The following is a 70,072-nucleotide window of genomic DNA, read 5'->3' as shown; positions in this document are numbered from 1 at the left end:
TAACAGGTCTCATCTTCAAGTGTCTGTGCTACAGTCTGTACCCAGCACTGCCCAGCTCCTGCAGTTGTCCCTTTGTGCATTACACGCATCCCTTGCATTTGCAGGTTTCCTTCCACATCATCTTTTCTCCATCCTCTTTTTCCTTTCCAGCATCATTTCTGTTCAACAACTCCCTTCTCCTCCATTTCTCTGGTTTAATCTATACTGAGATTAAGGTGTGATATTAGTTACACAGGATAACCCAATCATTTTACCAGTCTGAAAAGGACACAGTAGGCCAGTCTTAAATCATGACAAACAGAACAAGTTTGAATCTAAGAGACATTTTAAATCCTAATGTAGGCAAGAAACTTAAGTTTCTTTGCATTTCTCTTAGTTTCTATCAACTTCTGACTCATTCTTTCCAAGAGTCTCTCCTCAGTTTTATCCAGCTGTCCAGTTTCGTCCTTATTTTGATTTTTTCTTTTGCATGTATTTAAGTTACCATTTAATCACTTCTCATTCCAAGTTTATAACTTCTTTCTCAGAGACATAAAAAGAAAAAAAAAGAAGAAAAATAAAGAAGTACCAACAAAATACTTGCTTTGCAACTTAGATATGGGATAATGTGAGGCCGGGTTCTGGGAAGAGTGCTGCTAATCGTATAGGAAACAAAAGAGAGATTAGAAAACAATGTTGGATTAAAACATGAAGGTAAAGGTCAGGCTGAGGCCTGACTCCACCTCCTCGGCAGTGTCTTCAAGACAAGCGCAGGTGGCAGCATGAAGTGGCAGGCTCTAAGTAGAGCAGCACACTCCAGCATTCCACTCTACCAGCCACTGCCCATAGGGACCCAGAGGGGGTAAAGCTGGGGTTGCGGACCATGTCCATCCCACCCTGAATTACAGGGGAATTCTAACTCATGTAGCCCTTCAGTTTGTGTTACTAGTCACATTTTGATGTCGGCTCAACAAATCTATTAACCATGTAGCTTTTTTTTTTTTTTGTATTAAAATGCATATCAATATAACACAACTTGCTCATCTCCTTATGGCACTTTGCACTTCCCTGCAGTGGCCTGGATTTTCTCTCTCACTGCTGTTAAAAAGGGGCAGAAGCTAAAACAAAATGATAAGTGGAAGCCCTAAAGGGCTGTATCATTTACAGAACAGCACATAAGCATATGCTCATGATGGGCTGTGGCTAATGTTAAATAACATGAAGAGAGTGATTTGTTTTGCTGCATCCCTTTGTGCTTACAGAAATACTGATGCATGATCTTGGTTTAACACACATGAATTGCTGCTTGGCCTGCTCTGCTTTGGACTGGGACAAGGAGTTGGCACTTGTGTGAGGAAATAGCCTGCTCCTGGACAGGAAGGGCACGGCAGGCAGGACCACTGCCACTCAGCACCAGAGGCTGCAGATGGCATGGATGGTTTATCACAGTGTTTGACTAATGGCTGGTTGCTTGCCAGGGATAAGTGAATGGCATGGCAGAAAGAGCAAATGGGTTCCCATAGCAACAGTCATCTGAGGTTAAAATGCTGACTGAGGCTGCCAGAGAAGATGAGAGCTGATGAGAGGCTAAAGCCTGCAGCAGTGATGGAGTGACTCAGTCCATCAGCTCCGGGCTCCTGAGAAGCAAAGGCCCTAGATACACAGAATTACCCAGGGGCTCTCCCAAAGCCTGATCTGTCCTGAATGTCTGTCCTGAATCCACCTCCAGCTATTTCTGTTTCTGGGTCACCAAGAATACATCTGCATAGCCAGCAGAGGTTGATTGCAGTGTGGGCTGGCGTATCTACATTAGTCTTAATCACCAGCAAGGGCAGCACCAGGTAGGCTGCAGAGCATGCTGTACTGCAGATTCTCAGAGAAAGTTGTGCTTGCCAGTCATCATTTTTTCACTGTCTGAGTAAAGATCTATGTCTGCTATGCCTAGCGACAACAAAATACCCTTTTTTCTTTTCTTTTTTTTTTTTTTCTCTCAGGTGGGAGTGCAGACTTTGCAGTCCTCCTGTAAATCTTCTATCCAGGAAAACAGTTGGATTTCAATGTGCCCCTGCAGAATCCTGCCATGTTCAAATAGATTTCTGTTGCCATCTGGTGGATATCCGAAGAGAACCTGGAAAACAGGGCTGAGTACAGAGTACAGATCACTTCCCTGCTCCTACTGGCAAAACACTATTTCTGGTAGAGGTCAGGATGCCACTAGCCATCTTGGCCACCTGGGTGCTGCTGGCTGATGTTCAGGCAAGTGTCAACCAATACCTCCAGGTCCATTTCCTCTACACAGTCTTCCAGTCCCTCTGCCCTAAACCTGTAGCGCTGCTTGGGGTTGTTGTGGCCAAAGTGCATGACCTGGCACTTGGTCTTGTTGAACTTCATCATATTTAACATCTTCATTAGTGACCTGGATGATGGAGTAAAGTTCATCCTCAGCAAGTCTGCTGATGATATGAAGTTGGGATGCATGGCTGAAATACCAGGTAGGCTGTACTGCCATTCAGCAGAACCTGGATAAACTGGTGGTTGGGTGGAGAGGAACTTAATGAGGTTCAACAAATGCAAGAGTAGATTCCCACACCTGGGAAGAAATCACCACATGCATCAGTAAAGATTATGGGCTAACTTCCTAGAGAGAAGGACACCTAGCGGTCCTGGTGGACAACAGGTTGTCCGTGAGCCAGCAGTGTGCCTTCGTGGTCAAGAAACCCAGTTACATCCTGGGATGCATTAAAAAGATCCTGGCCAGCAGGTCAAGGGAGGTGATCCTCCCCCTCTACCTTGCCCTGGTAAAACCACATCAGGAGTACTGTGCCCAGTACAAAAGACAGGGATCTCCCAGAAAGAATCCAGCAGAGAGATACAAAGATGATAAAGGGCCTGGAGCATCTCTCAAACAAGGAAAGTAGGAGATGTCTGAGTCTGTTCAGCCTACACAAGTCTGAGAGGAGATCTGATCAATTTTATAAATATATAAAGTGCAGGAAGTAATGGAATGAGGCCAGACTCTTTTCAGTGGTTTGGTGGAACAGGCTGAGGAGCAACGGCCAAGAACTTCAACACAGGAAGTTCCATGCAAATACATGGAAGAACAGTGTGAGTGACAGAGTATTGGAATACCCAGTGAGGCTGTAGAGTCTCCTTCTTTGGAGGTGAAAAGACTCACTTAGATACCTACATGTGCAGCCTTCTGTAGGGAATCTGCTTTAGTAGGAGCATTGGACTTGGTGATCTCTACAGCTCCCTTCCAACTCCTGTAGTTCTGTGATTATCAAAGATGAAGTACAGAAAGAGTAAAATTTCATTAAAAAAAATCTTATGAGCACCTTGAAAACTCACTGAGAATGACTAACGCTGCCATCAAATCAGACTGATGCATCAATTTCACAGAAACAAGGTCCTACTAGTTTTATGTTTCTGTTGCTCATTTTCTTAATGTTTTAATAAAAATATTAAAAAGTTTTGTCCCTTTCCTAAATTGCTTTCAAGACTATTATTATTACTGATATTAAATGTATATGGAGCACTTCTAAGAGTTTTAATCTTTTACTATTAACTCTGATGCCTGCTTCAGGATGCAACAGCATGAACTGCTCATAAGTCTGAGCTCTTGCGATCAGCTTTATATCCTGTCAGCATCTTCACACCATCTCCTTTTGAAGTGGTAGACAGACAGTTAATCAGACTTAGTGGACTTTAGTGTCTCTGTAGTGCAAGGGCTCTTTGAAAAGATACTTCAGGTAGTTCTGCATTCAGTGTTTCACAGCAGTTTCTGTCCATTCTTACAGGTAGAGTTTTCATAGCTGCCAGTCCTGAGATGTGAAAACATAACTTTCCCTCCTTAGCAACATTACCTAATGTAGGGACCTAAATTTTAATACACAAAACAGGATTTTCTTTTAAAGACAGCTACTTGATCTGAGTTATTCACCAAAACTAACTGAAACTTAAGAACATAATTCTGTCAATTCAAAACAGGAAGTAGCAGTATCTTTCAGAACTATTTTAACTCCATAGATCTAACAAGAAAAACAGTAAAAATTAATTCAGTCACGTTGGAAGACAGAATATACTTAAGAAAGTTAACTGCTGAGTAAGAAGGTTATCTTTTAATATATAACTTGTCAGAGGATAATCACTTTGTAATTTGGTTACATACACAATGATATAGCATCTGTAACAGCAGCTCAGCAGGCTTTAGGGCCCAAGCGTTTCCTATTTAGTATCAGTTTGTCTAACTATTGAAATGACTCACTTGCGAGCACTTCTTAATTCTTAGTGAAGTAGCATTAAGTAATCCTTGAGATTCAAGAAATTATAATTATCATGGAAACATTTTCTTATGGAAAACTTTTTAGAGGTTTCACATTGAAGGAGAAGCAGTATTAATCAAAAATGCACGTGAAACATTCAGTTCATTCACTGACATCCCTGCAATTTCACTCTTCCTGAGAAAGTTCCTCCATCCCCAGCAGCCTGCTGTCCTTGCAGTCTTATGGGGTCATTTAAGGGCTGACTACCATTATGGCAGGATCTCTTTCTCTAGAGATTGCTCCTGTGTGCAGTTTACTGCAAACCTTCAACATCGGTAAGCATTTTCCATTTATCGTGGATTATCATTCCATCACGATTATCTTTCATATGAAATGTCTGTTTAACCCCTGTTTACCTACTGACTGTGTAATTGTATGATTGTATGCTATTGTTTAAAAATGATAAGAACTGCTTGTAATTGAATCTGCTGTACCGATTCTGTGCCACTTAACATCTGATTATGCCATGAACCATCAAGTTGCTATACAAGGACTGCTTTTCTGGCTTGACCTCCCACATCTGTGAACAGTCGGTCTATTAACAGGAGTCTCTCTGCTTTTTGTAGTAGGCTAGAGTGGTGTAATCAACTAAAAATAAAAACAGGCAACGAGGTGGGTAATGAGAGGAAATCTCACCATGAAATTTAGATAATGCAACCTGAATAGCCATGGAGTACCGCATACCTCCCTCCTGTGAAATAGGCAACAGTCCTATTTCACAGTCCTCTGAAATAGGCAACAGAAGATGAGCTGTTTTGCTCGCTATTATTTCAGTTGTTTGTCCTCTGCATTTACAAATAAGTTGAGCTAAAATCTCTAACTGTGGTGTAATGGATTTCCTGGGCTGCTGTGGCAAAAACACCCATTCCAGAACCAGGAGAGGATCCCACAGTGCTATAACCCATAGCATCAATATTGCATATGGATAGTCTCTATGATTTACAGCTGCCACTTGTACCAGCTCCTTGTCCATTTTGCGGCTAGTGTAGGATGCAGTGATTTTTGAGCTTACATCTGCAAGTGCTTTTTTGGCATCGTGAGTCAATTTTCTGGGTGCAGTAACATCAGCATTCCCGGTCAACAAGTGAAACAAAGGATACAGGTCTTCATTTGCCATGCCACAGATATTTTTGATCCAGTTAATGTCTCCTACCAATTGCTGTACATCACTCAGGGTCTGAATTTGATCTTTTATCAGCAACTTCCATGGTGTTACTGTGGCCTGCGTGATTTTCCATCCCACTTATTTCCATGGTGGCTCTTTTTGCCCCCTTTCAGGCACAATTTGTATCCCCATTTCTGTGAGCACTTGCTCCATTTCTTGAATTAGTTTTTCTTTATCTGAATGCTGACATGCTACTAAGATATCATCCATATAATGCTAAATTAAACAGTTTACCCAGCATACTCAGAAAGGAGCCAGAGCTGCAGCCACAAACAACTGATACGCTGTAGGAGTTTTTTTCATACCTTGAGGCAGCGCACTCCAATAATACTGTCACATTGGCTCAGCTTTGTTGATAGATGGTATTGAGAAAGCATAGTTAGGTGCGTCTGCTAGGTGCAATGAAATTGTGAAAAAATGGTCTTTAAGATGAATTACTAAGATATCCCTGTCTTGCAGAATCATTGTAGGTGATGGTAAACCTGGCTGTAGTGCCCCCATGTCCTCTGTAACTTCATTTACCCTGTTAATATCATGTAACAAATGCCACTTTCTGTTTTTCTTAGGTATTACAAATACTGGAGTGTTCCAGGGGCTAGTTGTTGGCATAATATATCCCTTATCTAGTTATTCTTGAACTAAGGTGTTAAGAATGACGACCTTTTCCTCTGTTAGCAGCCACCAATCCATCCACATGGGCTTATCTGTTTTCCATGAGAGTTTTAAGGTCATCCTTTCATCAATGGCCACCCCAAAAAAGGTGGATTCCAATGCTGATCTTCCACTGTACATCCATTACTGATAAACACACCCCACTGGGATAGCACAACTTTCCTCAACAGATTCAATGGCACTTTAGCTACATATGGCTGTACTGTGCAAAGGGTTCAGCCTGGTCCATTGCAGACTAAAAGCACTTCACTGCGTGAGACAGAGGGTGATGAACCTCCAATCCCCAATAACCCACAGGTGGTTGCCAACAAAGGCCAGTCCTTCATCCATTCTGCTACCTTGCGGAATGTTTACAGGTGGATTTGGTGCCCACAACATTATCTCCATTTGTCCTTCAGAGTCTGAGTCTATTATAACAGGCAGCACAAGAACTCCCATTATAGTAGTAGAGCAATGACCAATTAATAGTGCACCTAAACCATGTCCCTGAGGTTCCTTCATTGTAGACAGAACACGCTGTACAGATGTATCCCGTAATCTCTACATCTGTCCTGAGGTTCACACCAGCAGTGTGAACTTCCTGAAGTGCTGGTGGAGCTGCCATCCAGGCACCCTGGGATGATGCTATTTGTGTCATGGTGCGGCAAGTCAGTGCTTTGCAGCACATTTCCCAGCCCCTCATGAGGGGAACCATTTTGATGGTATTTTGAAAAACATTTCTCTGTGCTGTGTCCTTCCTTTTTACAGTGTGCACACATCTTTCTATGTCCTGTCTTGGGTCTAGTTTGTGTAAGAAATTCCTTTTTCTACACTGAGCTCTATGATGACCTTGTTTCCCGCAGTTGTAACGTTTTTGACCTATACACAGAGCTGCTGCAAAAGCATCAGCTGACATGGACATAGAGTGCTCTGTTGATCTGACTGCATTATAAGCTTCAATCATATCAACTCCAGTAGCATTTCAAGGTAGGCCTAATAAAATCCATTTACAATCAACATTAGCATTTTCAACTACTAATTTTGTAAGAATGGCATCTTTTGCTTCATCATCAGATATCTGTTTATTCAAAGTATCTCTGAGACTATCAATAAACTGAATGTATGGCTCTCCATTGCTTTGTTTAACTTGTGTAAAAGACTGCATTTTCTTTCCCTCTTCCAGCAAAGGTAACAACTCCTTAAGAGCAAAATGGGCTGAAGTATGCAGCGCATCTACCAGCAATTGTGCCAGCTCCCGTAGGTCACTAAATGAAGGTGTTCCTCACTAAATGGAGGTGCTCCTAACATTTCACCTGCCCCTGCATGCCGTAGTGGGTCTCCTTCAGGTCTGTCTAAATTACACAGCACCTCAGTAGTACACAAATGCTACCACTGATCTCTCCATAACAATTTTTGCATGGGTGTTACTAACAATCCTACTAGCTGTTCACAGTCCCATATCACAGCCCCAAAGATATTCTCCAGTGAAGTCTGTGTAAAAGGAGTAGAAAGGCCATGACCTGTAATTGCTTTCCTTACTTCTTTAATCGGGTCCCAATGAAACAGAGACCAGGCATGTTTGTTAGGCCTTACTGATAATGATAAAGCTTGAAGGGGGAGAGCCTCACCTTCAGCAGTTGCTGCCTGCTGAACTTGTTACCATCTATTCTGCAGATCTCATGATCCTCCCAGATACTGCTTTTTCTGGTATCCCTTCTCTCTAGGCTTGCTGTTCTTCACAGCTGTGGCCCCCAAAGCATTCAGTGGCCAGGTGTCATCACAGGGAAGAAATGAATCAGGTTCATTTTCACCAGAATCAGTCTTTTCCAGCCACACTGGCTGCAAACAGCTCAGTTTGAGAAGAAGTCACTATTATAAGGGATTTGGGTTTACAGTCTCTGTGACCTGGGGCAAAGGTAATGATGGTGCAGTAGGCTTTGATTGCTCCTGCTAGCCTTTACTTCATAACTGCTCATCTAATACTTTTCCTGCAGCAGATACAACCATTTGCTCAGCTCATAAGGCAAGGATGCTCTGGTGTAAAATGTGCCACACAGGTCCTACTTCTACTGCTTGCTGATCCCCTTTGCCTATAGCCCAGCTCTCTGCCATGCTTCAGGATCACATGCAGTAGCAGTGGCAACCTTTATAAGTTCAACAGCCCATAGAACAACCTGCTCCAAACAACATTAAAGCGCAATTGTAGCTGACATGACAGCGGGCCGCTCGGTTCTATTAGACCACACACTTCCTCCCGCCCCATCGTGGCAGTGACATGCGCACCGAGGCTCATGGATGGCGGCCGCCCTCTCCACGCATGCACCGCTCTTGTCACGAAGGACGAGCGGACCCGCCTCAGGTCGCACAGCGAACGGGAAGCCATGAGCCGCAGGCAGGAAGTGACCCCGCTGCGCAATACAAACAGCCCCGTACTGATGGCGCACCGCCCGGCTCTGTTCGGACGGCGGCGCGGCCCTTTGTGTGTCATCCGATCGATGAGCTGGAGCAGAGCGATAACAGCTCCCTGCCTTCCTGCCCGGCCTTCCCTCGGGCCGTGACCGGCTGACAAAGCAAATTGCTCGGCCCTTGATGGATGAACGCGGGGGCCAATCAGAGGGAGAGCTGCGGGTTTGCCTTACCCCGCCTCCCTCCGCTCAGCTACGGCACCGAGGCGCTAACGGAGGGTGCGGGTAAAGGCACGGTGCCGGGTGCCCACAGCGGCTGCCTCCCCTCCGCCGCTCCCGGGCTCGGTGACACCCTGCGGGCGGTGCGTTCTCGCCCGTGGCTGCTGCCCGTGGGATGCGACACGGGGCGGGGCTGCACGACTGCGGCGCGGAGAGCGGTGGCGCCTCTCGCTCTTAAGGTGGCACCGGTGTGAGGTGGTGTCGCCATCCCACCGCGGGATGTCAGAGCGTGACATCACAGAATCACAGTTAGCAAGGTTGGAAAAGACCTAGAAGATCATCTAGTCCAACCATCACCAATACTTCCCGGCTAAATCATATTCCTCAACACAATATTCAGACATTTCTTGAACACTCCCATGGTCGGTGACTCCACCACCTCCCTGGGCAGTGCATTCCAATGTCTGACTACCCTTTCCGAGAAGAAAACATGTATTTAAAGCGCTTGATTCTAAACCACTGGCTCTTAATTGCTTAAGACCCAACATTTTTTCCTTAAAAAAACAAAAGGTGTACATGTCATTTCTACAAAATGCTATGGAAAAGGTTCAAGATAGCAAGGTAACACTAGCTGTAGAAGTATATTCCTATTTATATTTACATACCAAAATACCAGAACTTCTATTAAGGTGTGGTTTTGAAAAAGGAAACAGCCCTCAGGGATGTTAGAGTGCTGTTCTGCTAGATGGCATGTTATGCATTACTAGATTGCTGAGGTGTGTGCTTGTTACTGGTTGTAAATGGAAGGAATGGAAATCTAGCCACGATGGGAAAGATAATTCCTTTCCAAATATCCTAAGTTTCATTGTCGTAATTGCAAAGAACCAAAGCCACCTCCTGTACTTTCACAGACATCAGAAGTGCCAACTATCCCTGATCCATCTGTCAAGATTTATAGTGATATAATAGAATCATAGAATGGCATGGGTGGAAAAGGACCATAATGATCATCTAGTTTTAAACCCCCCTGCCATGGGCAGGGACACCAACCAAGCCCAGGCTACACAGAGCTACATCCAGCCTGGCCTTGAATGTCTCCATGGACATGGCATCCACAACCTTCTCAGGCAACCTGTTCCAGTGCATCACCACCCTCTGTATGAAAAACCTCCTCCTAATATCTAACCTAAACCTCCCCTAGCTTAGTTTAAAACCATTCCTCCCCGTTCTATCACTGTCCACCCTCAGATACAGTCTTTCCCCTTCCTGCTTATATGCTCCCTTCAAATATTAGAAAACCACAACGAGGTGTCCCCAGAGCCTTCTCTAAGCTAAACAAGCCCAGTTCCCTCAACCTTTATTCACAGAAGAGGTGCTTCAGCCCTCTGATCATCTTAATGGCGCTCCTCTGAACCGATTCCAAGAACTCTGTGTCTTTCTTGTGCTGGGGGCCCCTGGCCTGGATGCAGTACTGCAGATGGGGCCTCACAAGAGCTCAGTAGAGGGAAACAATCACCTCCCTCTCCCTGCTGACCTCTCCCTTTTAATGCAGCCCAGGATATAGTTGGCTGTCCAGGCTGCAAGCACACACGGCTGGCTCATGTCCAGCTTCTCATTTACCAGGACCCCCAAGACCTTCTCCACAGGGCTGCTCTCAAGGAGATCTTCCCCCAGTTTGTGTAAATAGCTGGGATTGTCCTGTCCCAAGTGCAGCACCTGAACTTGGCCTCACTGAATCTTATTAAGTTTTCATGGGCCCACTTCTCCAGCCTGTCTATGTCCCTCTGGATGGCCTCCCTTCTATCCAGTGTATCAACTGCACTGCTCAGCTTGGTGTCATCTGCAAACTTGCTGAGGATGCACTTGATGCCATCATCTATGTCATCGATGAAGATGTTGAAGAGCACTGATCCCAAGACCAACTCTTGAGGGACACCGCTTGTGACTGGCCTCCACCCTGACACAGAAGCATTAATCACAACCCTGTGGCTGTGTCCAGCTAACCATTTCTTAATCCACTGGACAGTCTATCCTTCAAATCTCCAATTTAGAGAGAAGGATGCAGTAAGGGACCATGTCAAAGCATTTGCAGAAGTCCAGATAGATGACATTCGTCACCTTTCCCGTGCCCACTGATGCCATCAGTCCATCATATAAGGCCACCAGATTGGTCAGACACGATCTGCCCTTGGTGAAGCTATGCTGGCTGTCTCAGATTGCCTCTTTCTCTCGTATGTGCCTTAACATAGATTCTAGGAGGATCTGCTCCATGATTGTCCCAGGCACACAGGTGAGCCTCACCAGCTTGTAGTTCCCTGGGTCTTCCTTTCTTCTCTCATCAGGGCTTCCCAGCAAAACAGTGCTTCTGTCTTGTCTCTTGAGTAATGAGGAGCCAATGTACAATATGGACACAGATCCTAACTAGAGGAGGACTGTAGGGCTTGGTATGGGAATAGCAGAGTGTAATGAATAACACCTAGCTCTAAGAGGTGTCCTAAGGAATGGATGCCCAACCTTTTGGCTTATCTGGGCCACACCGAGTGAAAAATTTTCTTGGACCGCATGTATGTAGGTTGTTCTCCTATTTATTGCCATGGAAACTGTGAAAGATAAAATGAGCGCAGTGACTCTGCTTGATAGAGCAAATTTGCAGCTACAAAACAATATTTTCCAACATACCATCATTAACCATGCATTTGCAGCAGCAATGAATGAGAACTTGCATGCCATGCTCATCAAAACCTGCGCCAGTAGAGGTGACCCACTGTTGCCTCTGCTGAAATGCACCACCTACTGCCTCACTGTGCTCACATTCACTGTTTGGTCTCCATTAACTTTCAACATCAGTGAATGTCAATGAGTGCTTTTATTTCCACATGGAGGAATTCAATGACATACTTCTGCTTCATACACACTTCCATGTCAGACGCCATTCTGTCAAACTTCCCTTGTGCTTCCATCTGTTGCATGGCAACAGAATCTAAAGGAATATTGTTAGGATAGTTCAGCCACTACTGCCGTTCTGCCAACATCCACCTCTGACATTGTGGGCCAACATAATAAAATAGGAGGCATTACTTCTGGAAGCAGTATGTCTCACAGCAGTCCCTCTACCATTGAACAGTTCTCATATTGCAGTTCAAGGAAGATAAAATCTACTCAGAAAATGCAGTGTTTCCCCTACTCATGCTTAATGTCTCCATGCCTTATAGCAGAGTCAGCGTTCAGAGAAATGCAAATATGAAACTAGCCATGGAAAGAAGAGATTATAAAATACAGTGAATCTTTCACGTAAGGCAGGGAACCTGGGTCTGCTTCATGTTTGTACGTTTCAGATGTCTGAGTGGTAGTGGTCTGCCTACATCACCAGCCTTTGATTAAGGGGGATCCCATACAATGGCTGTTCTTTCTCCCACATGTATTGTGGACTATTTGCCCTATTATATGATTTACTTCACTGGAAAGTCTCCTTTAATTTTCTAAAATAATGGGCAGTTATCTTACTCTGTGTCTCCAAAATGAGCTTTTCTGCCAAAAAGATGCTGGGGAGTGGCCCACCCCAGGCAGCAGGTCATTTGCCAGAGGTGTGGGGGCTGTGAAGGCGAGTGGCTGGTGACTGTTTAGAAGCAGTGTCAGGTGGGTGGGATGAGTCGTGTCCTAAAGCTGGAGCAGATGAACACTGTCTGGGTGAGTGACAGCTATGCAGGGGCCTCAACAGCTGTCCCAGCAGGCTGGGAGATGCAACAAGTAGTGTCAGTGTCCCAAGGGCCCATAGGGTCCAAAGACCTACAGGTATCTCTGGGGCAAAGCAAGGCCCTGGGGTGGAACGGCGATGTTGGAGTAGTTTGGGTTGCCAGCGGGTGCCCGTGTCCCTGTCCTGTGAGCGTGCATCCAGGCTTCTCGGGCCAAACTACGCACACAGTTCTCCACGGACACCGAGTGTGGGCGCGCACACAGCGGCCGCAGCAGCCCCAGCCCGGCGCCTCCTTAACCCGGGGAGGCGGGGGTGGCAGCGGCTGAGGGGAGCTGAGGGAGGCGGAGCGGAGGCCGGGGAGGAGTCGGGGCCTGCAGTGGAGCCGCAGCCCGGAGCAGCAGCTGCGGGAGCGGTGGGGCCTGGAGAGACTCAGCGCCATTCGGCTGGGGCCCCCCGGAGCCCGGGGAGCCCTCTGGGGACGAAGCTGAGGCGCAGCAGAAGGCGGCGGAGGCAATTGCTCTGTTTCGCGAGCCGCTGTGGCCTCCCGTGGTAGCCGGGCCCGGGCAAGAGGAGCTGGGGCCTGGGGGGAAGCCAGGGACGGCCTCCGGGCAGCCGGGGTGGGGGAACACCCCCGTATTCCGCTGGGGTGGGGGAGAGACTGCCCGCCTGCTCCATCCGTAGCCGGGAGGGAAGCACCTGGTCGGGCAGCCCTGCTCGCAGCCGGAGCACCCGGTGGGCCCTTGTCGAGGGTGGACCTGCCGGCCCCTTCCACGTTAACTAGCTAAGGGGAACCTAGCAGTGGCTCCCAACCCCGCTAACTAGCTGAGGGTGGGCACAGGGCACAGCAGCAAATCCCGATAGAGAAGCAAATCTACTCTAACCTCGAAGTGGAAGAGAACCTCCTGGAGATCCTTTGATACCTATGTAAGTGAGAGGGATCCTCATTTCCCCAGTTTTTGAGGTTTGCAAGAATAACCCTGACTACCTACTCCCCCTTACTTCGGAGCTGCTGGGTGAGGGGATTCTTTCCTCAAGAGAGGAGCCAGCCCTTAATAGCCTCTTCCCTAGACCAGATAGTAAGCAGGGAGCCTCTACAGAAGAATCTTCAAATGCTCAAGGGAGGCAGTTTCCAAAATAGAAATAAGCAGGAGCTCCAGATAATTACCAGATAATTTTAATTATTTACATCTGGTCAGTAGACAGCAGAGAAAGTAAAACAAGGGAGAGAAAGCACAACCAGATTTGGATACTCCTCCCTTTTCCCCTTGCTGTCTGCCACTGTTTTTACACAGTTTTTGCTGATATTGTCTACAGAACTGACAAAAATTCTTTCAGAGAAAGAGATCTGCCCACCCTTAAGGACAAGGTGCGCCTACAGGAAAAAGAAGAGAGACTTCCAGGTAGGGAGATTATTTAAGATCAATATCCCCAGCCTGGCAGTCAGTGAGGAAAAGACAAGGCTTTCTCCCCAGGGAGACAGTAGTTAGCTGCCAAAAGTGAGAGGATCTCCATCCAGGGATAAAAACAGCAGTTTCAGGGGAGTGAAGATCCCGAGCAGATTGTTTTAATACTCAAGATTCTGGTTTCGTTCACAATCCCCTTGCTCTCAAAATATTTCTTGAAGAAGCTCTTGGAATAGCTGTCAACAAGACTCTCTGAGGATGGCTCTCAGAGAAGAAGTGTGAAGAACAGCACCCCCAGAAATCAACAGTGAAGATAATCTGCCTCCCTCTGAAAAATCTTCCAGACAAAGTGAGTGACTACATTGTATTGCCTCCTATTTGTATCTGACCTTCTCTTTTAAGTGTTATCCTTATTTCCAATGTCTCTTTTCTCACTGTATCTGCTATTATTATTTTTTTTTATGATTATTTTTTCCTCTCCTTTCTGAACCTCTCTCAAGCCTTTTTGTGTGGGTTTTTCTCATTTGGCAATCTTTTACACTACATGGAATTGATCTGATTCTTTCATTGTTTAGTCTTCTTGGATACCTTAACCCTAATCAATTGTAAGAAACCTTTGTCCTCTCCCTTACACTTGTTGGCAATGCTGTATTCATCGTAGGCCTTTAATCATCACCAGCCATTTAGGCGTCTTTGAGAAGGGTGATGTTTTTAAACAACACAAGACATTCTGTAGACAGGAATGGTGAGTAGTAGTACTGGTGTTCAAGGTTGCGCTCATGGGGTTGGAGCATCAGTTCTCCATCTGTGTACTACAATGTGGATTACTATGGGAATGAAGTAAATATGGGCTGCAAACTACTATGCTTGGAAACTGGACATACAGATCTCAGAGGTAGTACTTTGGGATACTTGTCCTATTGTACCTAGAGACTGCAGGATGAGTTCTGGTATGATTGCCCTTGAGAGTGGGTTCTGTTGGGCTTGGGGCCTAGGAATAATGCTAGTGGAACCTGATCTGAAAGCCAAACCAAGCCATTCTGTAGTCTTCCTGTGTGTTTTCTGCTGTGTTTGGGAGCTAGGAATGTGAATGGTAATGCTGATGCTGTGGTGAGCCAAGCAGGTTGCTTTCTGTAGATGAAACAGTTAATTCCAGTCTCAAATTAATATTCTGACACTGAAGTGATTTCCTAAAAAAAAAAAAAACAAACAAGTTTAAGTGAATATTAATCTCAAATGAAACCACAGCAGATTACTGTGGGAGAAGAATTGAGTCTAAGGGTATCTCACCTGAGATATTTATGTTTGTGTTCTGCAGTGAGGAAATCCAAGATCAAAGGGCACTTGACCAGGACAGGACAGGAACCCTTTCAGAATCTATTTGGGATCACCGTGGTTAACAGGGAGTCCATGAAGAAAGAACTTGGTGTAATTTGTCAGTAAGATCAAACTGAAAATGCCTCCAGGTTCATCCAAAGTGATTCCCAATCTGTGCTAAAAATTTTGACAGTTATCCTTAGCTTGAGAAGATGCCCCTTTCTGAGGGAAGACTGAATCAAGAAGCATATGTATATTTTGTGGATATTGTTAGATGCTCTCCTACCTGTTGTCCTGCAGTTATGCAATCAACCTGTTTTGAGTACAGTGTTATCTAGTGCAAGGAAAGAGATAACTAGGGCATTTTTGGCCTTTGTACATTGAGGGGAGGGGGGGGGGTTAACAGACTTGTCATACTCTGGAGGTTAATTTACCTTGCTCTACATTCATCATCACAGTAATGACTTGAAGTTTTTCAAGTGCTTTTGGCTCTGATGGGTGCCAGAGCACTTTACAGAATGTATATGTGCCAGACTTAGGAAAATTTGCTCTCTCAATGATTATTTTTTTTTTCTTGTATATAAAATGCTTTTTTTCTCTCTTGGTTATGATGTTAAAGATTTTTTTATTTTCTGTCAGAGCTTTAATTATTCATGACAGACATCCAGGGTTGAAAGTCATATGCATTATTATAATTGTTTGCTATTTATTTGTTAATTGCTGACAGGGCATTCAGTGCTGACTCAGATACACAAACTTAAGACAATCTCTGCAATGAAAATTTCACAGTCTAAAAGACAACAGTACTAAAGTCAGGATATACTGATACATTCAAAGAAGGAGGTGATTTTTAGAGAGCATAGATTTTGACAGTGTTGGTATATGCATCAGATGTTTATCACTGCCTTAAATGTAGCTTTTTCTGAGGTGGAGTACTGCAGCTTTTCTGCGTCATTTATTTTTTTTACAAAAGTATCTAAAAGAAAAATGATTAATATGGTTTATTGAAATAAAAGTGCAAGGTACTGTACAGAAGCATTTGTCTGAAAGTGCTATGTCATTGAGAGTTTACATTAAGAATATTAAACATGAACACATAGATTAGACTTCTAAAGCCAACGCTTAGATACATAAGTAATAGATACATAGTAAATTCTCATGTGTAAGTGCTTCAGCAGAAGCAACAAAGATATCAGTATTTTAGTACGGAGACTCTTAGATGTGTGTATGGATTTGTACATATAAATTTGATCATTCATATATCCAAAAGTTGACTTTATAGTGGAAGCAGTATAGTTCTGCCCAGTGTGCGCTCTATCTGTCTTTGAGAACTGAGTGTATGTCAGGTCCTAAGATAAAAATGAAATAAGAAAGTCTGGAGAGTTGTGGGGAAAGGATTACATTACTGAAGGGTTAGAACGTTGCATTAATATTTTAGTATGTATTCAGTAAGTTCCTTGGATTTTGTCTTGAAAGTGTGTAGGGTCAAATCAGAAGTCAGAGAGCTTCAACTGAAACAGAATAAACAGTTTAAGGGGTTTTAATAATACTTCCCTATCCAATAGGATTTTGACAAATGCAGTACTTTTTTTTTTTTCTTTCCCCCCTCCCCAATAAGAATAGATCTTAATGCTGCTTGTGTCTCTGGAGCAGTTTTTTTCTTTATCTAGAGGTGCTGGTATCTTTGCATCCTCCCCTAAATGTCAGCTGACCTTTATGTAGTGGGAAATTCAGTCTGTGTCACAGTTTGGATCTTTGGCCCTTCAAGTGTCAGAAGGGAAATATGATTAATGGCAACTGTGATATGGACAGTTGTCCCTCAAGAGCAAGGCTGAGATGATTATCTCATTTTACACAGTTGTCAGACAGGAATTGCATCTCTGTCATTAGCAACCAAAAGATGAAATGCTTTTGGACTCATTTTCCCATTTGCTTTTCCCAGTCTTGGAACTGTAACTGGTGGTGTTGAGATAGAACTCTGTGTTTTGTAGTACTCAATTTGCAGAAACTGTTGCTTTATGATGCGTCGAAATTAAGACTTTAATTTATAAAGGAAATCTTTCTAGCACTTCTGGTCTGGAAGACATCTTTGAAAATGAGACTAGTGTCCAGGTTAATGGACAGCCTAGTATTGCTACCTATTCTGCTGTTGATATGTCCTGCTTTCTTCTAAAGGATATATGATGAATGTTAAAATCTCCTGTGTACTTCTGTCTCCTTAGTTTTTCATATTACAGTGCAGCCTGTGTTACTGAGAGGAGGCAAAGAATGCTGCCATGTGTTTTCACAGTTAACGAATTGGAAAATGTTCAGTTTACGTTTGAAAAGAAACATGGAATATTGAAACATTCTCAGTATTTCCGAAGGCCTTGCAACAGACTTCAGGACCCATTTACTCTCGTGGCCTGTAGTGTTTTACCAAAATTTGGGTTGTTTTATCCTTCTGTCTTTGACTGGTCTTGTCCCCTACCCCATCCTAAAACGAACACTAGAGTTAGTATCTCAGAGGTAGAAGGTGTATGGATTTTGCAAGCTGCTGACCGCTGCGAACCCTTTCCCAAACCTCATTGCTGGCTTCTTTTCATCATGCCGTAGTCAGATTTTTTTTCACCATTAAGGCCCAGCATGCTTTCACCCTTCCTACTTCTTTAATCTCATTTCCTCCTGCACCCCACAGTTCCTCCCAGTTCTCTCTGTCCCGCTCTTTGTATCTTATTTTCCTTACTGTCCCTTTGTCATTCTGTCCCGTGGTTCCATAAACCAAAAATGCATTTTGTCTCTTTATAAAGCAAGCATTTCTAAGATGCTTTATTGTCAGCAGTTCTTTCTTTACCTATTTTGTAGGCCTTATTTCTACACCTGCATTTTGACCTGTTTGGCTTTAATTAGATAATATACTTGTGGACACAAAGCATTGTGGGTGGTTAGTTGGTTTTTGTTTGTTTCTTTGTCAGCAGTTAAGTCAAGAAGCCTGCTTTTATACAAATACGAAATAAAAGGAATTTTCTTCCTCTGAAGATATGCCGGTCATTCATGCTGGAGAATGACTCTTTGTATTAGACCTGTTGGTTCTCCCGCCTTATCTTCTCCACTTCCTCAAGAATAACTAGTTTTTAGCTGGTTAGAATGGAAAAGCCCTTGCATTTACAATCCTTGAATGCTCCCAGCATATCAGGATCTTGGTTTTGAATTGAGGTAGAATAGAAACTGAGTAATGAGGGAGAGATGAGGAGTGAGAACTTTTATATCTTGAGGAAAAAGTATTTGCTTTTTTTTTTTTTTTTTAAACATCTCCAATTCAGAATTTTTTATGCTCCTTACTGTGTAAAGGCTGTGGGTGATTATAGTGGAAATATGTATTAACTGTTTAAAGTTCAAATTTGAACAACTGGGAAAGATTCTAAACTTTTTGCGGTGACAGAGGCATGAAGTTTCAGAATTCTCAGTTTCTCCTCCTAGTAGGAAAAAACAGTTTCCCTCTCTATCAGGAACTTGCAGAGAAAATGAACAAAACTTTTAAAAGCAATTGCAGAGCTGCTTATTTTATCTCTACCTGAAAGCAGGCAAGATTTGAATGTGGGGAACTGGTCTGGGAGACCTACATTCTTTGCATGGTTCTGCTGCTCCTTTGCTGGCTGACCTTGGGCTGTGCTCTTCTCCTTGCAGGATTTATTCATATAAGAATTGGGTATCGATCATTTTTAATAGTTCCGAAGTATTAGAAACACTTCATAAATGTGGGTGTTATTTTCAGTGGTGTTCTTCCTGTTAATTTCCTTAATTACAGTGTGAAATTGAACTCAAAGACTCTGTATGCTGCTTTCCTTGGCATTAAGAAGCAGTGAAAGTATGATGCTTCAACTCATTTTTGTTTCATGGAAGGACCTAAAACGCCAGAACTAAAGGGTGACAGATCCTGTGCTATGTCTGTAGCCCAGATCTGTTTTTAAAGTTGAGTTCAGTATAGGTATCTTGACTCCCTTTAAGTGTCTCCTAAGATCTCTAATTTCCTTTTCTTGGCCAGATCTCAGAGTCTCTATTTCATCTTCATCCTTCTTGGCTTCCCTGCTGTTTTTGACACTTGATCATGCCCAGTCTTGAAATCTTGTCCTCCCTTGACTTTTGTGTTTGTATTTTACTAGTTTCCCTGTAACTATTCTAGTCATTCATTCAGTTATTTCTGCGCTAGGCTATTTACCTTATTCCATTTTGTTTTCATAAGTTAGACATAAAAACCCAGCTCTGGCGTGTTCTCCTTGCTTTTCTTCCCGCCAGTGATATTATATTATGTATCTCAGTATACCACCTTAATGACTCTCTTTTTTTTTTTTTTTTTTTTTTTTTTTTAAATAGAGCAATTTGCTGTTAGTTTAAAACTACTGAGGCTGTATGGGAACTGTTGAATCACAGCCTGAACCTTTGATTGACCACCTGAGGCAAGCACCGCGTCAGCTGTGGGAGCACAGGTGAAGGCAGTTCAGCTGTGTGACCAGAAGGGGTGGAGCCTGGCTGCACCTCTTCTAGACCCCATTTAAGGGCTGATTGCCTCTGGCAAATGATCTCTTTCTGTAGATTGCTCTTGGTGTTTTCCCTGCAAGCCTACATAGATCTCCATTTTCTATTTATTTCTGATTATCCCTTTCCAATGCGATAATCTTTCTAGCTTTACAATCTGTGGATATCAATCTGATAACGCCTTTCTGTATGTTTGTTGACTGTACAACTATACAGAGGCTAAGATGGAACTCCGGAAATCTCCCTTAAGATTTCCCTTTATTTCTTGCTTGCTTTTTTTGGTGAGCCTCTGTAATTGAACCACAGCTGGGCACATGCTTTCTCTGAGTTACACTCTTCTTGTATAGGACAGGGTCTCATCCTCTAGTTTTACGGCCTTGATCTGCTGCTTCTTTCTTACTCTCATTGGGTAACCCTTCATGCTTTTTCCTTTTTTTGCTGTCTCAGTTAATTAAACCTGTTCTTGCTGGCCTCTGACAACTGTTACCAGCCTTGAGTCTTGTCTAAAAGACAATTGCTAAAGCAAATTTCTTGTCCTTTTTTTTCTCAACACATTGCCATCTCTCTTTTCCTCTCTGTTCAGCCCATTGACAAGCACTTACCACGTCAGCTTTTTATACCTATTCTGAGGGGCTTTCCAGATATGTCTCTCCTCTGTCGGCTGCAGTCTTTTACTGTATTGTCAATTTCCTCTCCAGCAATGCATGATACTGTGCTTTTCCATTTCTTCCATGATCATCCCTTCGCATTCTTCCTTAGTTGACTCATACCTTGATACATGTAGGAAAATTGCCAGCCACTAGAGGTCAGGATTATTGGATACCACTTGTTGACATACTGAAAAATTACTAAAAAGGGTGTAATGGTAGTAGGTAATTTTGGGGCTATCTGTAGTATGTACCTTCTGGCCAGGTTGTATTTGGCTAATCTACACGTGATACCAATTGTCTTTGTGAATTCAATACACTTTTACTGCTTAGTGGCCATTGCCACAAGTGGAACAGAATGGGTTGTGGTTGTTGTCAGCAACTGTTGCAAAATTAATATGGAATAGTGTTATTTTTTTAAGTTGTTCAGTTTTTGTGGAAGATATCTAACTACTTGCAATCTGACTTGCCGTTTTTGTATGCCTGGCTGGCATTCATTTAACCCAGGGTGCCCTCTTATGTATAAAGTTCTTGTGTTCAAACCAGGTGCTGCCACGAGGCTGGGGGAAATACCTTCTCTTAAATACAGTTTATCTACAGTTGACTTCTGTTTTTCCAAGGGGAAATTTCATTCTAGATACGTGGTTTTAAATCTGAGTTATTCCAGAAACAATAACCAATACCTTCCTCAGCGTGGGGCTGATTGACGTCAATGTTATTCACTGCCAACTATTTATCTTGCCTACCTAAAATATTGCATAGTGGGTCTGAAGGAGGATGGATGCTGTAGAGATTCTGCTGTGGTGATGTATTTTTTTTTTAATGCTTCAGTGTACCTGGTTTGCTTTGTGCTTCAAATCTGTTATTTTGGGTGATGTTATAATGGGAAATTGGGTTTAAAATTAGAATAAATCATTTGCGGTCGTCTTATTACAAATGAAGCAGCTTTCAGCTCAGAAGTATTTTAGGTATACCAGTATTCTTAATATCATTTGCTATTTCTTTTGACAGGCATTACATATCCCCTACTCTCACTTGCACAGCAGCATAAATAAGGACTCTAGTCGTAACTTTGAACACATTTTCACACTGAGGTTTCTCTGAATTTCTACAGAACGTTTATTTAACAAACAACAAAAATCCTTTTACTAGTTCATCTTAGTGCCCTGGCAGATTGTAATACTAACTATACTTGATTTTAGCCTTACATGCATGTAAAGACTCTGTCTTCCTTGACATCAGGATGCTTTGAATATTGGCCATAATGCCATCTATTAATAAGCTTAAACATGTAGTTTGAGTTTTGTAAACCGGATTGACGTACTTCTGGCACAGGGGTCTTGGTGATCCTAAATTCAGAATGCATTACTTATGCACCTTTCATAAAGTGAAACGTGCTGTTATGACATTTATGTCATTAGAATCTGTTAAAAGAAACTTGTTGTATTTTTTTCTCCTCCTGGACTTAGCATGAAACTCATTTTGTTGAGATTTGTTTGCTAAAGGAAAACCATATCTCTAAAACAATATGATTATAACAGAACCATTAGTTCAGTGATACGTAGTGGGCAATACAGAAACAAAAAGATTTTGTCTCCCTCTAATGTTTCAGTACCATCTTAGTGTAGTGTTGTATCGTTTAGCAAATTTCCTGCTCAGAATGTCTTTGTTACTGTATTATCTGTGTTCTTTTACATGCATTAAACATTGAAAGCTTTTTGATCTTGCACGTTAAATAGTTACGTATTGAGTCAGATGACTAAAATTATGATTCATATTCATATGAATTGTCATATTCATATATATACATATATATATATATGTGCATATGAATATATATATGTGAATATATATATGTATATGTGCATATGAATATATATATATGTGAATTAATATATATGCTGTGCTTTTAGGTTACTTCCTTTGGTTGAAGTATTTAAGCATATGTTTTTTTCCTTTGGTTCATGACCACTGAACTGCATTCTGTATTGCCATCTCTCCAATCCATTAATTTATTGGGAATAAATTATTAGTATATTAGTTTAACTCTTCTGTTACTGTGGAGGTTTGTTTGTTTTTTCCCTCTTCTCTCCTTTTTCTATTGGTATTAGAGTACAGGTTTCTTGCATTTGTAATTTGCACGAGTACTTCCAAATGGTCTTTTCCCATCAAAGCAGAAGCTGTCTATTTTTCCATGTATTCTTGTGTGTTACCTTCTTTCTTAATTTCTGAGGCAGTTTACTTTAATGGACATCCTTCTTGCTATTCTGTTTCAGCAAAGTACTCAGCTGCTGCTTTTTTGCCTGTTTATTAGCTCAATACACCAGAAGCTGGTTTTCTCTCTGGCTATACCAGATGGATATTGTCATTTAGATCACTGGATCTGTGCCTTAGACACCTAAATACAAGTGACCTTATTTTTACAGGTGTTCTTCAGCAATATGTCTCACTACTTAGTTGTCTGTTCTGCGTATCTTCCTTCTCAAAGTTTATGTTCAGAAATTGGAGTCTCCTTTGAATGTTTTGACAGTAGTGTTTCATTGGGTTCGAATAGCAGGAGGAAGAAAAAACAACAGGGAAAATAGTAATAGTAATAGTCTCGTGCGGGTTGGAAGGGACCTTAGAGATCATCGAGTCCAACCCCCGGGATTCAAGCCTCTGTGTAGCAGAGTGGCACTTCTACCACTTGCGCCACAGGGGGATTTGAACACCTGGGATATAGGGAAATAAATTTACAAGTCTAGTATAGAACATGAATGTTTTGTAGGTTGTACACAATGTAGTTTCACTTGTTTTACTTTCCTACCTCAGTTGTAATTGATTCTGAATGGATGGTCTTACAGAATATTTTTGGTTGGAAGTGTTCATGGACTGCATTGAGTATGAACCTTAGAGTGCTGTTCCTTTAGATCCTTTTCAGTTCTGGTATGTAAGTAATAGTGTTACTGGGTAAGAGCTGACTGTTAAGCATTCACAAAGCAGCCAGGTAGACAAAGTGCGGATTTTCTCGGTCAGCAGCAGGTATAGTGTGATGTGATAGACCAAAAGATGGCTTACGTTCTCAGTGTGAGGTTTAATTTACTACTAGCGAATATTCAAAATAAGGCAGTAGCTTTACTGAAAAGCTGTAGTGAAGTATTATTGATCTAAAGGGAATTAGTAGTTTTTAACAGGTAGGCAGTGCTAGGATTTTCTTTAATATACTTCCATTATAAATCAGACAGATTCTTGTGTGTTTAACTATAGATTTGAATTGGTACTTGGGTGGCATGTTTGCATCTCCAGTCTGTCTTAAATTTGGGCTATACTGGAATTAGTACTTTAGAAATGAAGACTCCAGTCAATTTCCAGCTGTTGATGGTGGTTACAACTGCCAACCTTATTGAAGGTTATTAAAATCAGCCAGTGCATAAACAAATACCATTTAGTTCTGTACATGTAAAGTGTTTCTATTGATCCATTAAGTAGTGTCCAGCTGGTATACTGCCTGATTAGGTGAACGAGATATGTAGCAGACATTACACTAAGTGTAATGTGATAGTAAGTATTCTTTTAAATAACTGTGTGGCGCATTAAACCAAATTATTTTTGTAATGATTATGTTCTGGAATTGCCTTCCACAGAGGAAATTTTTTTTTTGTATATTTGCAACTCTATTTTCATTCAACATAAATCCATTTTTCAAATGGAATGTATGGAGTTGCCATCAGATATTCAACTCTGAAATCCGATTGTGTCTTTTTACCAGAATTTTATGAGAGAAATATCCTTTGATTCACGGTCATTCTTTATTCATGCCATCGCTGTTGGCAGTACGTGCATTTGTGAGCAGCTGCTGTCAAGGATGAAGCACGAGAGAAGTAAAATTTGATGGAAGAAAATCTCTAATGAGCACCTGGAGAACTCGCAAAATGGTTGCAACCACTGCCATCAAATGGGGCTGGTGCTTTGGTTTCACAAAAACAAGGTCCAATATCCCACTAGTTTTAATTTTGTTGCTCTCTCTTTTTTTTTAACCATTTTAATAAAAAATATCAAACATTAAAATATTTTGTTGCTTATATAAACTATAGCTATATAATACATTTTGGAACAGTTCTCATAAAATATATAATAAAAGTGGTGCCTCCTTTTTTGTTTCGTTGGCTCATGATGTCAGAGGAACTTCTGAATTATTATTTAAGCTTTGAGGATTTTGTTTTCTTGTCAAATTGTTTTATAAACCAGGGAATGAAAAGAATTGGAGTTTTAGTGTGGATGTAATAGGACCCAGATTTAACCAGACTGTCTCCTTGAAAAAGCTGTACTTGGAGGCCACAATGAGGTCTCTCTGAAGCTTTCTCCAATCTAAGCTAGCCCAGCTCTCAACCTTTTTTCACAGGAGAGGTGCTTCAGCCCTCTGATCTCTATCACCCTCCTCTAGACCTCCACGGCTTCCCATCCTTCTTGTGCTGATGGCCCCAGTCTTCAAGAGGGCAGAGTAGAGGGAAACAGTCTCCCTTGCCCTTCTGGCCACCCTACTTTTGGTGCAACCCAGGGTAGATACAGTTGGCCCTCCAAGCTGCAAGCACGTCTTATTGTCTTGTGTCGAGCTTTTTGCCCACCAGGACCCTCAAGCCCTTTTCCATTGGGCTGCTCTGAGTTCTCCAGGTCTGTGCACGTATTTGTGATTGTCGTGACCCAAGTGTAATACCTTGCACTTAGCCTTGGTGAGCCTCATTTCTTTCTCATATGCTTACTTTTCAAGCCTGATCTGGTCCTTTCAAATAACATCCTTTACATCTTGTTACAGATACTGTAGTGCTGCAATTTAACTTCTCAGTCTGTGCTTGCATTGGAGTGTGAATTATAACATTAGCTGTGCAGTTAGGATTTGTTTTCTGAGCCCAGAAAACTTCTGGTGGAAGACAAGTTGATGATGAGCCAGCAGTGTGCCCTGGTGGCCAAGAAAGCCAGTGGGATCCTGGGGTGCAATAAAGGGAGTGTAACCACCAGGATAAGGGAGGCGATTCTCCCTTCTACTCTGCACTGGTGAGGCCTCATCTGGAATATTGTGTCCAGTTCTGAGCACCCCTAATACAAAAAAAGATGGGGATCTCCTGGAGATAGTCCAGCAGAGGGCTGCAAAGATGATTACAGGCCTGGAGCATCCCCCCTACAAGGAAATGCTGGGCAAACTGGGACTGTTCAGCCTTGAGGAAAGAAGACTTAGAGGGGATCTGATTAATGTGTACAAGTATCATAACTGTGGGAGTCAAAGAGACGTGGCCAACCTCTTTTCAGTGGTCTGTGGGGACAGGACAAGGGGGAACGGCTGTTCTGCACCAACATGCAAAGGAACTTCTTTACAATGAGGGTGACGGAGCACTGGAACGGGCTATCCAGGGAGGCTGTGGATTCTCATTCTCTAGACATATTAAAGACCTGCATGGATGTCTAACTTTGCAGTCTGCTGTAGGGGGAATGGACTTGATGATCTCTAGAGGTCTCTTCCAGCCCATGCAGTTCTGTGATTCCTCTTTTCTCAGCACTTGTGAGGCTGCATCCAGTTCTGGGATCCCCAGTATAGGAAGGACATGGGCATAGGGGAGAGGGTCTAACAAAGAGCCACCAAGATGATGAAGGGTGCTTCTTATATGTAGAAGCTGAGAGAGCTGGGGCTGTTCAGCCTGGAGAAGGTTTGGGGGATCTCGTCAGTGTCTCTAAATGCCTGCAGTTTGAGTTCAGAGATGACAGAACAAGAACAAGTGCCAGAACAAGAGGCAGCGGGCAGAAATTGGAACGTGGGAGGTTCCCTCTGAATATCAGGAATCAATTCTGTGCTGTGTGGATGATGGGGCATCGGCACACGTTGCCTGGAGAGGCTGAGAGGTCCTTCTTGGAGCTGCCTGGGCGTGATTTTGGGCACCCTACTGTGGTAGTTTGGAGCAGATGGACTCAGCCCTGCTAACCTCAGACATTCTATAATTCTATATAACGCATGTGGTTGTAGGGGAAGAATGAGGAGCTGCTGGGTCCATCCACACTGTGTTATTGACAAATATCTATTTTTAGAACTAATATCTATTTGTTACTCGTGCAGATGGGTGTCTCCCTGTCCCATTGATTTGCTGAGTGATGGGCTGGGTGGGAGGTGTTGTGTAAGGAATCTTTCAGAAGTGGAATATGTTGATATTAGTCTTCTCTCTCCTAGATGTGTGTACACAGGTAATTTGTTACGTGATGGTGTACTTAAGTGTATGCATATGTTTAGGAATTTAACTTCTGTATATACTAGCATGCAGGTTAATTACAAGAAGGTTAATTTCCAAAGTGGAAGATGCAAAACTTGCAGCCTTTTAAGACTTTATTCTGCTGTTTATTCAAAGATGAAGTGCAGAACAGTGCAGATTTGGGCTGTGAAAACTAGCTCAGTCTAAACCTAAAAGACTTAATTCAATAATAATGATAGGTATATGTAAGACAAATTGGTTATAGTAGGCAAAAGTTTAACAATTACAAGCTTAATATGGTCTGCATCTACCTCAACACGGTAGATGTAATTATCTTTATATAGTATTATGCATAATCTTGGTGTTTTAAATGAGATACATAATCCTGGCTGTAAGGAATAGTATTAATTATAATGTTGCCTGATGCAAAAAACAAAACAAACAAACAAAAAACACCAAAAAATAGTTTTGGCCTTAGAGAGAAATTAATTTCTCCCAAATTAAGATGGTCACAATCCTGACTTCTCCAGAAGAACTTAATTAAATCATTAGATTCATCGTTGTTTGGATATGGTGTGAAGGAGTGTTACGATTCTCCTCTTACCTGATGCAGAAAACCTGCTGGATTATAACGTAAGGTCTCAAAGCTGTGTTGCTTAGATAGTAAAGGAGTGAATGTGATACAGCTGCAGAAGATAGTCCTCTTCCTGTATATAAATCTTGGTTGTTCAACTGGGAACAGTTGTGATGCTGTGGATAAGGCTGTACAAGCACTTATCATCAGCACTTTCCTAGCTATTATCAGCAAGGACGGCCCTCCAGAGGATGTGGAGGTAGGCCTTTTTTTTGAGGATTATATTTGGCTGTTAATAAGGTTTATCAAATAGGATGGTCTTCACTCGGGTGTTTTCTAATAGGGGAAGAAGCAGAAGAGGAACGCAAATGTGTATTTCTGTTCTTATGGTTCATCTTGGCTGTATCTCTGGAGATCCCTTTCTCCTTCTGTCTCCTTACAGATACAGCTGCTTCCAGTATCATGGCCTCTGACCTGGAAAGCAGCCTCACATCCATAGACTGGCTCCCACAACTTACTTTAAGAGCTACTATTGAAAAACTAGGGGGTTCCTCGCAAGCAGGACCTCCAGGGGCTGCCCGAAAGTGTCCTCCGGGCTCACCAACAGATCCCAATGCTACTCTCAGTAAGGATGAGGCTGCAGTGCATCAAGATGGCAAGCCACGTTACAGCTATGCCACCCTGATCACATATGCAATCAACTCATCCCCTGCCAAGAAGATGACACTTAGTGAGATTTACCGTTGGATCTGTGACAACTTTCCCTACTACAAAAATGCTGGTATTGGTTGGAAGGTAAGGACTTTCATAGCTAAAGTGCTCTTTTCTGTCTAATAAATGGACTTTATTTTCTTTTTTTTTTGTGCCAAATATGCTCACTGAGCAAAATAAAAAGAAACAGATGTGAAAATAAAATGACCGGAGAAGAAATGAACTGAGATGGAAGTCCCATTTTCTTTGGGATTTTTGTTGTATGTATGTGGCAGCCCTGTAAGTAGGACCCTGGGGAAAGGAGGGGGCAAAAAACAGTAAGAGAAAAATCACCACCCACAAAACCCATATCACTACCAACCTCTGCATAACACTGATGGTATTTTTATAATACCTTCTGTATAGGCATAGATGGTTCGGCTGAATGTTACTCAGCCTGATATATTCCTCTGATTTCCTCAGCTTCTGTTCTGCCCTACTGTGGGTATATGTATTGCATTTGAGTACGCACCACCCTTTAGTTTTCTTCACCCCTTCTTGAACATACACAGAAAGCTACATGTTTTTGTTATAGCACTTACCTTTGTCTCTCAATCTCTCTCCAGAACTCAATTCGTCATAACCTCTCTCTGAATAAGTGTTTTCGGAAAGTGCCTCGACCAAGGGATGATCCGGGGAAGGTAAGAAATCTGGGTGCTCCTGGCCGAACCATTTAAAGCTGCATGGAATGAGCAAGAATTGCCCTTTCTAACTCATCATTGGAATTTGAAACCTGAAGTATAGGCAGAAAGGGAAGCAGTAGTAAATTTTATTGCCATGCTTGACTATAGAAGCATTTGTTTAAAGGGAACGTGTAGAGGGTCATCTTCTCCATATCACGATATTCACTTCAAAGTGGAAGAAGGAGTAAATAGGGGCCAGTTGCCAGTTTTGTTTCTTCTTGATATTTATGTGTAAAACGTGGGTCTAGTCCAACCTGTTTTATTGTGAAAGTTTTTAGTGTCTGGTGAGATTATGACATAGAATCATAGAATTACCCAGGTTGGAAAAGACCTTGAAGATCATCAAGTCCAACCGCAGCCTAACCAGTACCCTAACTCTAAAAACCCTCTGCTAAATCATATCCCTGAGTAACATGACATCATGGAGGTAAGATCTGGGGAACTGAGAGCAGGATGGCTGCTTATTTAGGACTGCAAAACATTTGGTGCTGGGGGAGAAATGGTCATGATCAGGTAGTTCAAATCTGTAGAAATCTGTTACTAGAAGAGTTCAAGAGTTTACTTGTTGGCTTAGTAAGAGCTGGTAAAACTCTGTTAGTATGTATCAGTTGTAAAGGGGAATTGTTAGCAATACCAAGTGGGGGCACACAGATGTTGTTAACTTTAATCTAACCAACAAGCAGAAGGTGACGGTGAGAAATAATGTATTTAGACACAAATTTAACTTCTCATTTTTTCACTCTTTCTCCGGTTCTCTGAAGTTACCAGAAGGGGTCACTCATGCAGCCTTTTTCAGGCTGTGCTTGAAGGACAAGATGATGCTCAGTTGACATCTAAAATTAGAAGTAATATGTTTCTCTGAAGATCACCGCAAAAATACCATTGATTATGTGGTTTATTTCAGGGACTCCTGACTGACTTCAGTGTATGTTTGCACGTTCTCATTGATATATTGGTGAAGTGTCAGAAGTATGGAAAAGGGGGTCCTTGTAGTTCTTTGTGCTCAGTCTGAACACTGAGTTGGTCCAATAAAAATGACGTGCTGTGAGGAGGTACTAAAGGGGAAGTTACAGGCCCCAAAGTGTTGGTCTGCCTTGGATCGAAACATCATTTGCTCTTGGAGCGATCGAAGTGGACAGAATCATTGTTCAATACAACACAGCGCCATCTCTTCTATTTCTTAGCTGTCTGTTATTCAGTGTGGTTCTGTTATTTAGTTGGTGCTGCATTGTTTGAGTCAGTAACCTGCTGCTGTAGGAAGCTCTCTGCTTCAATAACACAGTCATTCATTCACTAGTGGCTCTTTTTTCCAGGGCTCTTATTGGACAATAGATACGTGTCCGGATATATCTCGCAAGAGGCGGCATCCTCCTGATGATGACGTGAGTGTTACTGTTTTCTGACAACATGGAGCAGGAGTGCACGTTCCATTCTTGTTCCAAGGAGTTCTTCCAGCACTAGATGGGAGGGTAGCAAATATAGATGAGGAGGATTAATGCGTATACTGCACCCATTGGCCATTGTTGCTGCTGTTCAGCAGCAAAATTAATTATATTTAAGTTAATTATCTTGTCTTTTCAGCGACTAAGGCCTAGTTCTCCTGTTTTTTAAGCCATGAGCTACAGTGGTAGAACTGGCTTCCCATTTCAGTTTCACTTCTTCATCTGTTATTTCATTTGGGCTCTTACTGTCTTTCTTCCCTATCCACAGATACCACAAGACTCCCCAGAGCAAGAGGCAAGTAAGAGCCCCCGAGGGGCTGTTCCAGTCAGCACAGAAGCCTCTTTGCCACCTGAGACTACCCCTCAGCTGTCACTCCAGAGCACTACCCCCATTGCCAACTACAGTCAGGTGAGCAGTGGAGAATAGAAACCTTAAGAAGAGTGAAAGAAGGGGAAGGGCGGAGGGGAGGGGTGCTTGAATGGAAAAGTGGCATGGTGAGAAAAGAGGGAATAGTGAAAAATAGGGAGGCAGAGGAAAAAAAATAAAAAGGGAAGAAGTTAAAATTGATCAGACAGAAAATAGTGGAGGAAGCGATATTTAAGAAAGGGCTGGATGGGGATAAGGGTAAAGGCATAATGGTATTAGCTGAAGAATATGCCAATATGCTGTAGGGTGAGGGTGTGATGGTTAACTGTCCTCAAGGGAAATAGCTTTTGGGAAAGATCTGCTTGCTGCAAGATGAGCTATGTATGTGATATGAGATAGAACACACACTGCTACCTGTATGTAGTTTCTGGGTTCTGCCAAGTTAAAAAATACAGTATAAAATGAAGGCCTAATTTCTGTCATGTGTGGTTCTTCTAGCAATCTGCAGGGCCTGTGGATGTTGCCTCTACTGTAGCAGGGGGACAGGGCCGTGAAGGGGCTGATGTACCTCCCCCACTGTACAGTGCCAACCATGACTTCAAGTTCTCCTACTCCGAGATCAACTTTCAGGATCTTAGCTGGTCCTTCCGAAATCTCTACAAATCCATGCTGGAGAAATCATCTTCCTCTCAGCACGGTGAGTAACCATAAGGACCACGTGAAGTGGACAGATAGATGCTTACACCATCTTGTCCACTCATCTATCCTTGGTATGTCTCAGATCTTTCTTCTTTTAGGAGCAAAGTTTCTTTGGTGTGCTGTACTTAGTTCTGCCAGAGGCAAATAAGAAATCTGTGTGTTCTTTTTTTTTATTGCGCCTCACTCAGAATGAAAGGGATAATGATTTAAAAATACCGTGTCTTAATACAGAAGCACATATTTAAATGGTAGAAGCTTAGACTTGAAGAATAGCTTGTCTAAGAAATATTGACAGTCTGTCGGGCTGGAAGCTGTAAGAGGAGGAGGATTGTTGTCTTCATCTCCCATTGTTGTCTTCATCTTTAAACATTCTTCTAAATACTAGCCCTGTGTAGAAAGGAATATGTGGTTAGATGAGACTTTTGCCTATGCTCTCAGCCAGCTTATAGCGTAGGCAGAGTTTGTTGCTGTAGGAAAAGCCTCCTGAACTTGTAACTTCAGTGAGATAAGAAGCTTTCATCAAGTTGGTGCTTGATATTACTAGCAGGAATCTGTTGTGTGAGGTGCTGTAGAATAAGAAGGCTACACAAATGCAGAGGAGAGCCTTGCCTCACTCTGTGCCTCTGTCTCTGAAAATGAAGCAAGGATCTGCTTTTCGGTTCTACAGCTGTAAGGTCATCTAGGAAAACTTACAGTTTTTGAGGAAATTGTGTTAGCAACTTTGAGTCGTGATATTGGTCTTTTAGAGTCAGAAGAATATTGATGCTTTTGCTCCCCTGCAGTTAGTAGGTCTAAGGGTTGATTTTGACTCCAGTGAAAAACTGAGGCTTTCTTTTACAGAGGATCAGCTAATGAACGGGTAGCTCAGGTTATAGACGTAATACCTTTCACTGCGGTTTTTCTTAGAATTTCCATAACGTAAGGAGAAAACCAGGGAAACAGATGTAAGAGATGTTCAGAGCTCCTGTTATGGGGAAGAATGGAGAACATATGATGCTCTTGCATGTAGGGGATACCTGTAATGGAAGTGGATAGAAATAATAACACCTGAAAAGTTAGGAAGAATTAAGGTATTAAAGGAGTCCTGACGTGTGCTGTGCTCTGTGTATCAAAGCAGTAGGAAGCAATGACCACTAATGATTTGTGTGAGGAAAAACTGTGAAGGTCTCAGATGAAACTGTTTGTAAGGTAGAATTTGAAGGGAGCTTTAGTAAACAACAGGTCAGATTTATCAGTCTCCATTTTCTAAATGTTTTGTTGCTGAAGTTTGCTTAGTTGTCATTTCTAGGAAAACAACGTGCATAAAATTTCCAGAAAGCATGCGTTACTTGATAGATATAGATGAAGTTCATGGAGGCATAGACATGCTTAAACGCTAAGGAGTTAAATTCTGCTGGGTCTTTGTAGAGCCTTTTAGTTTTGATGGAACTTGGAAGAAAGTAAAAACTTAACTGTGCAGGTGCTAATTATTGGCAGCCTCTAGAGGGCACTTCAAAAGCTTCTTAAATAGCACTGCTCATCCTCAGTGTGACTTTAGAGATGGTTCATTTAAGTAGAGGTCTGATCTAGGCAGCTCTTAAAGTTTCCTCCTCTCTCTTTCATCCCACAGGTTTCTCCTCTCTCCTTAGTGACATGCAGCCCTCCAACCACAATTACTACATGTACCAGCAGCAGCAGCAGGGCCCCTCAGCAGTGGGTGCCGCTCCACCACTCCACACTCCAACTCCAGAGGGTTGCCCATCCCAAGGAGGAAAGCAGCAGGGTGGTGAAAGTTACGGCCCTCCACCAGTGATGTCCATGCACCCTCCCCCAATGCAGCACGGAGGCTACCATCAGCATCAGCATCACCCGCACTCCCACCCACAGCAGCAGCCACATCAGCACCAGCAGCAGCAGCAGTCACAGGCTTCAATCAACAATGCTGGCTTTGGTGAGTTGGGGCTGATGAAAAGAACAGAGAAATGGAGAAGTGGGGATCCCTTAGAAATTCCACAAGTGAGCTTCCCCTAGGAGTTACGTGAAAAAAAGGATGATAGCCAGTTATTATTGAAATCTGTGAAGGAAACTGCCTTCTAAGGGATACAGTCGTGCTAGGTTTGAGATTCTGTTTAGGGATGCAGGAGAAGTTCAGAAGCTAAATGAAAAGGGAGGCAGTACCGCTGGTCTTCTAAGGGCAAAAAGATTTCTATCTACTACAGAATCACAGAATTGTAGGGGTTGGAAGGGACCTCTAGAGATCATCGAGTCCAACCCCCCTGCCAAAGCAGGCTCCCTACACCATGTCACACAGGAAGGCGTCCAGGAGGGTCTTGAGTATCTCCAGAGAAGGAGACTCTACAACCCCCCTGGGCAGCCTGTTCCAGGGCTCCGTCACCCTCAACAGAATTAATATCTTTGAAGAGGCCAGTTGTCTTGTAGTAAGGGATGGAGGAAAAGAGTGTTCTGTATTGGAATAATCTTTTTTCCATTTCATTACAGCATTTCCCCCTGATTGGTGCTCCAGCATTGATTCCCTGAAGGAGAGCTTCAAGATGGTAAACCGGCTGAACTGGTCTAGCATTGAGCATTCCCAATTCTCAGGTCAGTATTGGCCTAGTGACGAGGTCTAGTGACTCAGTGACTAGGGGCTATAGTTGAGAGTGCAGATCTTTTTTTTTCAACCTCACTTCAGCAAGTCTCAGTGACTCAGCCGTTCCATTTGTATGACGCATCCTACTTCATAGATCCTGTTAAAGACCCTAAAGCACTTGAACACTGTAGGAATTTGGGGCAAGAGGAATTAATTAATAAAAGGATGTCAGAAAGTGAATGAGGATTTTTCCCTCCCGCTTCTCCTTTCTTTACCCAGATCAGTGAGACAATACCTTGAAAAGGAAGCTCTCCGTTATTCCAGTGACTGATCATAAGTAACGAAGTTGAGTTTGTGGGGAGAAGGTGGGACTTAGGGCTGAAGATAAAAAATTTAACAGGGGTAACTGCAGTTTAGTTGCTGTTTTCGACACTGTCCTTCTCCTTTGCAGAGTTGATGGAGAGTCTGCGCCAAGCTGAGCGGAAGAACTGGACACTGGATCAACACCACATTGCCAATCTCTGTGACTCTCTTAATCACTTCCTTACCCAGACTGGTCAGCTCCCTCATCTGGTTGGCCCACAGCAGCCCCCTCGAATCTCTGATTCTTGTGCCCTGAACAGTGGCAAACAGGAGCAATCCATGAATCAAGGTAATTCGGAGGGGAACTAAAATGCTATGTTAGTGAAGGACCAGTTTTCTACATATTATAAACTTCTTGCTACCTTGTAGTTTGTGTAGCACCAAGCAGCTCTATCAGAAGCTGATTATACAAACTGTATTCAGTCCCTTGGTTTGTTCAGCATAGAGAAGAGGATTCTGAGGTGAGATGTCATCTTGGCCTGGCCATGCTTCCTCATGAGAGGGAGTGGAGGGGCTGGTGCTGGTCTCCTCCCTCTGTTGACCGGTGATAGGACCTAAGGGATCAGCCTAAAGCTGAGACAGAGCAGACTCAGGTTGGTTGTCAGGAAAGATCACTGAGAAGGTGATCAGGCACTGGAACAGGATCCCCAGGGAAGTGTTAGTGGCACTGAGCTTGCAGACAGTGCTTCCAGTCATATGGTCTGATTTTTGGGTGGTTCTGTGTGGAGCTGGGAGTTAGACTCAGTGATCCTTGTGGGTCCCTTCCAACTCAGGATATTAGGTGGCAGTAGCTGTTAAACAGACAGCTTATGTGCCTGTATTGGAGAAAGACTGACTGGACAAGGAATAGAAGAGTCCAGAGATGATCCTAGTGCAGCTGTGGTGTGTGTCATCCAGTATTTGAACTAAATGACTTCATAGTAAACAGTGAAAAATAAATAGTGAGCCATCTTCTGACATTTCTAGGTGAAAAGTTTAGTTTAAAATAACAGGTGAAACTCCTGCAGGTGCCAAGAACAAGATCCTCAACCAAGTTACGGCTTTTGGTTAGGACCAGGCAACCGAACATCTCAGTATTCTGTGTGTTTGACTGAGTTGCTCTGTGGCTGAGAATCAAACCAGTCAGGGCTAAGGCAGCTGACCAGACCATTTACAGTTTGTTTCATTTCATACTACAGTGAACTCCTATGGTCAGCCCCAGCCTCCCCATCTCTTCTCCGGTCCATCTCCGATGTACCAGATATCTACCCAGGACTCTCCAGGATATAATCGCCCAGGTACGAAGTAACAGTAAGGCATATTATAGCTCTGAATATTTAAGAACTGGCTCTCAAGCCCTCTGCATTTCTCCCAAAACACTCACTGGATTGCAGTGAAGTGCTCAGGGTAGAGAGAGTGCTTGGACTGCTGGGGACCCTTCATTAGGGCTGTGCCCTATAAGCTCTATAGCTCTATTAGCTCTATAAGCTCTGTATTGGCTATATTGGCTCTAATAGGTTTTAGAATTTCAGTGACCTGATTTCTTTCACTTCACATAAATGGTCTTCTAGTTCCATGTCACCATCAGCTGGTTGGACAAAGGCAAAATTACCTTAGAAGCTTCTGTTATTGGTGTTTCTTTGTATTTTATTAGCAGTCAGCTGTGAGAAAAGCTCAGCTTCCTGAAGCTTTAACCTCAGTGTAGAAGCTGCTCTAGAGAATTTCATAGCACGCTACCAACAGACATTGGTAGTGCTGTCTGACATGGGGGAATTCATGGCAGTAGTGTTATTGCATCTACTGTTAGAACAGAGAAGCCCACTGTGCCCTTCATGCTTTCTTTTGGCCAAATGCCCACTGTGGAAAAGCATGACTTTTTTTTTTTTCCTAACTGTTCTTTTTCTTTCTTTTTTTTTAACTGTTTTTTCCTCAGCTCATCATCTGGTCCCTCGGCCTTCAGGGCCTCCTCCAGGCACCAATGAGGAAATCCCTGATGATTTCGACTGGGACTTGATCACTTAGCGAGTTACAGACTGAAGAGCCCGTCCTTTGTGAAGGACGCAGGAGGGGAGGGGGACATGGGGTGAATGGTGCCACACCACCGTCTCCAGCCTTCCTACCTTGCCTGTATATAGATATATATTCTCTATCTCTGCCAGAGAAGCCACCGCAAGATGCTGCCGAAGATAATCTTTCATTGCGTCCTGTTTTATCTTTTTTTTTTCTTCTTTTGTTTATTATTATTGTTGTTGTTGTTATTATTATTATTATCAATAATTGAGCACAGCCCTTCCCCTCCTCTGGTGGCCTCGGATGCATCAGATCAAATCTTGTTGTGTGGTGCCCTGTATTGGGCGGAAAGACAGGTCCTTGCTGCCACAAAAAGACCTCAGAAAGCTGAATCCTTGTGTGCATCTTCTCCTGCCTCTGTCATTTTGCATTTAGCAGTCCCTCTTTCCCTTCAAAGCGGACAGTAAATGTGTTGTATTGGCTACTGAGTGAGAGTCTGGTAGAGCCCTGTAGTTAAAAGCTGTAAAGGTCAGGAGGCTCAGGGGACACAGTGGAGAGGTGATTTCAGCTCAGTGAACTGTTTCACACCAGCAGGAAAAGTAAGAAAAGAAATAGGGATCCCAAGTGCAAACAGGATAATCTCTTTAAGTTGGTAGAGCTAAGCGGAGCCGGGAGGGAAATCCTGAGTTTGGAGAAAGGGGAATGTAGTAAAAATGATGTTTCGGCAGAGATATTGGGTTTCAGAATGCAGTGCCTCGTAGTGAGGACCAAAAGTGGTTTTGAGAGGATCCTGACTGCTCTGCCCTTTGCAGTCTCCAAGCAAGTGAAGCCTACATACTCATCGGGTGAAAGAAGCAGTCGAGGGTGTTGTGATCCAGCAAATTCTGTTTTCCAGAGATTCTAATTTCACCTCTGCCCCCTCAGGCCTTTCTTCAAAGTATGCAGTGAGGCTCTTAACTTGCATATGCAGACTTAAAAGTTTTCTCACACTGTCAGTATTTGCTCAATTCTTACTTGGCCTTCTGCCCCTCGTACCTTTATGGAGACTGTCCTTGTCTATGGCAGCAGTGTCAATTCTCAGTCAGTGGTTCCCACTTTGTGAATGAGTTAATGGTGGAAAGAGGAAGCTGCTGGTCAGAATGGAGGTGAAGCAGGGGATTTCTGGTCAAGGAGCTCAGACTCTCTGGTTGAGTGAGAGGCTCTTAGAAGTGATTTAAGAGCTGCATTAGAAGAGGGGATGAAGTAGAGCCGAACAGCCAAAGAGTATTGTATGGAAGGAGGGGGGTGGGGAGCTCAGACTCCTTGCGGTTCAGCTGAGGAAGATGATGGAATAGAATGTAAATCCCAGTTCATGGTTTCTGTCAGCAAATTAGGAAAGCAAAAGAGATGCAGGAATTAGTGTTGAAATTCCTCCTCCCCTAAGCTGTGTCCTGAGTTAGCTTTCATTTTGTTTTATTTTCCCTGACATGGCTGTGTTCTGTCAAACCTCTTGTTTCATGTTAGTGTTTCGTAAAGCCGACCCCAACCCTTATTCCCTGTTTATCAGTGAAAGGAACAAGACAGACATAAAATGTCGTGGTGGCTTTGACGTACCTGGGGAAGAGGAGGTAAAAAAAACCTCTGCTCTGACTGTGGGGAACTAAAATTGCTTTTAAAATTTGCTGTAGGGATAAATCAATTGGATCTTTGTCACAGAAGTGGACAGTCTCATTGTATTGGGGAGGGGGGGGCAGTGGGATGTGGTTTTTGTTTTGTTTTTTTTTGTTTTGTTTTTGTTTTTTTTTTTCTTTTTTAAATGTGTGTATTGAGGGGGAGTTCATCAGTGAGTATCTCCAAGAGAAACGAGGAATCCCAGAGCCAACTAAAGCTTGGAATTGGCTGTTATCTGTGCTGCCTCAGGATGGTGATGGTACAACCTGGAAGCGCGTGCCATTGGGTTTCTGTGGAACGTGGCACCATAAATGGCTTCTGGTTGGTGCCAGTCAGTGCTTTGCAGAGCATATCGCTGAGCCAGCCCTGTGGAAATCTGCAACCACTGGAAGAAAAAAAGAAAGATAGCTCCTTCTGAGTATGAAAGTCCCCACAATTTGCATATTTATCTTATCTACATATTGATTTGCTCCTTGTTTGCATATGTAAATACACGCCGGTCAGTGTGCAAATTAGCCTGGTTCCTCTGCCTCTGAAATACATGTGCATCGTCAATGCGTGGGAAGGTATTGGGTTGGCTACGTGGAGCTCCACACTGGTACCAGCTGCAGGGAGCGAAGGGATGCAAACGTGCCATGGAGAGTTCCTGCAGGCCCTGCCACAGTGGCATCGGCCACGGTGCTTTGGGTCAAGGAGAGAGGGGCGTGGTCTCACAAGTTTATTTTTGTGCATGCTTTCTTAATAAAAAGAAAAAGTGAATGTTTATGGTTTAACTCCTTTGGTGCCAGCATTGCATTTCTTTTGACTGCGTCTAACAGGTGGGCTCAATTCCTGCTTACCGCTTACCTCAAAAAGGAAGTTTGGGTGTGGACGTTAATAATTAACAGCATCCACCTGTGTGCACATTGCAGGTGAGACTTTTTAGGTTGTCAGCAGAGACTCAGAAGTCCTTCAGTGCACCTTTGAATTTGCATTGTGGCCAGAAAGGCTGTGAAAACTGCACCACAACTTAGCTGTTTTTTCATAGCATTGATTGACCTTGCTCCTTAAACCACTTTGTTAGAGCACTTAGAGGTTTCCCAGGGAGTCATTTACCACTGTAGACATTGTCAAAGCAAGAAAATGGTGAGGAAGATCAAATAGCTTTACAAGGATTGTAAAGTCATTGTTGGATTGTACGGGCAAGTTACTACTAGGTAGATCTATGAGATTCCAATAGTCTGATGTCAGGATAGGCAGCAGAATTTAACACAGAGTTCCCACCTACAGTACAAAAGAGGGGAGCTGCTGTGAGTATCTTTGTTGGTGATGATGATGAAGATAAGAAGGGAGCCAACGGATTCTCGTGTGTAATATACAGCATCCTGTTCATCTGAACTGCTGTTAACCAGGAGTGGAAGCATTCTATAGTTAGAAAACAGAGGACAAATTAGTAGGCAATATATACCAGTCTTCCTAGATTCTTATCTGTACTGAAGCATCTCTTGAGTTAGGAAACAATACTGAGCTGAATGTTTAGAAAGGCATCACTCTATACTAGTTTGCACTGAAGACTTCCTTCTCTTACTTGCTGAGTGCGGGACTAAATCTATTGTATCATCAAACCAAAATTACCACATCTATATAATCAATACCTTTCTCGTATAACATATAGTCTAAATGTGGAGCGAGTGATGCATGGCAAAATCAGGGCAGAAGGCAGCAAAACTGCTACGTTGGACTTCTGGGGAATGGACTTTGAACTATTCAGGACACTGGTACGGAGGATCCCTTGGGATTCAGTCCTGAAGGGTGAAGAGGTCCAGGGGGGCTGGATGCTCCTCAAGAAGGAAGTGTTAAAGGCACAGAGTAGGCTGTCCCCTGTGCTGTGCTCTACGAAACCCTGCAGGGCGTGAATGAAAGGCCTAGAGATGGCAGACACAGTGACCTGAAGATACTGCAGATGACACAAACCTCCCTGCTTAGGATCCAAATTACGGGCACCAATAACCAGATAAGACACCAAATTGGCAATGAAAATAATCTTCTCCCTGCCTCTAAGAACCTAGAACCAGGTACCCATAGAATAGAATGGCATTGGAAGGTGCAAGAAGGGCAAAAGTTGTGTGGCCTACTTGCTACCCTAAGGGAGATTGTTGGTGGTCAAAGGCTTTCTAATACCCCAGCAATGGGTACATAATCTGCAGACGTTGTGGTCAACACTCTGGATTTCACCACTAAGGGGACCTTAATCATGTCCCTCCAGCAAATCAGGACTCCCCCTTCCCAGACACCAAGGCGAGACTGATAGGCCTGTCGCTACCAGGATCATCTTTCTGGCCCTTTTTGAAGATGGGCATCACATTTTTGAAGACGGACATCATACTCGAGGCATTCTGGAGGTAAGTAGTTGCTGTTTTTGTTTGTTTGCTTGTTTCGCCCCTTATTTCTGTCCCCACTGCTGTTGTGTTTGAGTGAATCCTTGCTTGCTGTGGTCTGGGACCTTGTTGCTCTGCTGTGCTTCGGAAATTGTTTGGAAAGCATTGTTGTGCTTTCCATCATATTAAAATAGTTAATAATATATATAAGTAACGTAACATTTTAATGTTTAATATTTCTATCATGACGGTAAGAAAAAAAGGAGAGGAACAAAACCATAGAACTAAGGGGATTTTAGATTTTATAGCATCAGTCTGGTTTGATGTAGTGGTTGTAACTCTTTGTGAGGTCTCAGTGCCGAGTGTTTTTACAAAGCAGTCCCACAACTACACAGCGTATGACCAACCATTCTCACTTGCAGCTCATGTTTTAATGTAACACTGCAGAGAAGAAAAACCTAAGGGAAGAAAAAGGAACTAGAACCATCTCTCTAAGTGTGTGAAAAGCCAATTCTGCTTCAGCATGACCCAATCTATGGCATCTCAGCGTTCAGCACGGCATCATTATCTTGCTGGCGGTCCTTCCCTGCGACTAATGCGGATAGAAAGCTGCTTCCCGACCTTCCTCGCAGCCTGGGCCCCGTGTGGGAAGCCCGTCCGCTCCTCATGACACAACCGTGGCCCCAGGGCAACCTCTGCTTCCACAGCACTTCATTCCCGGAGGCAACAGATCGCCCCCACAGCGGCACACAGCCCTTAGCCCGGCTCTTCCCACTCTGGACAAACTTCATTCTGCGCCGGTCCGGAACCTGAGCTCATCGTAAGGCGCTCGGTTTCCGCAGAGCGCCCGCACCAAACATGGCCACACCAAACCCTGCGAGAGGGGCGGGGGAGTGACGGCACTGCCAAGCCCCAAGATGGCGCCGGCTCCTATTGCAGTTCAGAACCCATTCCAAGATGGCCGCCCCCTGCGGAGCGTTCTGCTGCCAGGATCCAAGATGCCTTCCTTCCCCCCCACGCCTTCGACGTGGCCTGATTCCGTTCGGGCCTCAGCAGCGCCCTCCAGACGGTGTGTGACCTCATCAAAGATGGCTGTTGGAAGAGCCCCCTCGTATTAGATTCTTATCCCTCAGTCCTCGTTAGAGCCTGAAGTTCGTCTGTGACATGGCGGCGGCTGAGCTGGAGTACGAGTCTGTCCTCTGCGTGAAGCCTGATGTCAACGTGTACCGCATCCCGCCGCGGACATCCAACCGCGGATACAGGTCAGAGGGTGCCGTGGTGCCGGGCCGGGCTGTGCACGGATCCCGTACCGCCGTGTCGCTTCAAGGGTGGCTCCGTGACCGCCCTGGTGTGGCCCAGCCCTTGCTGCCCACTCAGTGGGCTGGGGAGAGAACGAGGAAGGGCCAGTGATCACATCAGGGTGGCAGGGTGCTGCTGCAGACTGTGTGTGAGGAAAGATGGGTGTCAGGATGGAGCCCGATGCTTTGTGCCCCCATGGAAGCAGGGGGCAGCAGCCGGTTTTGCTTTTTGCCTCCTAACCGAGATCAGGGATATCGGATTTTATCATCGCTGGGACAGAGAAGGGGGGAAGCCATAAGCAGATCTGTGGAGTAAAAAGCTACTTTCATGTGTGAGCTTAGGGTCGTACCGTAACTGTTGTCCTGGTAATAGATGTGCATCCTTCCCCACCCCCTCCTCTTGTTGTCTCTGCAAAGCTGGCACAGCTGATGCAGCATGTGGCTCCGGTGTTCACAGAAGCGATCAGCTGCTGTGATCCCTTCTGAGTGAATAAGCAGGGAATTGAAAAGCGGGTTCTTGACGGTGCTAGTGCCTGCTGAGCTGCTCTCTAGTTGCAAGTACTTTCTGAGGTCATAGCACCTCTAGTTCTGCTGATTTCAGCTACAGATGATGTACTGAATGATACTGATAATTTTTAATTGCATCGTGTGCTGTCTGCCTTAGCCCAGGAACATTCCCTCCTGTACTGTGGAGGAATGGGAGCAGCCTAGCAAATCATATGCAGGACATAAGAACATGTTAGTGATTTGCTACGCTTTTTTCTAAGGGGAGTCAACTTTAGCTCTCAGTTTGAACTGTTCCCTGAAACATGAGTTAGATATTGTAGAATCATAGAATCCTTAGAGTTAGAAAGAATCCTTAATGGTATAGTTCAGCTCCCTTGCAATGAACAGGGGCCTGCAAAGCTAAATCAGGTTGCCAAGGGCCTGATCTAGTCTTGCCTTGAAATTTTGCAGGGACAGGGCATCTACCACATCTCTAGTGGTAGATAGCCTCACCAGTCTCACTGTAAAATACATTTTCCTTTTGTCCAGCTAAATCTATCCTCTTTGAGCTTGAAGCCATTTCCCCTTGTTCTGTCACCACAGACCCTGCTAAAGACTCTATCCCCTTTCCTGTAGCTCCCCTTTAGATATTGAAAGGCTGCTATCAGGTCACCTCTGAGCCTTCTCCAGCCCCGGCTCTCTCAGCCTGTCCTCTAGGAGAGGCATTCCATCCCTTGGATCGTTTTTGTTGCCCTCCTCTGGACAGACTCCAGCAGGTCTTTGCCTCTCCTGTACTGAGGACTCCAAATTTGGATGCAGTATTCCAGGTGAGGCTTTCCCAGTGCAGAGTAGAGGGGCCAGGATCACCTTTCTTGACCAGTTGGCCATACTTCTTTTGATGCAGCCCAGAATACAGTTGGCTTTCTGAGCTGTGAGACTACATTGCTGGCTAATGTCCAGCTTGCCACCCACCAGTACCCCCAGGTTGTTGTGGCAGGGCTGTGCACAATCCTTTCATCCCCCAGCTTATATTGGTAGTGAGAGCTGCTTCACCTCAGGTGCAGGGTTCTCCTGGGCCCACTGCTCAGGCCTATCTGGGTCCCTCCAGATGACATTCTGTCCCTCTGGATGGGATAATCAAGTGTTGAACTTTACCTTTTGATATTTTACCCAGTATATGTAACCTAGAAGCCTCTAGATTCAGAGGTACTTGATGTTATTTTACAACAATGGGGTAGAATAATGGATTGGCTTTTCTTTATGCTAGGTCTTCCTAGAAAATACTCATAAACTGTTTTTTAGTCCCTTCTGGATTTACTGTTCCAAGTGAGTTTTTGGGCTTCAGTCTTTTCTCTTATGGAAGCTTATAATGGTAGAGATGAGCTGATGTTCTCTGCTTGTTGTCTGTTTCCCTTTATATGGAGGAAGGACAGACCTATCTGAGTTATGTTTGTAAACTGGCAGCAGTAGAGAGGTGCTGAGATCTCGTGTGTTGTTTGAATAGAGAAGGCAGCCTCGTGTGTTGAAGGTTTGGGAACAGAAACTTTAGCTGAGCTGGTTGGGCTGAAGGGCTGAGATGCAGTCAGTGAACAGCTGCTTTTCTTTTCAGGGCATCTGACTGGAAATTGGACCATCCGGATTGGACGGGAAGACTTCGTGTCACCTCCAAAGGCAAAACTGCATATGTAAAACTAGAGGATAAGGTTTCAGGTAAGTGGAGTAATGTGGCTTGTTGAAATTGGTTACTAATTATGAGCCTGCCCATAGCTGTGTATAACAGTCCTGGACATGCTTTAGAAAAATGTTTGCTTTTCTCAGTACTTCATTCTTTGTTTGTAGGGGAGCTCTTTGCCCAGGCTCCCATAGACCAATATCCTGGCATTGCGGTGGAGACTGTGACAGATTCCAGCCGTTATTTTGTGATTCGGATTCAGGATGGGACTGGTGAGTTGAGTCATGTATGCTAAGTGCCAGGGGTGGAGGACACTCAACCCAGTGAAGCTGTGTATATGTGTGGTGGTTTGAGATAGTGATGGGAACACTGAAAAGGTTGGGTCAAATGCCTGGAAGGATGGGAAGGAAAGGTTGATGCAGAAGGGTTCTCTACACTGCAGAGTCCGGGGGCTGGGGAGGAGCATTTGGTTTCTGAGGGTACCACATGGCAGGAGTGCATCCTGTAGGCTAGGAACAGTGACATTCTGTGGGATGCTGATTTCAGCAGTAGATCAATTGGAAGGGAGGTAGCACAGAGCGGTTGTTGGAGTGAATGAACACGGGCCCATTCACAGGGCATCTCCAATGACTCCTTCTGTCTCCTTGCTAGGACGAAGTGCTTTTATAGGCATCGGTTTCACAGATCGTGGTGATGCCTTTGACTTCAATGTGTCTTTGCAGGATCACTTCAAGTGAGTTGTGCTTTTCTGGAATGCTATTTTTTCCTCTGGCCCCTGGAATGTGTTGGGTGGTGGTGCTCATTCACTTAGCAGAGGTTTCCTTGGGAAGGACATGAAGCCCTGCTCTGGCACCATTAGGGATGCTTGAATGTATTGCCAACTGTCATGTGAGCTGGGAGTCCTTCAGGGTCTAATCTGGAAGCAATAGGTTTGTTTGGGTTTGAAGAGACTTTTAAGACCATCTAGCTCCAGTCTCCCTGCTGTAGGCAGGAACGCTTCCCACTAGACCAGGTTGCTCAAAGCCCTATCCAAGCTGGCCTTGAACAGCTCCAGGGAGGGAGCATCCTGGGCACCTCCTGTTCCAGTATCTCACTGTACTCACAGTGAGGAATGTCTTCCTGATATCTAATCTGAAGCTACTCTTTTCCTCATCCTGTTGCTGTATGCTCTTCTTTCCTACATACCCCCCTCAGCTTTCCTGCTGGCCCCTGAGTCTTATTCTTAAATCCTATGACACTACAGACAGTCTCTTGGGTTTGTCGTTTTTTGAGCTTTTTGCTGTACTACGCTGGGAGTGGAGGGGTATCTGGTTTGAAAAGGCATGATAGTTACTTGTCAGGTTGTGGAAAAGAATCACTCTGCTCCTATTTGCCACAGTCTCTTATCTTTCTTCTGTCTTCTTTTTAGGTGGGTGAAGCAGGAAACTGAGATCTCCAAGGAGACCCTGGATGCTGACACACGTCCTAAATTGGATTTAGGGTTCAAGGAAGGGCAGACCATCAAACTGAGCATTGGGGTAAGGAGCCCAGTCAACCCTGTCTCTTTTTCTGGATATTCCAGTAGATAACCTTCCTCACTTGTCCTCTCATTTTTTATATAGAACATGACAACAAAGAAAGGAGGAGCAGCCAAGCCTCGTGTGTCTGGATCAGGGGGCTTAAGTCTGCTGCCACCCCCACCAGGAGGCAAAACTGCAGCCCCTTCGGTCCCTCCTGCTTCTTCCACATCAATTGCCAACCATGTCACACCACCACCCGTACCGAAATCCAGTAACGTGAGCAGTGCAGGTAAATGTTAGCATAGAGCAAACAACCTATCAAATGTTAGCAGGCACAAAGAGAAAGCAGAGGCCTGTGTCAGGGAAGGGATGTACAAGTTCATTGTAATATCAACAGAGCAGTTAAAAAAAACACCGATGAAACTTGATGCACCCTGAGGTCTTTTCCCTCTTTGACCTGAGGATCTCTGTGTTTGTTGAATAATGTTAGCCCCTCGAATAGCATTGTAGCTGTTCTCCTTGCAAAAGTGAAGCCAAATGTGTCCAAAATTACCTGGACAGGTAGATGTGGAATTTAAGTACTTGGATTCTTCTGAACTTGTATGTGCTTTAGGGGCACTGGCAGAGCTGTATGGAGTGTTCAGAAAAGGAGTGCTCAGTTGCTTGCTTTTTTTAGGGAAATACAGATAGCCCATGGTTGTTGAAAGGTGCAGGAAAAGCACTTCCAGAAAGGCTTTAAACAGGGAAGGAGGTAGCTTTTAGTATGAAGACCAGAAGGTACAAAATATAGTGAGACTGGGCTGTAACAAAGAGGTTGCTGTGTCTTCTGGATGCCGAATTAAATGCATGACCACAATGTAGCACTATTTCTGAATTCACAGATCTATACAGACCTGAGTGAGAAGAAAGCACAAGCTTCTGAATAGGGCTGGGCTGCAGTGTGTGATTTGTACTGATAGCAACTGTTATGATTGCTGTGCTTGTACTGAGTCTAAACCTTAGGTCCCCTCGGAGGAGATAATATGTTGTAAACCTGCCAGTTGATAAGCTAGATGGAGGCCTAGTGGTTCCTGAAGACAAAATAACCCTATAGCAGGAGCTGGAGCCTCAGTGAACCTTTGACTAAAGGGGCTGCTGTTAACACAGCCTAGGCCCTTAAAAATTCTCTCTTCTTCTGAAGAGCTGGAGTCCATTCAAAGGTTCTGTACTACTGCATCCAGTAGTTTGTATAACATGACATTTTAAATGCCTGCAGGTTGTTTTTGTTTCTTTTTTCCTACTACCTTGACAGATTTCAGTATTTTTTCTTTTCTTCTCTCTTAGGTATTCTATTAGACTTAGATGCTCCCGCATATGCATCCAAGACACCAACGTCAACTGCCACAGACGTCTGGGGAGACTTCAACACTGCATCCAGGTAAACTGTGATGGAGGGGACTGTGCACAGGAAGGGTGACATTCTAATGTGTGCTGAAGGAGCAGTGAGTTAACAGGCTTTCTTAGGGGGGTACATGTTTGATTTTTCTTTCTTTCTTTCAGTGGTGTTCCTAATCAGGCTCCTCAGCAGTCCAACTGGGTCCAGTTCTGAATGGTGAAAGCAGTGGAATGGTATAAACTGAGGACCAAGAACCTAGAGGCACAAATGGAGTCACAGGGGGCACAAACCTCTCCAGTCTACAATCAAAAACAAGTCAGGGCAATTCTTTTTTTTCTTTCTTTTTTTTTTTTTTTTTCTTTTTTCTTTTTAAAGCCAGATCTTTATTTCAGTCAGAACTTGCTGTTTTTGATTCCTGCAGTGAAACCCACTGAACCTGAAGAGAATATCCTGACTCCTCACAAGGTGAGCAAAGGGAAGAGAGCCTCATCTCTTTTACTCACTTGGCTGTTGCATGGTACATCCTAGTTCTTCTCTATTTTTCCATACAAGGAAAGCAAGAATCCTAAGGAAAGTGCACACAGGAGGAGTCTGGGTAGATGTCTCTGGGTTCTTCATTCTTGATATTTTTTGGTTACAGGCTGCTTTCGGCATCCGCTTTCAATAGCAACTTGAATTGCTGCAGCTCAGCCTTCAGTGCTGAAGGCTGTGAATTTCAAACGGAAGCTGTAAGCTATCATGTTTCTCCTGAGTCTTAACACAAAATGCAACTTGATTAATTATGTCTGTAGTGAGGAGTGAGTCTTGCCACGCATGCAGTGCACTTCCTTTCGTTGGTGCATTTCTTGGTAGTACTGGATGTTCCTTTGCTCCTATGGGAGGAATTGTGCAAGTCCTCGAGTAGACTTGCTGCCCCTATGATTTAGCTGCGGCTGCACACCCCATCATTAGGCTCTGTGCTTTGCTTGTGGATTCACTGGAGGAATTTCTCACTTTCTCTTCCTTTTTCCCCACTTCCTTCAGGAAAATAAAACAGTGAGCTGTTTAAACGGAAATAGCTTTGGAGAAAAAAAAGAAAAAAGCCTGGTTTTGTAATTAGGTAGTTACTTGTGCTAGATGTCAATCTAGTTATCCCACTACTCAGCATTTCATGTTCCTGTGACACACTACTGAGCCCTGACCTTTATTTGTCAAGTGATACTTGTAACAGTGAGAAGTTAACAGCAAGTATTACACTTTCAGGCCACAGTAAGGACCATGGTAGGACAAGCTGTTAATTTCTGGTGAAGAGACAGTCACTCTCCTGTTTTCATCTCTTATCATTTAGGCAAGAAATGTATGGTAGGCCCAGTCTTGAACTATGACAGCCAAGTTAACCCAGCTAAGTTCCTTGTGGATTTTCTTTTTAGGAAAGTTCTTGAAGGCCCTTTGTACATTATTTCATTTCCAGCAGCTGTGGATGTGATTTGGGGTGCAAATCTGCTGGTAAATTTGGGAAAGCCTGCCGGCAGGCTAAGACCTCCCAAGCCCCTCCATGCTAACTGCCAAGCCAGAACACTAGCCAGGATGATGGCCACAATGACTAGAACGCTAGCACTTGGGTGCTTCACTAGAAGGCTTCTTCCCATTTTCAACACCAAAACAGCTCAACATCAACACTTCTGTAACTGGGATATGCAAGTAAATAGTATCCTTTGGGATTAAGATTTCCTGGTGAGGATGTTAAAAGAGAGAGTAGTCAGTTGTTTGCACTTGCAAAGCTCTTTATCCTTTTACTACATTGAGGGCATTCTGGGGACTGTGTTTCACTGAGACCATCACTCTTGGAAGTAAAACTATCTTTGAAAATAGCTCTGCACTTGTGGTAGTGGGGACAAGACTGCTCTTAGATGTGTTTTAAGCACTCATTCAGCCCTGTTAACCTGGCTTTCTTGGTGTTCCCCTGTTCTTTCCTTCCTTTCGCCCTCCCCCCACCTCCCAAGTCACTTCTGCAGTCTTAGTATACTTAAGCTCCTTGCCTGCTCAGAATCTGTGGGTAGCTATAATACGCTAGCTAAGCGATGGACTCCACTGGTTGGCTTCCCCCCCTTCCCATAGCATTGACAGGGCCTGTCATTTCAACTACATATCAGTTCTCCAAACCAAGGATGTTCATAGCACCAGTTAAAACTAATTAGGAGCCTCTTCCATGTTGTCTTAGTATTCTGGAGATAATGTATGATGTATTTGAAAAAAAAATAAAAAAGCAAAAATTAAAGATATGTATATAAAGCATAAAATGTATTGGTGAAATGATGATAATTAAAGAAGTAATGCTGGGGAAAAGAGTATCATGAGTCTGAGTTGTCAGATTGTTGTTTTGGAGGTAATACAGAGAGAAGATGTTTGTCTCCAACAAGATCCCACTTGCTTACTTGTTCTTCTGCAAGCACATTACTACCTGCAAACTGGGCAAGAGCAGCTCTAGAAACGGATCAAGTTCAGCCTCCAGGCAAAGAAGCATGAACATGGAAGGATGTAACCATGATCTATGACTGTTCCAAGTGGTGTGTGGGGGGTGGGGGGTAAGTTGGGTAGGGGTAGGGGAGGTGGAGGCAGGGGGTAAGGAAACAATCTGGAAAATAGACTTGACTAAAGGGATATTTATATTTCTTGATAAGAGTGTGGATAAAACTAGCAAGTGAGAGAACTCTTCTAGTTTAGGTTGGATGTTAAGAAGTAGTTTGTTGCTCAAAGGGTGGTAAGGCACTGAAACAGATTGCCTAGAGAAGTTATGGCTGCCCCATCCCTGGAAGCATTCAAGGCCAGGCTGAATAGAGCTCTGGCCAGCCTGATCTAGAGGACAGCAACTCTGCCTGTGGCAGGGTGGTCACAATTGGATGGTCATTACGGTCCCTTCACATCCTATGCTATGCTGGACTATGAGTCCAGGAATGTATGCTTGGGGCCCTAACATTTTTCTAGCTGTAGCGTGGTCAAGACTACTCACTACTTGTGCTCCAGACCCTGTACCAGCTCCACTGCCTTTCTCTGGACACACTCCAAGGCTTTCACTGGCTGGGTGGATGGGGAGAGAGCAGTGGATGTAGTCTACCTTGATTTCAGCAAAGCATTTGATACTGTCTCCCACAACATCCTTATAACAAAGCTGAGGAGGTGTGGAATAGATGATTGGACAGTGAGGTAAGTTGAGAACCAGTTGTTTTAGATCACTTCCAAGGTGAGCAGCAACAGAAAGAGGTGACAGTGCCTTCTACTAAGATAAGGAGCATACTTGTAAAGGCATTCATCAAGATTTAGTTTAGAACATGATACAGAAGGAAGTGGCTCACCCTTTCCAAAGGCTTGTGGAGTCTTGGGAAGGGCACAGTCTCCAGGTAGACATGCCACTCCCTTAGCTGCTAACTCTTAAATGAAGGTGAGGAGGTGTGGGACCTGGTCCACCCCTTCTGGTCACTCAAGAGTACTGCTTGCACCTGTACTCCCTTGGTTAGACACACCTTCTCACCTGGTGCTCAATCATTGGTTCAGACTGTGAACTAGCAATTCCCATACACAAGGTAATAGCTTCGTTTGTGCTAATAGTCAAGAAAATCACATTGCAGGATGTAGTAGTTGCTGAAAGTTAGCTTAATTTTCTAATGCTGTTATCTATAGCTGTGTGTCCATATCCAGGCTTTAGCCCCTGAACGTTCACTGAAGTTGCCTCTGAGCACAGGAAGCTCAATCAGCAGCTGTGACTGCAGCGCTTGAGTACAGAGCTGTGTTTGTCCATTTGTGACTGAGGTCAACTGTTTGCATCACTTGTGTCTGGGGCAGGTTAACAAAATAATGTGCAATAGCCTGTCCTCTTCCAAGCATTATAGAATGGCAGTGCTAATGCATGACATGGTGGAGGCAACTGGTTTTTCTAGGAGACAGGATTTTTAATCCTTGAAGCAGTCTGAAGAGACATTCATTGGTATCTGTTATCAAGAATACGGTGACTCTTGGGTTGGCTGCCTGTGGTGATTTCCACTGGGCGAGGGATGCTGATCACAGATCACACAGAATCACAGAATCACAGAATTACCCGGGTTGGAAGGGACCTCAAGGATCATGTAGCTCCAACCCCCCTGCCCAGCAGGGATGTCTGAAGGAGGCACGCCAGGGTGTGCCCCATGGCATGGGGCTAGAGATTAGGCATGTTAGACAACATGTCTGGCCCAGAGAGTTAGGGGCTCATTGATATGTAAAGCTGAAGTCAATACCATGCATACACCTGCAAAGTATGTTTTGAAACCACTGCTGCATACTCGGATGAGATGTCTGATACAGAGGTTTGATAGGCCGTGGGGTGTGTGAGAACTGACAGCAGTCTTTCAGCTCAGAAAGGGCAGCAGACATACCTGTTGTGCAAGGGCCAGCATAGTGTGCTGGAGTTCCTTCCTGCTCTTAAAGTGCTAAATACACAAATAAATGCAATTTGGATACAGAGTCTAAAAGACATGAGCCACAGTGCTGCAAGCCAACTTGAGTCAGCAAAGAGAACTTTGCCCTCTGCATCCGCCCCAGCCAGCAGCACCAGGGCCTGCAGGGATTCAGAAAGAGAAGGGAAAGGCTTATTTCCATAAGGACCATAATGATCACCAAGTTTCAACCCCCCTGCCATGGGCAGTGCCACCAACCACTAGCCCAGGCTGCCCAGAGCCACATCCAGCTGGTCTTGAATGTCTCCATGGACATGGCATCCACAACCTTCTCAGGCAACCTGCTCCAGTGCGTCACCACCCTCTGTGTGAAAAACTTCCTCCTGATATCTAACCTAAACCCTGTCTCAGTTTAAAACTATTCCCCCTTGTCCTATCACTATCCACCCTCGTAAATAGCTTGGTGTCATCTGCAAACTTGCTGAGGGCGCACTGTCCAGATGGAGTGGCTACACACTCAGTTTAGTTCAGCTTTCTCAAGTTGTTTCCAGAGGGAATTATAAGTTCCCCATTCTGACTGTGTGTGTAAGGCAGCTGGTACCAAAGCTGCTCATGTCTACAGTCTATTCTGCAGTCTATAAACCCCGCTGCTGGCCTGCGGGAACATCATAGCATGCAATGCAATTGGTAAATAAAAGAAATAGAAGCTCCAAATGGCTTGCATGGCCTTCTTGGCTGTGAGATGCTGCTAAGGTACACGGAAAGTGTCAGCACGTTTATTATCTTAGTAATAAATCTTACCTTGAAGGTGAACGCAGAGTGATGAGGCCACGCAATGCCAAGGCAAGCGCTAAAGGGCCAGTGAGATTTGTTCTAGTGCCACCTGGTGGGACAATCTAACCAATGCAACCCTTCCTCAGATCATACTTCAGTTCTGCTAGAAACCCTCCCTAAAACTTGGAAGGAACTGGGGTGAGTGCGCTGAGGAATGCACAAATCATTTTATGGAAAAATGTCTCTTTCTCACATCTCCTCTTTTTCTTTTCCTTCACTGTGACCTGCATGGTACTGTAGTGTTTTGGAGAGCTCCCAGGCTAGAATAACACTTCAGGTGATTCCAGTATCCATTTTATCCTAATGTGTTTCTTCTGTCTCAGACCTGACTGGTGATGTGCTACTACCTACTAATGTGGACTTCAGAGCTGTTGGCTGACAAGAAACTCCAGGCTTAGGAGAATGAAAAAAATCTAGCACCAGTCTAATTGTTTTATGATTTTGTTATTGGTATTCCACATCATAGCATCATGAAGTGCACTGGGAGTTAAAGAGTTAATGCTCCAGTTCCATGGATTGTTGATGGTACCTGGTTCTCAAAAGAGAATAAGAACCACATATCCCAGAAGACTTTCACTATTCCTTTTCTGTTTTCCATTCAGAGGGAAAGACAAAACTGCTCACAGGTCAGGAGATGGCCCCCTTCTTTTACTGCTTGTCTCTGTAGTGTCCTCCTTACCTCCCTCCCTATTACCCTACTATTGATCTTCTTGGCCAACAGGGCACACTGCTGGCTCATGGTTGCCCACCAGGATATCCAGGTCTTTCTTTGTAAAGCTTCTCTCCAACAGGTGAGTCCCTACCATGTACTGATACATGTGGTTATCCCTCCCAGGTGCAAGACTACCTCTCCAACCACATCCAGTTTCTCTCTGCCCATCTATCTAGTCTCAGAGATGACAGCAAAGGTTGGTCAGTCATGATTTCCACTTGGTGAAACCATGTCAGCTACTCCTGATAACCATCTTCTCTTCCAATTAACCCCAGCCCAAGCACTGTTGTCCCAGGCTCATTATGTGCAAGCCTTATTCTCTTTCTTCCCTTTCATAACTAGTTTAAAGCCCCTGCCAGATTCTGGGCTAGCATCCATTTCCCACTTGAGGCAGGTGGGACCTGTCTGCAGCTGTCAGGTGCCAAGTAAACTGCCCCACAGTTGAAAATGCCAAAATTCCTGTGGTGGCACCACAGTTCTCAGTTCTGTATTTATCAGATGGGTTTTCCTCAGCCTTTCAATATTGCTCTTTACCACCAAGGAGACAGAAAAAAACACCTGTATTCATGCTCCATCCACTAACCACCCCAGTCCTCTGAAGTCCCTTTTGATAGTCCTTGCACTTCTCTCAGTGACTTCATTGCAGCCAGCCTGAACTATCAGTAGGGATAATAATCAGAGGGGTGAACCAGAGTAGGAAGTTGTACAGTTACAATTGCACAGTTAAAAAGTCAATGGATGAACAGAGGATATGTAATAGAAAGAGGAACAATGATAATGGGAGACATGGGCAGGTGAGTCCAGCAGGCAGCTGTGACGCTGAAAAGGGAAAAAAAGGCAGTTAATTCTACTCTCTGTGGAAGAATGGAGCCTGGTTAATATGTTACAGACCTGTTGAAAACTGCTAAAATGAAACCTCCGCCCAGAAATTGGGTTTTGTTTCCTCGCATTCCCATCGCTGTTCTTCTCTTCCTTCTCCCCATGTTCCCCACCTGAGTAAACCCAGGTACTTCCACGATATCTGTGTTTTCTCAACCATGATCTTCATCTCACCTCCTCCTCCCTCCCCCCAGTACTTCCAGGCGCTCCAATAGTGCTATTTCTATCAATGTATGAACCAAAAGACCGCACACCAAGGTTGTTTTAACATCAAAACTCAAAACATTTTTCACAACAAATTGTAATTGCAAAGTAAGCAACTGACACACATTTCTCACCTGGGAGACAGAAAATGGCTGTGGAGTTTATCACAGATTTGGTTCCATTTCTATTGGTAATCTCAATTCTTTGCTATCTAAATTACACAAACCAGTTGTGTTTATGTTAAAATAGAGGCTCTCATATTCACTAGACTTCAACAGTTGCGCTTAAGAACCAATGGGAATGTCCTGGACTGCATCAGAAGTTTGGTCAGCAGATCAGCTCCCCTGGACCAACTACCAGTTCAAGTCACACAGGACCTAGGAAGTTGGTACATGGGATACTCATGCCTTAGTTTTCTGCTTTAAACTGCCAGGTGACATCAAGGAAATTATTTCTTTCATCTGTAGCTTCATTTTCCCACCTATGAAGTGAGGAGAGTGGAACTCCCCTATCATGCCAAGGCCTCTGAGGTGACACGTGCTGTATTTAAGGCTCCCTTGGTTCAAAAGTTATGCTTAGCTCTTCAGCAAAATCATCAGCTGCTGAGTTCCAGTTCCTAGTCCCACCCTTTTCCCATCATTCGTGCTTCACATGACTGACTGGAGGACAAAACCAATGGCAAGAGAAGCGACAGCCCCGGGGCAGACCCAACCCTTTCTCTGGTGCTGTCCCCAGCCAGTATTGGCGCAGTTCTCCGTGGCTCCCGCATGTGTTTTGTGTTTGGCTGCCCTGAAAACAGATCCACGTCATGCAGACACAGCAGTTGAAAAGATCTGGAGAAGTAGAATCCTTAACACAGATTCATTTCTCACAAGCCCCAGGGAGCTCACAAGCTGATCAAACTGAGACACGGGGATTTCAGGTTTCCTAGATCCCTGCAGATGAAGGCTGTTCTCGCTTCCCTGCCCACCCTTGATGAAATATTGTTGTGTCGAGAAAATTTATGTGAGAAATCTTTAAAAACTGATAATGTAATTCAGAAACAACATCAAAGCATCACCATGCAAAAGAAGGAACATCCAAGATCACCAAATAAGCCTATGTCTGTTGGACAAACATTGGGAGTTGATACAATAATGAATTTGGGATTGTAAATACCATGTAATACATATGAAAATATGACCTGTTCATGAATGATCAACTAGTGGAATATTCTTGGAGAGTTATCACAATGCTACCAGTAAAGAATACCTTGCTTATGGTAACAAAAACTGTGCTATTAAGTTTCTATTCATTGATTTCTTCGAATCACGGTGTAGTTAAAAGTTCTGACATTCTTGTAAGGAAATACAGTGTCTACAGAAAGAGATGCCTTGAGTATATAAGTGAGAGCCTGTCGTGAGCTGGTTAAGACATGGGCTCACGATAAGACAGTAACATGCTCAGGCTTTGCTCTGCAGACAATCAGGAACTTGGGTCACAGCCAGCGACTGCTCACATATGAACAACATTCAGAATAAAACAGTTAAGCTGGACCACTTAAGAATGGGTTCAGATTTGTGTTAACTTGAAGATGGGAACAAAAACTCATAGGACCAAACATCTCAGGTATGTCCTGCAATGCTCTTCCACCACTTTCAGTACCTGCAAAAGAATGATCACCATCACACCACCAGTGGGATAGGCTAAAGCAGTGAGCCATGCAATGCAAAGACCAAACAATAAGAAAGTTGGTAGGGAAAAAGTAATAAATCCAGGTTCAGTGGATTGAAAGCAAAAGTGAATACAACGCTTATCAATCTGGCAATTGCCACCTGTAATTAGTTATCGGTACTATGTTCATATGTTAATATTGAAAAACATCAACAGGAACTGCCCATAATTTCTAATGATGGCAGCTACTCACCGGCTCAGAATGCAAAGAAAAAGAAATCCCTACTGTCTGAGCTACCCAGCAATCTCAATGGCTTTTTGAAGACCAAGAAAGGATAGAATGAAATCAGGTGGTTACACCTACGCAGGAGTTCTAACATAATTTTACATTTGAAAATGCAATTCAAATCTTCATTAAAATTTGACTAAATTCATATCTGCCCATGAAAGCAGGCTTATGTAACGACATGGATGCACAGAATCATAAGAGAGATTTATTTTTAAAACAGGACTATTTTGTCTTATTTGAAATCTAGAACCATGACCTAAAAGAGGCAGTGGTGGACATAAACCATGAATGTCCAACCTCTCGGTCAGAATGTGAAGATTAAAAATGGCCACTGATTTAGCATTTCTGACAGATTTAACCACTTAGTTAAGTGAGTTCAACATTCAGCTTCAAGATGAAAATGATTTCACCTGCTGTTTTCCAAACATAACCGTGTTTGAAATAAAACTTTAATTACGGCAAGCTGAAGCTATTACAAATAATTTCATGCATTTTGATATGCTGGCTAAGAAAAAAAGAAAAAAAAAGAGACAGACAATTAGCAGGGATTCTCCACAGGTTAAGTAGCTCTTCTCCTCAAGATGTACCTGGAAGTCCAGCACCAGCCGCTTTTCCTCTCTTTTATGTTGTACATCCCTCACCCCGTGCACTCACCCACACCCAGCTCCTGCAGCAGACTGTCAAATTCTGGGTCATTCTCAAGGATTTTTAACAGGTTGGTGGACTCCATCCTCTCCAGCTGCACATCCCAGTAGATGTAGATCTTCTGATTGAAGCTGACGTAAACCAGGTATGGGCTGTTACTTCCTCGTTTGCATGCATACAGGCCTACAAAGAACAGAAGTATGGAAAATCTGGCAACTTCTCAAAATACGGAGAAGGCAAATAAGTAACTTCTCAGGATGAGATAAGAAAGACATTAGCAGAGAGCAGTAAGCAGCTTCAAGGGAAGAACAGAAATGGCCTTGGCTGTGCTAAGCCCCTCTGAGACAATTCAGTTGTTTCTAAACTGCCATGAACGTATGCAGCTTTGACCATTGTTAGATTCTGTGAAACTAATACATCGGTCTGGATCGATGGCAGTGGTTGCAATTCTTTGTGAGGTCTCATAGTAATCCTCAGTGATTTTTGATGAAACTTCCTTTTTCCTGTGCTTCATCCTTGAAAACAGCTGTTCACAAATATACACGCTACCAGAAAGCGATGACGTGAATAAGGCATGACTATGAAGCAAGGAATATTTTTCTCTGTTAAGATAGGGCTTATTGTATAGGAAATCACAGCTTGAACCTCTGATTAATCAGCTGAGGCAAGTGTTGGGTCAGCTGTGGGAGCACAGGTGAGGGTAATTCAGCTGTGCTCCCGGAAGGGGTGGAGCTTGACTCCACCTCCTCTAAACCTCATATAAGGGCTGACCACCACTAAGGCAGCATCTCTTGGAGATTGCTCCCCAATGGAGACTGCCTCAGCTTTCTGGTCAAGGCATTGACATTGGTGAGTTTTCCTTTGCAAATAACCTTTGAATATTTACCATCATCTTTGTTAACATCTTTATATTAGCCACCCTTACGGCTTATGAATGTTGGCTAAAGAGACGTTATCAGAGTTTCTAGTTGAATGGCTGACAGCAACTCCATACATCCCATATGAAAAATTGTAGGTAATGTATTTATGTCATCTGAAAACAGTCACAAATAGACATAAAAAAATAATTCTTCTGTAATCTTGAAATTTGTTCCCAAATTTCTTGGTCACAATGGAAAGCACAGCTGTATTTTTTTATTTTTTTATTTTTGCTGTTTGCAGGACACTGTGTTTAGTCTGTCTTTCAGAATACATAAAATTATTTGTCATGACTTGAGTTAGCACTGCGTTGCTCCCTCTCCTTCTCCTGGTTTCAGTTCACTTATGATTAATAGCTCACCAATACTTGAGCAACAGGTGCGCACTGGCCACTGCCAAGATAGCACAGAGCAGGGGACGGGCCACATTGCAAGCAGTGCTGGGCTGCATGCAGCCCGTGGTTTGGATATGCCTGATATAAATGAAACTCCCAAATAACATGGAACACTTACATTCAGAAGCACAGGAGAAGAAACCATAACCTTACTATAAAATAACTTGCAGAAAATGTGAACTTAGTGAATTTAAAGCCCCAGAACTAGTTTTAGAGAAATGCTTTCATCCATCAGTGAATTAAGGGAAGTACACCTCAGAAACCTCAACTGCAAATACAGAGCCCTTTTCCAGTCCTGTGATGGAGGGGTTGGATCTTACTATGCATGCCTGTAGTGTAACTGCTCTGCTCAACTCATTTTTCTTTAAATTAGGTTTTGAAGCAAGAGATGAGTTTAATACCACAGTTTTACATTTGAAAAAGAAAATAAAAGAGGCTTGTCTCTAAGGCATGTGGGCCATAGCAATATCCTATAGTCTGCTGTGATGTGGTAAATGATGAGAAACAACATTCTCTCTTCTAGGTTTAAAGGACAACGAAGGACTTGCTTTGCTATATACTGCTGAGCAAGGGAAAGCAAGGATAATGGGGTAACTCTGTAGCTGAAAAAGGCTAATATAAAGGTTTTAACCTGACTGCAGGCAGCAGCTGACATTCTTAATGGCATACGCAGCAGTGTCATACAAACTGATAGCACAACATTAGACTGATGAATATCTGTACCCTCCTGTGGGCTGCCAAGGGTTGCACCACTGCTTTAAACAACATAAGTGCAATTCAAAAAAAGCTATGGCAGAGCTATGTTACTCTCTTCCCTTCTTTTATATTCAAACCTTTTTTATCTCTAGCAAATCTTTAAAGGAAGGCTGCCCCAAAAGTAATGCCTTCAGTTTTTCTATGTTGACCACTAGGTCAGAGATGTTGGTGGTAGAGCAAGTGTTGAACCTCCCTGGGCAGGCTATTCCAGTGCCTGATCACTCCATACTTAGTAATCTGAGTTCAGAGTTTGCTTTTCTGCCTAACTAGAACCATCTATGTATCCTATAATGTCTGTCACTCTTTGTTTTTTCCAGCAAATACGATTTCTACACAGGTTCTAAGCCAGCATCTCCTGCCAGATATCTGAAAGATATAGACAAAGTCGTACCACCTACCAGCGCACAGGAAGGCAAGCCACCAAAGCGATGCATTTAGGAACAAAACTAGCAGCAAGACACTATAGCAAGGCTTGGAAGAAAAAGGAAAAACCTGAAACTCAGCAACCACAACTCCCTGCAAACCCTGGCACCCCCATCATGCAGGAAAAGCCGAGCACATCACCTGCCGATCGCTACCTCAGCTCAGCGCAGCCCAACCGCTTCTCCTCAACTTCTCCACCCTCCACATCCCTCAGTCAGCTCCATTCTCCCCGCCCCAAGGCACGACGCGCCCTTTAATCCTCCCCTACCACAGGCGGCCGCTCTGCGACAGCCCAGCCGCTTCTCTAGAAACTTCTCGGCTCCTCCCTCTCCCCCTCCCCTTCCTCCTTCTCACTGCTCTGGGGCTCGCGCTGCGGTGAAGGTAGAGAAGGAGGAGGAGGCGTGTGCGGCGTTTGTTCTCTCGTTGTTCGGAGCCGGAGCTGCGGCGCGGTACCAGCCCAACGCGGCGGCCGGTGCCGACTCCACCAGGCAGCCCTTCCCTAGAGCAGCGGTGGCCGCGACAGACGGGATGACGGCAGAAGAGATGAAAGCGGATGGGGCTCCCTTGGAGGGGACGGACATCACCCCTAAGCGGGATGAGGGCGTTCTCAAGGTACTGAGCGGCTGCCGCTGTCTACTACTCGGGTACCAGCCTGTTGTGAGGCCCTGAGGGGCGGCCTACGAGCGGGCGCTTCCTTGGGCCTCCTTCCCCGGGCCGCCGACACGCCGCCGGCTGGTCCCTTCCCCTCGGGTAGGGCTGTGAGCGGGCCGCTCACCGAGCGTTATGCTCGTACAGCCCTCATGGTTACTTACACATCAGCCGCAACGCTGCAGGCGGCTGTGGCGGCCTGCGCAGGCGCTGCCCGTGTACGGGGCTCCCCGTGGGAGCTGGCAATGAGAAGGAGCCCACGCTTTCCGTGAGGAAATCCTAAGGGAGAAGTGGGGGGGAAAGGCGAGGTGTCCCTCCCTGTCCCGCGTGGGTATGGGAGAGCCGGGCTGAGCTCTCTGCTCTTTAGTTTGGGGGGGGGTTGAGCAGATCAGTCCCGCCCCCAGCACGTGGTCGGACGCTGGAATTAAAGATGGTGCCTTGGCAAAAGTGTGTGTATGGCTTTTATCTATGTAGATGGTGCTGAGCAGTGCAGCGCTGTGTAGGCTGAACTGGTTATTTCTCACAGCCTGAAAATGGGGGCACTCTGTCTTAATATGACCATGGCTTGGAGCCTGAGGTGGCACGTTTTACACTTGGGCCTGGTATAGATGTGCTTGGTGACAAGCACAGCCCCCATGACCTGGGGGTCTCTAGTACCTTGGCTACTCGAACATTGTAAAAGGCATCAAGTATCTCTCTACCATATGCAGTACCCATTCTTTGATGATGGAGAGGCAGGTGATAATAAAAATACAAAGGAGGAGGGGAATACTGGTAAAATAACTGAGGTTGTATGAACATTATAAAAATAAGTAATGTGTGATTATGAGCTGATAAGGCAAAACATTGTGGAGGTCTTGAAGTCCAGCTCCCATGACTCCAGAGTTTTCTTTTGTAGTAGTGGTTGCAGGAATGCAGGTTACATCTATTGAAAAGGTCTAACTGAACTGACATAAACCAATTCTGTACTACTATCATAGCACTGATTCCAGCAGAGATCCTTTTGATTGTTCACTAGCTTTATATCAGAATAGTATCCAGAGAATTTGACCTGGTGGCAGCAGAGCCGCCTTTGTTTTTCCTGCATTTGAAATGCTACTCATCTTTAGACAGGCTAGTTGTGACATTTCTAGATAACTGAAGTATACCTGCAAATCTGTTGTTGACTGGAGAGGGTAAGTCACACGCCTTAAGCGAATAGAATTGAAGTCCAATAGGCAAATGTAGTTTTGATCATTTTAGAGTTGCTTACTGTTTTTTTTTCAGGTTGTCAAGAGAGAAGGCACTGGTACAGAGTCTCCGATGATCGGTGATAAAGTGACTGTCCATTATACAGGATGGCTTCTTGATGGCACAAAATTTGACTCCAGTCTGGACAGGAGAGACAAGTTTTCATTTGACCTGGGGAAAGGTAATACCTTATGTTTGCTTTTGGTCAATCTTAGTAATATTGAGATGGAGTTTTCTTGCACACTTTTTCACTCCCTAAGATCACTATTTTAACTTGTTTTCAGAGCTGTTTATTTATATATACAGATTAACTCAGAAGTGCTTTGAGATCTTTCTGAGTAGGCATGCTGTGTATCTGGCTCAGAATTCACAGGACCTCAGATACAACGCTACAGGGGAAGCAAACTCACCTCAGTGGGAGTTTACTGTGAGATACAGCAATAAAGGCAGTTAAATAGCTGCAGCATATATTTTGTTGATAGTTTTTTGTATTGCTTTTGTATCTTGTTGCCTCAAATTTAAGAAGAGTTAAGTGTAGCTGGGTACTGGGGCAAGGATGTGAAAGTACTGGGACAGAGTGCACAGGGGCAGCTATCAGCTGCAACTGAAGGAAAGAGGAAATATGCTCTCTCTACCTCTAAGCTCCCAGATCTAACTGTTGAAGTAAGTCTCTTCATTATCAAAAACTGTTTTTTGAGTATGAAAATCCAAACATCCTAGTTCCTGCAAAATTTACTATTTAATCTGTGGTTATCACTAGGAGTTCTTTACCTACTGGCTTTTTATTTGGGAGATAAACTCTACGAAGTCCTGAAATTTGGGATGATAGAACTTTACCAAATGCTACAAGGCAACTTGATTGAACTGAAAGGAACCACAAGTAGGAGCACTTGAGAGGTTTTTGTTACTTTGGCTTTAGGAGGGATACTTGTTCTACTTTCCTTCCCCTTTCTGTTATAAACCCAGGCAACTTTCAGTTACCACTTACGTTGGCCTTTGCCAACTGATAAAGTACAGAGAGACGGGGCTATTGTGGGCTGTTTTCTAAATACAAGCAGACAGTCTCTTACCCTAAGACCTTATTTTTTGGAGAGCATTGCTACTTGCTCACACTTGAGATTTTGTCGGGTACTTTAGGCATGATCTGTGTCTAGATTACCTATGTTCTGTATGGGTGAAGAAATAAGGGGAGAAGAATAATCACTGTAGAATGAAAAAAAAAAACCAGCTAAATTTGGGTGCCCAAGTAACTTTGTAAGTTGATTACAGTTAAAACTGATGTATAGAACCCAGAATGAACGTAAGTCAGTATTTCATCTTAGCCTGTATATACTGACAGAGCTGATTGTCTTTCATGTATACCTAGCATTCATGATAAAAATTTGCTTTGTGCAGGTGAGGTGATCAAAGCATGGGACATTGCTGTAGCAACTATGAAGGTTGGTGAGATCTGTCGGATTACATGTAAACCAGAATATGCCTACGGCTTAGCTGGCAGCCCACCAAAGATACCTCCCAATGCTACGCTGATTTTTGAGGTAAGTGAGATACAGCCACTGAACAAAGAACATGGTATTTCACAGTGGAAATAATGTGATATAATTTCTTTTTAGACAGGAGTGTAAGATAATTAGTCCAAGAAGCTTCTTTCTTTAGTCTACCTCCTGTGTTTTCTTTCTGGTTTGAAACAAACTTTTAAATAAACAAACAAAAACCAACCAACCCATGGTAGCATGGTTCCTTTGCAAATGCCATCAGCACACCAGAATTGTGTTCAAGTTCTCTTACAAATAAAACACTTCATTTCTTTTTGTGTATGTGCTTGTGTTATGACTCTCAAAAACTGTTCTTGAAAGATTTAGTAAGTCTTATTAATCTTCACATCAAAATCTGGAGCTCTCTGTATTTATTTATTTTTATTCCTCATGATCCATCTGTGGAATAAGTTGGGGAGGAAGCATGCAAAAGAAATTGAGAAGCCTATATTGTCATCAGTGGGACGTTTTGGAGCATCTATGTCTAAATTAGACTAGGATTGTATTTGGTGTTAAAGTATCCATCAAAATATCAAGTAGAAATAATATTTGTGCAAATGCATATTTTATTCCTTTTGCATTTCATGTAGCTTCAGTTCACAAATCCCTGAAGTGATGGCTTTGAACTTTTTAAAAATAAGATAATTATTGTAAACCATAGGTATGCAAACTTACGAATTGCAGCGAGTGAAGAGCAGATTTCTTGGGCTGGATATATAGTATGGTTAATATAAGTTACAAAACTTCTATTTTTTTAGTATTTTTAAATAAAATATTTTCAAAAAGAGCAATAAAAATATGAAACTGGGGGTATATGTGACCATGGCTTTGTGAAGCTGATGCATCAGTCTCTTTTGAATGTGGTTGCAATGCTTGCATTCTCAAGGTGCTTATCAGTGATTTTTGGTGAAATCTTATTCTTCCCATGCTTCATCCTTGACAATAAATGTTCACAAACGTACGTACTACCAAAAAAGCAATGGCATGAATAAGACATGGTTGTGAAATGAGGGATATTTTTTTTCTGTTAAGACAGGTCTTACGAAAGTCTCATAAACAGACGCAATCAGATTCTTCAGTTGAATATCTGATCGCAGATAATGCGTTTAGAAGAACTGAAAAGAGAGCTGCAAATACAACAAAAATAGGGCGGTTTTTTTTAATTTAATATTTACCTTTACTTAGCCACCTGGCTTCAGAAAAGTAATAGATGTCCCCATAATCAGCATCCATACATTTAAAGAACTCCTGAAATTGGTGATGATTCAATCCCTTGAACTTCATGAAATTGAAAACTTTGATTTCCGTTATATAATACATGCACATAAATCTTGTTGATGTTGGATGCAACAGTATTTCCTCCAATGTGAGTTACTGATGGCAATTGCATTGTCTTCCATTAAGTTTGTAAGTCACTCTTTTTCAGCATCTTGTCTTCATTGCACTGCTGGCTATGCCAGATATGATGACAACACTTAAATAAAACCACTTTATTGTCATTTTGACTGTCTCATACAAGTAAAGACACGTATTGTGTCATTTAAAGGCACTGAAGAAGCTGTTTCTTTAGTGATATGTTACTAATTTTCAGTACCTCTAATAAAAAGGGCAAATGCTGCTGTATCTGGAGCATATCACAGAATGACCCGGGTTGGAAGGGACCTCAAGGATCATGTAGTTCCAACCCCCCTGCCTGGCAGGGCCACCAAACATACACATTTACTAGATCAGGTTGCCCAGGGCCCCGTCCAACCTGGCCTTGAACACCTCCAAGGACGGGGCATCCACAACCTCCCTGGGCAGCCTGTTCCAGGGCCTAACCACTCTCCTAGTGAAGAACTTTACCCTAACATCCAACCTAAATCTTCCCTCTTTTAACTTAAATCCATTTCCCCTTGTCCTGCTATTATCAGCCCTTTCGAAGAGTTTACTTCCCTCCTGGGTGTAAGTTCCCTTCAGGTATTGAAAGGCTGCAATGAGGTCACCCTGCAGCCTTCTTCTCTCCAGTCTGAACAAGCCCAGCTCCCTCAGCCTGTCCTCATGGGGGAGGTGCTCCAGCCCCCTGATCATCTTCGTTGCCCCCAGCATCATCTGTTGCCGAAGCATAAGATTTGAAATTAGCAGCTTTACTCTCCAAATTTGTTTTGGGAAATTCTCCTATTTCTTCAGTGTACCTGTTTATAATCTGGTGAGACAAATAGTTGAAATCTGAGCTAAAGCAATATTATTTAATTTGTTTTATTGCTGGGAAAAAAGATTTGGAATATTTTGGGTTCAGTTACAAGGCCTTTAACGTTTATCTGAATTTGACGATAGATGAAGGATGAGATCAGAATTTAAGAGAAGGATTAGATGTTTAATATTAAACTTTCCTGCTCATTTTCTTTCCCTTCTCACTACTTATAACTCAGACTTACTACTTGCTCTTAGGATATTCTTTATGATTCTGTGAGGGGAGAAAAAAAAATGCTGTTCTGTGAACCAGTAGAATCATTTTTTGTGTGTTCTGTCGTAGTCCTTAAGTATTGTGGCTCATGTAAACTTTACTAGGAAGTCAGTCTCACATTCCTTTCAATTAAAGGATATTATTTGCAGTATCGGAAGACCAAAGTTGCTGAAAGAAAAGAAGCCTAAATAATCTGAAACTGCTCAGTAGGTTTCCACTTAGTATCTGCTAAATAGGGTGTCTTTGTAGTCTTAGCTGCCTAATATCTTACAGGGTATTAAGACAGTGGCTGTCATAACAGCTGTGATTTCAAAGAACTCAAGTATAAATTCTGTGAGTTACTGAAGTGATAGATGTAAATGCAAGATTTTTCTTTCCTCCATAGATAGAGCTGTTTGAGTTTAAGGGGGAAGACCTCACTGATGATGAAGATGGTGGCATCATCCGAAGAATCTGTAAGAAAGGCGAAGGCTACTCGAAGCCCAATGAGGGTGCCCTGGTAGAGAGTATGTATATTATATACGTACTAAATGAGTTTACTGGGATGGAAAGTATGTTTTTCCCTACCTGTAATTTCTTTGTTCTGGAAGAGAATACCCGCCTTCTCTTTCTGATAGCAAGTAACATAATAACCTAAACTAAGCTATCATTCTCTTTTTTTAGAGAAAGTTAGATTTTTCCACCAGAAGCTCTGTTCTTCAGAGATAGCAAATCTGATCGAGTGCTTATCACAAAAGTTAAAGGAGTCTATTAATAAAGTATGTCCATTTGCTGAGGAGCAAGTGGGAAAGTAGTTCTGACATTTGTTTGTTGTTGAAGTGGGGGAAAAAAAATGACACACAACGGGACAGCTGGAAGGAAAAAGCATTTATTAACTAAAGCAGCAGAAGTGGAATTTGTTGCCAGTAGCTGACATATGTATGTAACTCCTAAAAAGAGAAAAGACTGATTAGGAGAGAAAGCTTTGACATTTCTTGTGTTGTCTGTGTTGCCTACCCCTTACCACGCATAGACACCTTCTGATTTGTATCTGGGTTCTCTTTTTTGTTACCAGTTGAGTTTGAAGGCCGATACAGAGATCGTGTTTTTGATAAGCGTGAGCTGTGCTTTGAGATTGGAGAAGGTGATAACTATGATCTTCCTCACGGTCTGGAAAAAGCAATCCAGAAAATGGAGAAATCTGAGGAATCCATTTTCTATCTCAAACCCAAGTAAGCTGTTTGTCATCTTCTGGTACTTGAGAGGGCTTACTGTGATCATCTAGTGAGAACCATGTTTGTTTGCGGTATTTTTCAACTCTTTTCAGTGCTATTGTAAACACGTAATCAGACCTGAAACTTGGATTTATGGAAGATACGAAGCTAAGATTACTTAGCCACTGATATTAGTGTTGGAAAAGAAACTGATGCAAATCTCTATAGTGTTGATTCTAGTGAATATTATAACATACTGTTGCTGTTTTTAACTTACATTCATGTGGGTCCTACATAATGAAAGTACACTTAATATACAGCACTGTGTGTAAAGACATCTAGAATAACAGAGTAGTAAAAGGTTCAGTAAGCCTTCTTAGTAGCCTTACATGATAAGATAGTGTTCAGGTGAAATGTGGTTATGAGTATCTGAAATCCCTTGCCACTTAGGAAGAGTTTGCTTGAATTTTTAAGCAATTTGGAAGAAGACGTTCATGTTTTCTGTGGGGAATAAATCGGTGTTTTGTCTAAATCTTGGAACCAACATCTCTGATTCTGAGACCAAGAACCACCAATTCAGAGATAGGAATGGACTTTAAGTGCCCTAAAAGGCAAGCAGAATTTTCCCCTTGCAGTGTGAACAAATATAAAACAAGCGGAGTTCACAAAGATTGTTTCCATCCAACTTAAATGTATTTCTTTTACAGTTTTATAAACTGGAACTGAATTTGATAGAACAAAGGAAAAGTAGACCCTATGTTCAGCACTTTTGTTAGTATACAGTTTTTTACTGGAGTTTCAGGGCAGAAGCTTTGTATAGTTATTTACTGTTAATTAGCGGGTTAACAGTGTCTTGTGCACAGCTGTTCACCTAATCTCTATGTATTGCTGTCTCTGGAATCGGTTAGAATACAGATACTGTGAAGGAAATAGCCTGTCTTGGGCAATAATAAAAATAATATAATAATAAAAAGCAAGATGTACACAACCTCAAAGGATTTTATTTTTTTAAACTTGCTTTTTCTTCATAGAAACAGCAGTGACCAAACAAGTAAAACTTGTAACTTGTAAAGGGTAATGTGGAAATTAGTAAAATCAGTCCCAGATTTTCTACCTCTCTTTTGTCCTGTGCATGCAAATTCCAGAAGATTATCTGCAGTTCTTCAAGACTTTGTCTTGTAATAATGCTTTATGGGCAGATTTTTGTGGTTTTTGCCTCCAGCTTCCTGTGTAGAGGTTTGTGTGAATATCCAGTTTCATAATTTTTCCCTTCCCCGCCCCTCTTAATCTTACAGCTACGGTTTTGGAAGTACTGGGAAGGAGAAATTTCAGATCCCTCCGGATGCAGAACTACAATATGAAGTGAAACTCAAGAGCTTTGAAAAGGTGGGAATGAGAGCAAACAAACTGGGAGGTGTGGGAATTGTTGATGCGGCTTAAACAAGGACAGTGGAGTCCTTAAAATGTTGACCTGAAATAAGGAAGACGTTACTGGATGTGGTGATTGTGTTCTGGGAGCTCTTGATTGAAATTGTCCTTAGTGGACTCATGTCTATTACTATCAAGTATCTCTCTTGTTCTAGCTGTTTCCAGTAGCTGTGCAAAACTGTTCTTTCAAGTCTGTCTCTTGTGTGCTGTTACTGAGAAAATAGCACAGCCGTATGGTTTCCCTGTCACTGTCTTGAACTATTCCTGTTTGGATAGGCTAAGGAATCTTGGGAAATGAATACAGAAGAGAAACTGGAACAAAGCTGCATCGTGAAGGAAAGAGGCACTCAGTACTTCAAGGTAAATGATAATACCCAGTAAATGGTCTCATTTCTTAGTCCGTGTGTGAACTGATGATAACGATCTACAGCTTTGAAATGACCAAAGTGGTGTTTGTGGTTTTCTCCATGTCATTTTATGAGGACAATGGAGAAAGGACTGAAGAGGAAAAAAATAGCCTTAGAGTTGCAGTGTCCAAATAGATTTCCTTACCCACTGCAGTAGTGATACACTATGATTGTAGTGTATTCTAAGTAATGGAAGTTTTCTGATTACTCTGATTTATGTTTTTTTCTTTTTTCAGATCTATTGTTCTAGGTAAGCAGAAGGGGCGGGGGGAAGTTTAAATAAAAATTCCTGTGGTGAGCTTATGAAAATTTAACTGTCTTGTTTACAGGAGGGGAAATACAAACAAGCAGCATTGCAGTATAAGAAGATTGTGTCATGGCTGGAGCATGAATCAGGACTCTCTGATGAGGAGAATACAAAAGCCAAGAGCTTGAGGCTTGCTGCCCACCTTAATCTAGCTATGTGCCATCTCAAACTGAAAGAGTACTCTCAGGCCTTGGAGAACTGCAACAAGGTAGGGGGGTTTATTCATTCTTAAGCTGCTCAAGCAGTCTGACAGTTTATCTCTTTCTTTAACAACTTGAGGAATACCCAGCTGTGTGGTGTTCAGATTTTGATCAGCTGGCGGTTGGGCAATAGCAAATAAAATGAGTATGAATATAAGGTGTTGGATATGGCTTATTGTATCTTTTTCTGCTTATTTTTGCTGTATTTAATTAAGCTTTTTACTAAGCCCTGACAACAGTGATAATAGTAATGGTAATTTTCTAGCAGTTGCTGGTGCTCTGACTGCATATTAGTTTAGAACAAGCAAACTAAACAAAAACCAAACAAACACTGTATTGTTTTCAAATGCTGCTTTTGTTTCTTTCTTTCTCTATTTTAAATGCAGGCACTTGAACTGGATAGCAGCAATGAAAAAGGCCTCTTCCGGCGTGGAGAAGCCCACTTGGCTGTCAATGATTTTGAACTGGCCCGAGGAGATTTCCAGAAGGTGATACAACTCTATCCAAGTAACAAAGCTGCCAAAGTGCAACTAGTAGCTTGTCAGCAAAAGATACGGGAGCAGCATGAAAAAGAGAAGAAGATGTACGCTAATATGTTCCAAAGGCTTGCCGACAAAGACTTAAAGGTAAGTAGCGCTACTCCAGAAGATCACATGGTCTAATGTCACATGTTAGACAAGGAATAGAGTTTTGATTATTTGGCTTCTCATACAGTCAGAGAGCACTCAAGTAGCTAGTTGCATTGATGGGGGTGAGAAATAATGGGGATAGGAAGTGCTCAACATGATGAAATCATCTTGTTTTGTGTATTTAGTTTTCCGTCTCATGAAGAAGTATAAACAAACACACAGAAATTTTCTGCTGATTCTTTAAGGAAAGTGGCATTGCCATCTACTTTAATACCAGATTTTATTTATTCATTTATTTTTCATTATATTGTCAGATGATATTGAGAATCAGTTCTAGTGATAGGCATTGAATGACATTTCTGCTATTGTTTCAAATTTTGGCAATTTTTTTATAGTAAATATATTTATTTTATCTTATATGTCTCTGTTTAGACGGCTACTACTCTTCAAACCGGCCACACTGAGTATGCAGAAATGAAAGATGAGCAGAATGGAGTTGAAGATAAATAAGTTGACACAGAAGCATAAACAAACCATGTTCCATTAGTTTTGTAAATGAAAGAATTTCCAGTGAATTAGACCTTTATTTTTCTACCTGGTTGGACAGTGGCTTCGGAGGAGTAGAGGCTGAGTCGCCATGCCACAGTCAAGAGAGCAGCTTTGTATGTCTGTGAAATAAGCTGAATGGCAGCACAAATCTGATTTAATCCTAGGGACTTTATTTATTCATACAGCTTCTGTTACTGTTTGGGTTCTGTCTGGATTTACTCTGCTCGGTTTATCTGCATTTTGCTATTGGTGTTTGTGTTTCTCTTGTTCCAGCTTACTTAAATTTAGGAAGCAGAATCTGGGACTAAATTCCTTGATTTTATTTTTTCTGTTTTTTTAAAGCAGTTATTAGCCTTTTCCAACAGTTCTCATGTGAGATTTCAGAAGAAATCAGTGCTCATTGTTCTACTGCCTTGGCATTGTCCCCCTCCCCTTCTTCCATTAAGTGTTGTAACCTTCCTTGTATGCTTCCTTTTTGCATATTGCTGAAGGTGAAGACTGTGAAGTCACAGCTTAAGTAATAAAGCTCCAATTAAGCTCAAGGAATTGAACTTTTTGTGGTTTTATTGGCATTTGCAAAGAACTAAGAGTCTGTTTCTTTTAGTCATTCAGTGTTTTCTTATCCACATAGCAGTACTGTAACCACAATATCTACTTTCTTTCCGATACTGTTGATTCATTGCCATTTAAAAAAGTGCACACACTATTTGCAAATGAAGAAAATGTTGCTTAAAACTGTACACAGGTCTGTAACCTATGCATTATTATCTGTTCATATTTCTTTCCCCTTCATGCTATGAAACTGGACCGGAAGAATACTGATTGATACCTGAAAGTAACTGGCTTTGAAGATAAAATAAATGCCAATAGTAAAACATGTTAAAATTGTTTATAATTCCTAATGAAATGCAAGCATCTGACTGATTCCAGTGTCTTCATTATCCTTACCTCACAAGAAAACTACTTAATATTCTCCTACTTTTTTTCTGTGGTATTTCTTGTGTTGGTTTGGAGAATGGTATGTGTGGAAGGGACAAATTTATTGCTATCCAGAAGGAATGCAGTTTTGTCTGTTTCAGAGG

The 70,072-nt window shown here is 43.1% G+C and overlaps 4 protein-coding genes across 11 annotated transcripts; 3 read left to right on the top strand and 1 right to left on the bottom strand.

Annotated features, from left to right (window-relative positions):
- Positions 1-12,790: 12,790 nt before the first annotated feature.
- On the top strand, positions 12,791-38,388 carry FOXJ2 (forkhead box J2). Its single transcript, XM_015871844.3, has 12 exons — positions 12,791-13,359; positions 14,060-14,187; positions 27,546-27,898; positions 28,420-28,494; positions 29,850-29,918; positions 30,247-30,387; positions 30,844-31,042; positions 32,654-32,974; positions 33,523-33,624; positions 34,065-34,265; positions 35,155-35,253; positions 35,889-38,388. The coding sequence occupies exons 3-12, from the start codon at positions 27,566-27,568 to the stop codon at positions 35,975-35,977; spliced, it is 1,629 nt and encodes a 542-aa protein (XP_015727330.1). The 5' UTR covers positions 12,791-13,359; positions 14,060-14,187; positions 27,546-27,565; the 3' UTR covers positions 35,978-38,388.
- LOC107318263 (KICSTOR complex protein ITFG2-like) lies at positions 29,860-59,469 on the bottom strand. Of its 6 annotated transcripts, none has more exons than XR_014945019.1 (3): positions 58,574-58,649; positions 55,937-56,110; positions 29,860-29,993 (listed from the first exon to the last, which is right to left on the bottom strand). XR_014945019.1 is itself a non-coding variant. In XM_085544322.1 (3 exons), the coding sequence occupies exons 1-3, from the start codon at positions 59,232-59,234 to the stop codon at positions 54,866-54,868; spliced, it is 297 nt and encodes a 98-aa protein (XP_085400448.1). In that variant the 5' UTR covers positions 59,235-59,469; the 3' UTR covers positions 53,422-54,865. The 6 variants fall into 6 exon arrangements, 1 of the variants encoding a protein (XP_085400448.1); XR_014945020.1 differs by lacking the exon at positions 29,860-29,993 and adding an exon at positions 52,940-53,076; XR_014945018.1 differs by lacking the exons at positions 29,860-29,993; positions 58,574-58,649 and adding exons at positions 53,422-54,984; positions 58,687-58,800.
- On the top strand, positions 41,037-48,629 carry NECAP1 (NECAP endocytosis associated 1). Of its 3 annotated transcripts, XR_014945006.1 has the most exons (9): positions 41,037-41,234; positions 43,366-43,466; positions 43,596-43,700; positions 44,080-44,161; positions 44,837-44,945; positions 45,030-45,216; positions 46,251-46,344; positions 46,467-46,617; positions 46,724-48,629. XR_014945006.1 is itself a non-coding variant. In XM_015871879.3 (8 exons), exons 1-8 carry the CDS (start codon positions 41,137-41,139, stop codon positions 46,513-46,515), a joined length of 825 nt encoding a protein of 274 aa, XP_015727365.1. In that variant the 5' UTR covers positions 41,037-41,136; the 3' UTR covers positions 46,516-48,629. The 3 variants fall into 3 exon arrangements, 2 of the variants coding, with proteins under 2 accessions (XP_015727365.1, XP_085400445.1); XM_015871879.3 differs by having other exon boundaries at positions 46,467-48,629; XM_085544319.1 differs by lacking the exon at positions 41,037-41,234 and adding an exon at positions 42,446-42,583 and having other exon boundaries at positions 46,467-48,629.
- FKBP4 (FKBP prolyl isomerase 4) lies at positions 58,771-69,532 on the top strand. The gene is made up of 10 exons (XM_015871866.3): positions 58,771-59,030; positions 60,333-60,477; positions 61,692-61,834; positions 64,663-64,783; positions 65,332-65,488; positions 66,766-66,856; positions 67,175-67,258; positions 67,635-67,820; positions 68,199-68,438; positions 68,874-69,532. Exons 1-10 carry the CDS (start codon positions 58,947-58,949, stop codon positions 68,949-68,951), a joined length of 1,329 nt encoding a protein of 442 aa, XP_015727352.2. The 5' UTR covers positions 58,771-58,946; the 3' UTR covers positions 68,952-69,532.
- The last annotated feature ends 540 nt before the right edge of the window (positions 69,533-70,072 follow it).

This window comes from Coturnix japonica, chromosome 1 (genome assembly GCF_054131305.1).
Source record: "Coturnix japonica strain WE chromosome 1, WE-NBRP24, whole genome shotgun sequence".
NCBI lineage: Eukaryota > Metazoa > Chordata > Aves > Galliformes > Phasianidae > Coturnix > Coturnix japonica.
This window is presented reverse-complemented; position numbering and strand designations above follow the sequence as displayed.

Bases quoted from the DNA above. Each gene is read 5' to 3' on its own strand.
- FOXJ2 (XM_015871844.3), top strand. From the start codon at position 27,566: ATGGCCTCTGACCTGGAAAGCAGCCTCACATCCATAGACTGGCTCCCA. The intron at 31,043-32,653 runs GTGAGTAACCAT...TTCATCCCACAG, and splicing joins ATCATCTTCCTCTCAGCACG to GTTTCTCCTCTCTCCTTAGT. The intron at 34,266-35,154 runs GTAATTCGGAGG...TTCATACTACAG, and splicing joins GGAGCAATCCATGAATCAAG to TGAACTCCTATGGTCAGCCC.
- NECAP1 (XM_015871879.3), top strand. From the start codon at position 41,137: ATGGCGGCGGCTGAGCTGGAGTACGAGTCTGTCCTCTGCGTGAAGCCT. The intron at 41,235-43,365 runs GTCAGAGGGTGC...TTTTCTTTTCAG, and splicing joins ACATCCAACCGCGGATACAG to GGCATCTGACTGGAAATTGG. The intron at 45,217-46,250 runs GTAAATGTTAGC...CTTCTCTCTTAG, and splicing joins CAGTAACGTGAGCAGTGCAG to GTATTCTATTAGACTTAGAT.
- FKBP4 (XM_015871866.3), top strand. From the start codon at position 58,947: ATGACGGCAGAAGAGATGAAAGCGGATGGGGCTCCCTTGGAGGGGACG. The intron at 60,478-61,691 runs GTAATACCTTAT...TGCTTTGTGCAG, and splicing joins TTCATTTGACCTGGGGAAAG to GTGAGGTGATCAAAGCATGG. The intron at 67,821-68,198 runs GTAGGGGGGTTT...TTTTAAATGCAG, and splicing joins CCTTGGAGAACTGCAACAAG to GCACTTGAACTGGATAGCAG.
- LOC107318263 (XM_085544322.1), bottom strand. The intron at 54,985-55,936 runs GTGAGTGCACGG...ATTCTTTTGCAG, and splicing joins GCTGCAGGAGCTGGGTGTGG to GTACTGAAAGTGGTGGAAGA.